The following is a 72,089-nucleotide window of genomic DNA, read 5'->3' as shown; positions in this document are numbered from 1 at the left end:
TATGTTTTGGGTGGGTTTCACCCAGATTTAGCCCTCTGAGGAAAAATGTCATTTTTCTATTACAATCAAAGTTCAGCATATTTATGAATGTTGCCTTTAGTTGGTTTAAAGGACATAACTAAAGAAAGCATACTCAATTAATGAGGGATGCCGAAACGTATTGATTTATTTGTAACCAAGCTATACAATGGGGCACCCGGGTGGCTCAGTCGGTTGAGCGTCCGACTTCGGCTCAGGTCATGATCTCACAGTCTGTGAGTTCAAGCCCCGCATCGGGCTCTGTGCTGACCGCTCAGAGCCTGGAGCCTGCTTCCGATTCTGTGTCTCCCTCTCTCTCTGACCCTCTCCCACTCATGCTCTGTCTCTCTGTCTGTCAAAAATAAATAAACCTTAAAAAAAAAATTAACCAAGGTATACAAAGTACCATAATATTTAAGCCAAAAAAAACCCATACAGTATAGTGAGTTGGATACATTTCTTAGATTTTTTTTTTCATTTAAAAAATGATTTTTGTTGCTCTTTAACCATGTAAGATTGACCACATGCATTTACAGCTTCTCCCTTGCCTTCTCAAGAACACACTGAAACGAAAAGATGAACCAATGAACCAATTTATTCTACTTTCCTAGACCACCCTGTCTCGTATTTCCCTCTCTCCTCACACCTCTGACACCTCCTTCCTTTTCTTCACTCAGCCAAAAACCTTGCTTCTTACAAATTGAGAAAATAGGACTTTGACAAACTCGTGATGTATTCAAGCTTTTATGTAACTCTATGGGGTATGGAGAGGAGGGCTATTTAAGAGGTCAATCTTGGGGCACCTGGGTGGCTCAGTCTGTTGAGCGTCCGACTTCCGCTCAGGTCACGAGCTCACCGTCCGTGGGTTCGAGCCCCGCGTCGGGCTCTGTGCTGACCGCTCAGAGCCCGGAGCCTGCTTTGGATTCTGTGTCTCCCTCCCTCTCTGCTCCTTCCCCCATTCATTCTGTGTCTCTCTCTGTCTTTCTTTAGAAACAAATAAAAAAAGTTACCAAAAAAATTTTTTTTAAAAAAGAGATCAATCTTTAGCTGTAAGAAGTCACTGGGTGATGATCAAAATTGGCAAATCATGATTAGCTGACCACCGATCAACATGGAAGTCAATTTCAAAAGAAATCGCTAAACATTTTTAAATAGCTGCTTCTGAAGAACAGAGCTAGTAGATGTGGAGGCATGGGAATGCTATTTTCTAACTCCAAGCCTTTTAATATTCATTTAAAAGCCTATACAATAAAAACTAAAACTGATAAAATGGTAAAATGAAAGGCCGGGAAAAAAAATGCACAAAAATTACACTTGCCTTACTATTAAGATGTTAGTCTGGGTGATAATTTTACCGTGTTTTTTCTCAATATTTTTAAGTGTTACGTAATTCATAAAGTTTGCCAATAAATTCTCATACAGAATAAATTCTTCGGTATCTTATTCTATTTTAGAAAACATTTCCAGTGTTTGCAACAGAACTAACTCAGTAGTGGAAGAGAGGAGAGTACATGTTTCTGTTTGTATATATTAACTCATACTTCAGTAGCCAGGACAAGAAATTACCCTCTTGCTGGACCTGTTATTGGCCTGAACACAGGAGAGGCGACAGAAATGTTTTCCTGGACTGAAGGAGTTGCTGGCTTTATCAGTAAATGTAATTTGCCAAAGAAATTACGTATCAAAGAGGGTTTTCAGCACTGGAAAGTGGGTGCTCTAGGGAAATGAAAAGTCCAGTCTCTTCTGCACAGGTAACGACCCGATCTTAGACCAGGAAAATTCACCAAGGTAGTAAGAATCTCCCAAGTAAGGTTCCTTGGTAGACAGTAATCTGATCTCAGAAGACAGTTCATTCACACCTGTGAATGACAGATAAGCCATCAAAATCAGCAAGAGTTGTCCTTGACAAGGACAACCTCGAGGCACAAGGAATTGGCTAGATTTCTGAGTCTTTGATTGTAGGTCAATATCACATCATCTATACCCAAGAACCAAAAATGAAGACAAAGTTTCTCTTTCAAAGACTTTGCCATCCATTCTATTCTTTTCCTGGACCATTCTAAGACAGTCCTTAAATGTACAGCTCATCATTTGGGCTGTAAATGAAATGATCCCAGTTAACTCTGGTTTTCCCATAGGTACGATGTTGTAATAAAGAAATATTGCCTACTGAGGGTTGATGGGGGGTGGGAGGGAGGGGAGGGTGGGTGATGGGTACTGAGGAGGGCACCTTTTGGGATGAGCACCGGGTGTTGTATGGAAACCAATTTGACAATAAACTTCATATATTGAAAAAAAAAAAAGAAATATTTCCTAATCAACATCCTGATGTCCAATTTTCTTTCATAAAATGACCACAGTTTCTCTCTTAAAACTGTGTCTCATTAAATCATAAATTTATATGCCGTGCACTGTAAAAGTTGTAACAGTATAGAGAAGTTAATAAATTTGAATGATGCAGTAACTAGAGACACTAACATACTTAGTATAATGAAAGTATAACGGGTAGAAATACTCGGTGGATAAAATTTAGCAACTAAGTTACCTTCTGAGGAGGAACAATATTATATAATAAAGAACAAGCTTTGGAGACAGGAGACTTGGATAAGTTCCTGCTCGGCCTCACCACTCTTTGGCTTTGCCCAAGTCACGCACCATTTCCAAGTTTTAACAGGTTGATATATGCAAACTGAAATTTATGATGTCCTTGTCATAAATTTCTCAAAGGATTAAACACGTTCGTCAATGCAAAATGACTGCTATAGTGACTGTCCCGCAATAAGTGCTCGGTAAATATTTGGTTGTTGGTACCTGTTGGTTAAAAAGAGAGAACATTTGCATGAATCGTCTATCCTACATGATTATTATTGCTTATTGATAGGGAATGTTTGAGACCGAGAACCCAAGAGCACTCAGGCAAATGGAGCTGTGTAAGCTGCCGGGAGGCCATCTGAAGTCTCAGGTACTGGTTCATGTCAGAAAACAGACAGTGTCACTGATGGACTGAGTGGCCTCCTGCCAGGGCCCTGAGTCGTGGGCAGAACACTCAGCATGTGACTCATTGTAAGTCAAATCAGTGTAAGGGAGGAACCACCCTTTTAAAACAAGTGCCTCCTGGAATTTGTTAGAGCATGAGAAAACTCTGGGAAAGAGTGATATCTCTGATGCAAAATGCATAGGTTCCCCCCACCTCCAGACTCTGGCTTGCAGTACTTTCTAAGAATTCCCTTTGCCCCACTCCTGTATCTGGTCAAAGCATCTCTTCTAAGCTCTCTCTTTGGAAGAGACTGGGATCTGGGGGGTGAGGCTTCCCGTGGCCAACGCTATACATAGGTTCCGCCTTTTTTACCACACTGTGGATTACACTACACAATAAAATAGGAGGTATATCCCTTTAGCTTCATGTATAAACCATACTAGAAAACCCTACGCTACCTATGCAGCTTGAGCGCTGTCCCATGTACAGGCATTCAAACTTTAATTCAACCGCCATCGCTATAATTTAAACCAAACGCCATCACCATCCGCAAAATCCGTTTATTTCCTCTTTCCCTTCAGCTTAGCCAAGAGAATCAATCTCTCTCTCCCTCTCTCTCCAGTTTTATTGGTAACTGACCTACATACATCACTCTGTAAGTACAAAATAGCGCGATGATCTGATTTACAAATACTGTGAAATGACAACAGTAGGTTGAGTCTCCACCCATCACTCGTATAGATACAATAAAAGGAAAAGAAAAAAAGATTTCTTCTCGTGATGAGAACTTTTAGGTTCTTCTCCTAATATCACGCAAGAGTTAGTTAGCTCTAGTCATCATGTTGTACATCACGGCCCTAATGCTTGTTTATCTTATAAAGGGAAGTTTGTGCCTTTTGACCCCCTTCCTCCAATTACCCCCCATTTAAAATTTCTCTCTTTTTAACATTAAACTTAAATCCCACTTGGGTGCTGCCACGCATTACCTGGCAATTTTTTCTTTCTTCTCTCCTCACTATGAAAGCTGTACAAGCTCACTCTCCCTGTCTCCATTTGGGTCTGAATCAGCCTTCATTTTCTCTCATATTTTATTTTACACTTACATTTCTGTTTCACTCAAAAGCTTCTGGCTCCTTATAAACTCCCCTTTCTTTCGGCGACTGAGGAGAGGACCCTTACACGTTGCCGGCACCCTGATCTTGGACTTCCAGCTTCCAGAACTGCGAGAAAGAAGTGTTTGTTGGTTACCAGCCACCTGGTCTGTAGTATTTTGGGTTGGAGCAGCCCAAATGGACCAAAACAGAGGCACCCTGGATGAATTCAATCTTCAGTACCGTCCTCCAAGTCCCTGTCTTCAACTGTATGCAGAGTATGTGAATATATTGCTATTTTCCGTATATTATCATGTTCTGGCGTCTTAAAAAGAAAATTATCCTTCTGACTAGGGAGGCACTGCCCATCCTGGGACTAGACTTTGATATTCAAGCCCACTCCATACCTCCTTTCTCGGGCTCAGGCGCTAGAGGGAACAGGATTCCTCTGCCTTAATCGTTCATCCCAGGGCCACGTATCAGGCATCCAGGGATGTCACCTATAGCCCTGGTGAAATACCCACCCTAGATAATCCTAAACTCTTTACCCTGCCCCTGTCTTACCTTGCTGTGGAAACAGCAGGGAAGGTCTAAGTGCCTGCCATCACCTGTTTCTGCTCTCTGACCAAAACCTGTTACCTCCCCCCTGCGTCCCCTGCAAACCCACGCTGGGCCTGTCGTTTCTGGAGGAACCGTACTGTTAAAACTATTTTTCAACGGCCTGGGTCTCTCCGTATCGTCAGTCAGAGCCACGCACAGAATAATCGTTTTATATTTTAAAAACCGTATTTTTTTCTTTTCAATATTTCTATTCTGTTCTCTTTTACGCTCACCTCTTCTTTTTCTATTGCACCTTCGTGCTGTTTTATAATATCCTGTTCTCCGAGATAGGAATGATTTCTTCATCTGTCTCTTCAAAAGACCTCCGAAACTCTGAAGTTGTAATCCGCTGATTCCACGAAATCCCTTTCCCCTGAAATTATATTCCAATTTGGACTGTTGATTTTGTTGGCGGTACCTTTTAACATTCGATTTCTGGGTATAGGTCGCCCACACGTTTAGATAAGGAGGTTTGTCGGTTAGCTCTTTCCTTTACTTCCTCTCTTTACCCATCCCTGCCTAGCGATCATTAGTTCTAACACCCTGGTATTGCACACTTCAGTGTTCTTGCCAGAGAAGACAGTGGGGACATCACAGACATAATCACAGATTCACTACGTTCCCCGGCTCCATTTCTGACGTCTGAGCTTAGTTTTACAGCTAACCCGGGGCCACAGCTTACTACAAACCACTGCTGCAAATACCAGCTAGGTGCCCCTTTTTAAGCCCACCATCATGATCTAGACACGCAAGGTAGAGGATTTCAGTTGAGGCTTCAGCTGGCGAGGCTGACTCCAGGCGTCCATCCGTTAGAGGGCCAGAGTCCTAAATGCCACTGCCCACCGGTCCCAGAGTCCAGAAAGCCTGTGACTTTATGACTCGGAACTTCTGTTTCTGATCCAAAGAGACCTCCTTTAGAAAATGCCTGTTTCAGGGTGCCTGGGTGGCGCAGTCGGTTAAGCGTCCGACTTCAGCCAGGTCACGATCTCGCGGTCCGTGGGTTCGAGCCCCTCGTCGGGCTCTGGGCTGATGGCTCAGAGCCTGGAGCCTGTTTCCGATTCTGTGTCTCCCTCTCTCTCTGCCCCTCCCCCGTTCATGCTCTGTCTCTCTCTGTCCCCAAAATAAATAAACGTTGAAAAAAAAATTTAAAAAAAAAGAAAAGAAAACGCCTGTTTCTCTTTTTCTATTTTATCTCCTCCGTCTTTGTTACAGTTTTGAACACAGGGATGTAAACAGGTGTAAGTATAAACTTAGTGTAAGTTTACACACTCGTAAGTGTAACCCACATAAGCTTTGTGTGCTGCCTTGAGGCTAAGTCTGAACACCTTGCTAAAGACAACAACACTCCCTAAATCGATAAAAATACATACAGCGTATTTTTCTAAAGAAAAAGCATAATTGAGCAAATACTAAGTTCTGGACTATCACTTCATCTTCCATAGCAGCAGCATATCTCCATACTGGGCACACGTACTGAACTAAGATGTGTACAGAAGAGGAGTGCCTGAGTGGCTCGGTCGGTTAAGCCTCTGACCTCAGCTCGGGTCGTGATCTCACAGTCCGTGAGTTTCCAGCCCCACGTCAGGCTCTGTACCGACAGCTGGGAGCCTGGAGCCTGCTTAGGATTCTGTTTCTCCCTCCCTGCCCCTCTCCTGCTTGTTCTCTCTCGCACGCTCGCTCACTCTGTCAAAAATAAATAAACATTAAAAAAATTTTTTTTAAAGATTTGTGCACAAGAGTCAGCATTTGTTGTGTCTGAAGACACGATTAAGTAATAAATTATCACAACCATCCCTTTCTGAACGAGCTGAGAAATACGCCAGAGAGTCTGATAAGGATCAATATATAATTGGCACAGCTTAATGGGACCATGGTTTGAACTTGTATCTGTATCCTTCCGACTTCCTGGGTTAGTCTTTTGGACCTACTTTTAGGAAGAGTTACAAACAAGATATTTACCAGCCTTGTTGCATACAACTGGGAGCACAGAGAACTCTGCTCCTTTAAAAAAAAAAAAAAAAAAAAAAAGGTCCTACACGTTTAATGATCTTTACCATATTCATTATTCCCACCTGGGAAATCTGACCAGTACAGATTGGTCAAACCAGTTTTCTTTTTCATTTCCCAATTAGCTGAGCCTCTCTTTTTCCCTGGGGAGAAGTCAGTAAGAGATGTAAACAGAGCGACAGTTTCTTTCCATTTATATCCGAGCACAGCACATTACTCAACTTAATGAGTATGTCAAGTATGTGTAGAGTTTCTGAAAAATGCAGATCTGCGGGTCCGAGGCCAGGCCTGAGATACTGCATTTCCAGAAGCTCCCACGTCATGAAGTGTACCGAGCCCCTAAGGTTTCTCAAACCCTCTCAGGAAATCCCCCACATCAAACTGATATAAAAACATTACAGTGGAGTTTTCCAAAGGGTATATGACACGTGATGTTACAGTGATTGAATACAGAAGCAGATATGAGAATCCAACCATCTTGGGTAGAAAGATTTGCAAAAATATAAAACAATACCACTCACTTTCATTTTGGAAAATATAGCTATGTTTCATAAGCAATATATTACCTAAATAGGCATGGAATCGGTTTATTATTGTTGTTAGTGAATACATCAACAAATATTTATTTTTTAAGGTCTCGTTCCTATTATGGTCACTATTAGTAGATCTAACCACATATTGAGGACTGCTCATAAACCCGATTTTTGGAGGTTCTCAGTAATTTTTCAAGGGCTCCCAAATATCTGAAATGGACCACTTCATAGAGGGTGGAAATTTATTTTTCCCTGTTTCCACAGAAATATTAAGAAAGGGAAAGCATCCCAATATATAGATAGGTCAAGAAAATATTGAGAATGCACTCCTTTTAAAATACTACCTTACTGCAAAGTACTTAGGGACATTTCAGGAGGAAAAAAAATAAAAGAGTTTGGCTATGACTTATACTCTTTTTAATGGAATGTCAATAAACATTCAAGGAGTTCTTATTCAAGTCCCTTAAGGTTGGGAAATGACAGAACAGGAAAACAAGTGAGTCTTAATCCCAAAATATGCTACATCGCCACAAAAGTAGATGAGTCAGCTTACCCTTGGCTTCCTTAAATTCTCATGTTTTCTTACCCATCTCGTGGAGGAATATTTGGGAAAGTATTTTCCTTATTGAGCATATTATTTCTTCTGAAATCTTCTCTTCAAAACACTTGTGGGGCAATGAGTCAAGTAATGCATTTGTTGACTTCACATGTGGCAAAAGATACAATGCGTCGGGAAGTTTCAAACCAACATATTTACTCCAGGAGCGCTTAATCCAATTGCCTGTGTCTTGCCTTCACCACCTGTAGCTTTGTAGAAAAGTTTGCACCCTTGTCTTTCTTTCTCTTCAACCTCACTTTGTTGGCGATTTCCTGCCTTGTGCTTTGTGTGCATGACAACACATTTTGCCATCTTGCAACGTTTTCGGATGTTTGTCTCACCAGTGAGGAAACTCTGCATGGCAGGAACCCGCCTGGAGGTGCTATTCCATCCACCTCCTTTTCTTCTACCTCTGGGTAGCGTGAGTGAAACTGTTCACCTTGTAGATCTGAGCCATCACTGGATTCTCCTGTCAGTGTATCCATTTTATTTTCTGTCTTAAAGTACAACTTATGTATGTTCTTGTCACTCCCACCACCAACAAGAACAGTTAGCCTCCTTTGAGCAAAAAAGTTGGGGGGCCCCTGGGTGACTCAGTCAGCTAAGCCTCTGACTTCAGCTCAGGTCACGATCTCACGGTTCGTGGGTTCAAGCCCCACATCGGGCTCTGTGCTGACGGCTCAGAGCCTGGAGCCTGCTCCGGATTCTGGGTCTCCCTCTCTCTCTCTCTGCCCCTCCACTGCTCGCACTCTGTCTCTCTCTGTCTCTCAAAAATAAATAAACATTAAAAAGAAATTGAAAAAGTTGTGGTTGTAGATTTGTTTTGTTTGCTTGGCTTAAAGCAACAGAAGTTTATTCTCTCGCATTCTGGAAGCTGGAAGTCCAAAATCAAGGTGTAAGCAAGGCCACACTCTCACTGGAGGCACTAGGAGAGAATCCTTCTTTGCCTCTTCCTAGCTTCTAGTGGCCCCCAGCACTCCTTGGACCTTCTTTGGTTTGTAGCTTCTGCATCCCCCCAATCTCCGTTTCATCTCCAGACGGCCGTCTTCCTGTGTGTGTCCGTATGCGTGTTTTATTAGGACATCAGTCACTGCATTTAGGGCCTAGCCTAATCCATACGACCTCATCTTAACTAATTCTGTCACAACCTTATTTCCAGACAAGGTCGCATTGTGAGGTTTCAGATGGTTTCTTTTGAAGAAACAAGGAGTTGGGGTTTTAGTTTTTGCTCGGTATCTTTACGTTAGTTGCCTGTTACGTGATAATGAGTATTCGAAACAAAATAAACAAAACCGAGAACCAGAAATGCCAGACAACTGCATAGGGTGACCCATTTCAAATTACAAATTGCTGTATACTATATACATTAAGTTTTTCAGGGAACCACCCAGTGATTGGAAATGTCAATACCATACCCACTCATCGTAAGGGTCTGAGGGGGTGATATGTTACATCATGTGGTGGGAAAGGCAAGGGTCATGGAGTCTTCCCTCAAGGACCAACAATGACACCATACTGCTGCCACCTGAATTCCCTTCTGGATTCGGGGTCTAGAATGCGAAAGCTGCCATTAAACTGAGCTAGAGTCATGATTATCTTCATAAATTGTAATGCTTTCTCTTTTCCTTCAACTCAGGCCGAGATTGTGAAGAAGAAACAAGAATTACATTTTTGTTTGTTGGTTTTTGCTTTGTCTCTCTTCACTTAACTCCTGTGGGATTGAATGATGCCACGGAAATCAATTAAGCACAGGTCTGACGTTGCCTGGGTGCTGGAGGCACGTGCAGATAGCAGTAACAGTCCTCACACTCTGTGACAGGCAGTATGGCGCACGTCAGGAGGGACAAAGAGACAAGCAGGGCAGCAACTTTCATACTGTCAGGGAATATAAACACAAGAGGACATGGATGATAAAATTACATTGGTTTGCTTTATTTTATTATTTTTAAGTTTGTATTTATTTTGAGAGAGAGAGAGAGAGAGAGAGAGAGAGAGAGAGAGAGAGAGAATCCCAAGAAGGCTCCACGCTCAGGGCAGAGCCCCACTTGGGGCTCGATCTCCTGAACCACTAGATCACAGCCTGAGCCGCGATCAAGAGCCGGTCACTTAACCAACTGAGCCACCCAGGCTCCCCACATTGATTGTTTCAGATTCATCTTTATAGTTCACGCAGACACCAGAGGTAAGGAGCATGAGAAGACGTGTCTCTCTGAACCCTTTTGGAGTTTCCACTTTGCATCAGGCTTTTCTTCAACTTTAGCGCCTGGAATGAATGTCTTCGATATCGTTACTCTTCTCAGCTCTCGCAGTTCTCGTCCAACACTTCCCATCAGGGCAAAGTCAGAGATACACTCTTTGAGCCAAATTTTAAGTGAACACAAAACAGTTAAAACTAACCCACAACTAATAACAATACCAATCGTCATTGTAATCATATTTATTTGCCATATACCAGGCACTTCATACATATTTAAACTCTAAACCTTCATAAAAACTTAGGGAGGTATGTGTTACAAGATTTCCTCTCTTGCAATGGGGAAATAGGTGTCTATTTATCCCAAAAGCCTAAATAACTTTCCCAGGATCACAGATCATGCCTAGATTGGGATATGAGCTTGGGGGTTTGGCTCACTGTTGTGTTTTTGTTTTTGTTTTAAAACAGTTCTCTTTTTTTTTCTTTTTTTTTTTTTTTTTGAGGGTGTGCTCAACCATACAGAAGGCTAGCACAAAGTACATTTTCAGCCACTCTTCTGCGTCACAGTTTGGCAGAAGACTTTTGTCACAATGCGGACCTCTGGCGGTTTGCTCTAACTTCTACGAGCCACACGATCGGCATCTCCCCACACCCCAGGGTCAGGCACAGAGAAGGGGCAGGTGAGTCAAGCATCCCTTCAAGCATCCCACCTCAGCGGGGTGTGCGTACCCTTATGTTGTAAGATTTGACAAACATTTGCGGTACGGACTAGGATGTAACAGACCTAGAATAACAGAAATACAGTTGAAGTCAGGTTTAACTAATCTTAAATGTGAAAGTTCTGGAACTGGCGTATCAGCTGGGATAACGGGTGTTGGCAATTTTGATCCAGACCAGCATGAGACATGCACAGGTAACACAGATCAGAATCAGAGAAACAAGAACGAAACAAAACAAACAAAAAAAAAAACACTAATAAAACCAGAGGTGCACACGTATTAGTTACTTGAGACTACAGTTCTCGGGGATAATGGGATAAGCCTGATCACTAACATCAGACCAATATAATAATACTGACTATGCGATCTTACTATTTTCAATTCAGAAAATGTTTAGACCGCCTACTGTATGTAAAGCATTGAGCTGGGGACTGTACAGACGCGACGAAACAGAAGTGTGTGAATCCGGGTTCTCCTTCGGGTGACAGAATTCCTAATGAAAGTAAACAAAAATCAAGATTTTAACGCCCTCGCCGGATTCAAGGGTTCTGATGGCATTATCTTCTCTCTCTTTTCTCTCTCTCTTATTCTTTCTACCGCTTGGCTTCCTTCTTCGCCTTCTACCATTTGATGGCATCTCTGGCTAGGCGTTTATTCTCCCCCTTTCTTCTTGGGCTCATATCTGTTTCTATTCCCCAGCTCCCGCCTTCCCCTGACATCTGGATGGGACCACATGGCTACTTCTGCCAAGGGACTGCAAGCAACGAACGACACTACTTAGAGGCAGAAGCAGAGAAGAGGGGCGGCCCTCTTGTTCTCTCTTCCTTCCATTTCTAAGTCAGCCTTGGAGACAACAGATGGAGACTGGGTAGGATCGCAGCATGGAACGAGCTTGAATTTCTGAATGCTTGCATGGAGCAGGAGAACTCCACCTGCCATCGACCCACAATGAAATAGGATATGGGTAAGGACTACAATGTGATTGTGCAAAAGCACTGGGAACTGGAAGGTGTTGATTACAACGGTTAAACTTCAATTGTGTGAAACCATGGAGAATTTATGGGTGTTTATGATAGCAACTAGATTTCTCTTTTTCGTGCCTGGTCCTTGTATCTTTGATCATGGAGAAAGAGTACATTTGGCAGATGACTAGGGCAGATGTCCCCCATGGGACTCCAATGGGCAGAGCTCTTTCTGGAACAAACCGCGATGGCCATGTGTGCGGGTGCTCTGAGCTGCCAGGTTGGGTATCCAGTGCCCAGGCTTGTGGGAAGGGGGCAGGAAGAAGATCATCATTATTCAAACACGTGCCATGGGTTTCTCAGAAAAGACAGGGCTTTATTATTAGAGAGAAGATGGTTAAGAAGGGTGTCAGACAAATTTCAGTGAACACGTGCAAATAGACTTTAAAAAATAATTAACATACATATTTTGTATAGCTCACATGTCTACCCATGCCTCCAGGTGCCTGTTCCTGGATAGAAACTGGAGTTACCACAGTGACAAGGACAAGCAAGGTTGGTGTTTTCATGAAGCATGCATTCCAGTGGAGAAGCGGGACATAAAGAAAGAGAGGGAGGGGGCACCCGGGTGGCTCAGTGGGTTAAGCATCTGACTCTTGATTTCAGCTCAGGTCACGATCTCATGGTTTGAGGGTTAGAGCCCCATATCGGGCTCTGCACTGACAACAAGGAGCCTGGTTGGGATTCTCTCTCCCTCACCCTCTCTCTCTTTCCCTCCCCCGATCTCTCGCTCTCATAAAAAATAAACATTAAAAAAATAAAAGAAGAGAAGGGAGGGAGGGAAGGGAAAAGGGAAAGAGTGTGGAAGGAAGGGGGAAAGACAAGAATAATTCTGAGACACTGAACTACATTCAGCATGCCAAAATTGACTTGTGTAGGAGGGACCCAGCCGTGAGACCTGTCAGTGATCAAAGGCAAAACAAGGTTTACAATCAAATGCGGCGAAGGAAAAATAAAACTCCAAGACACCTCATAGTCTCAAGACATCGTTGTGCATTTCTTGGAGGGTAACCTGTTTAGCTGGGAGCTAACAGAGAGGCCACGGGATCCTCTGCTGTTTAACCCTCCATCAGCAATTTTTTTAAGTCATTTTTAAATTTTCTGCAGGTTCCATAGAGTGTATCTGTGGAATACACCCGAGAGGCTTTCTCTGTGCCGTCCCCGACTGACAGTTTCCCTCTGAAAGTGCCTCCAGTCTTTTCCGTTTTAATATGCACCGTTTTCCTCATCCAACTTTCCTCAAAGAACGCCACCTCATACACTACCAGGTGTAATGAAATGATGACAACTTGATCGATGCAGTGGCAGAAATAAATGAAGATCCGAGATGCAGAGAACCAGGCTAGAGATTACACAATCACATGTCAGTGTGTGTTCAGTAATTCACATCCAACGACTGGTAAATAATTCTAAAGTAATGAGTCAAAAAGAAACCTTTCAGGTATCACTCAACAGAGTCCCCTAAATCATCTGGGCTTCAGCTGACATGGGCCATCAAGGATGTGATAACCTTTGTGGGCAGATCTGGTGAGGACTCCCCTTGACAGGATGATTTAAAACACAGGTTTGAGTCTTACTGAGTGACAACTTTATCCTTTCCTACCCAGATCTGTTCTCTAAAAATTTGATGTCCCCCATTCCTGAAGGACAAGGGGAATCATGGTTTCATCACTTACCTAGACTGGAAAGGGTGTAGATGGGTTGGAAGAAGATCCTGAAAGGAGAAAAACAAAAGCAGGAGTCTAGCTTTTGGGAAGAATGCAGGAAAATGTGGTCAAGGAACAGTTCCCTGAACTAGATAAATCAATCAGTCTCTACTTCCCTGTCTCTTCTGCTGCCTGAGGCTCATCTGCTCCTATTTTCAGCGATCAGAGGTAGCAATCTTTTATTTTTATATGTATTTCTTTATTTAGAGAGACAGAGAGAACATGCGCAGGGGAGGGGCAAAGAGAGAGAGGGAGAGAGAGAGAGAGAGAGAGAATCCCATGCGGGGCTTGAACTCACAGCCAAGAGATCATGACCTGAGCCAAAATTAACCAACTGAGCTACCCAAGCGTCCCCCCCCCCCCAGATGTAGCAATCTTGCTGGGATTCTGGAGTGTTTCAGCACTGTGGGAGGCTCAGTTGAGTTGATGGTGATTGACAGGTAGGGTTCTTCCTGCGATGTAGAATCAAATCGTCATTCAGGCAGTCTCATTTCATGTTTCCAAAATGATTCTGGAGACAGAAAGAGAGGTATAGGATGAGCATCACCTCCTAAGTAAAAGAAAGTAACTAAAAACTTCAGTGCCTTCATCTGAACACCTATCTGCGTGTAGGATCATCTGCTTTTCCATCTGTTAGTGCCTGACTGGGACAGATGTGTGTTAGAAAGATATGTATTAGCCTATGGACAGCCATGAAAAAAAGGATACTGAGTGTCTTTCTTAAATCATCTAAGCAACTTGCAGTGACCTCAGCATGGTAAGCGAGAGGAAAGCTTGTTGACTCCCCAGTCACCTTGTCCATTTCCTTCCTGCCCAGTGGGGAGTGAAAGAGTAACCAATTGGTGTCTATCAACTTTGTTTAGACTAATTTCCTCTTCTTACTTTACTGACCAGAATAAGGTAAATACATTTAACATGGAGAGATCGAATCCTTTCAAAGAAGACTGTAATATTCTGGAGCTTGAGCAAGGTGTTGTTACCATGAAACCTGAATTAAAACAACAACAACAATAACAATTAATTGTTGCTATAGAACAGCAACTCCTACCTACTACAATTACTACTCATTAAGGAATTTGAAATTTTTTCTTAAATTTGCCTCCATGAAGGGAAAAATAAAGACCTCAAATGTTTCAAATTACTGTAGGCTGGAAATTCCTGATTTTCCATGTGTTTCCAGTAAGGTTTGATTTCAAGATGATTTCCGGAAAATAAAGGGGCAAAAAAAAAAAAAAAAAAAAAAAAAAAACTGGAGTAACTCATAAAAGCAAGTAATATGCGCATAATTGTGTAAGAAAAGCTAAAACAACATTTCCCAGCTGGTCAACATAAAAACTGACTTGTTGGTTTTACTTTACAGATAGCACCTGTATGTCTTAAATAATACACGTGTACATTATTCACTCGAAGACTTTTTATAGTTTAAAATTTCTGTGAATAAGAAAAAGGAAAATCTATTTTTCCAAAAACTTACTTTTTATTTTCAGCAAACTGATTCTGAAGTGTATGATGTTATCCATCACAACAGATAGAATGTTCTGTAATATGTCCTAGGCACATAGCAGAGACAATAGCTTTACCAGGATTGCAGCAAACTTCGCTGGAAAAAAAAATCTCTGCTATGCAAGAAAGATTTCTTTGTGAGGGGCAAAGAGAAATTGGTGTAATTAATCAGATCAGAACTTTCTCTGCACAGGCCAGTGCGGCACAGAGGGTCACCGAGTTAGGGGTGAGCGTGTGTGTGTGTGTGCACAGGCATGCTGACGTGCCTTGTGTGCTCAATGTGTGGGAGATTGTGTACGTGTATCGGCCGGTCCAGATGCACGTTAGACCATCCTGAGATATAAGAGGATTTGGAGACGGAGTTAAAGGGCTGGAAAAGGAGAGGACCGTTCGGGTATAGCTTCATCTTCTAAACATTCAGGATTGGTATCAGAGGTAGTATAGTAAATATACCCCTTCCCACATTCCTAGAGTGTCATCTTTAGCTTTGTTTTGCTTTGTGGTAAGAACATTTAACACGGAATGTACCCTCGATACATTTTTAAGTGCACGATACAGTATCGTTAACTGTAGGCACGACGTGGTCCAGAAGATCTCTAGCATTTGTCTAGCAGAACTGAATCTGTACTCCCCATTTCCCCCTCTCCCTGGGCCCTGGCACCCATCACTCTACTCTCTGATTCCAGAAGTTTGACTGTTTTATAGGTGGCAACACGGATGAACCTGGAGGCATTACGGTAAGAGAAATAGGCCATCACCAAAGGACAAATGCTGCCTAATCGCACAACACGAAGGGACTAAAAATAACCTCTGGTTTTGAAGCATGTCTTCTGAGAACTAGAACTTGAAAAGCTGAGTGGCCCCCCAAGGAAAGGGCTGGCCCAGAGTCTTCAAGGCATTCATAAAGGGCCTTAAGTAGCCACGGAGAGGCTGTCTTCCTCGCATCCACCATCAGGCCCCAAAGGGGGACGATACTAAGGAAGCTCGAAATACAGTAAGGCCTGGGGTAGGGAATCTGGGTGTGGGAAAGGAAAATTATTGCGCAGAGTCGAGAGGCTGTGATTCTCCTGCACGGGAGGTGAGGAGCAGGTGTTTGGCTAGAGGGGGAGTATTTTATTGTCACTTATTTCCTCACCCTTACCATTAAAATCATAGATGGGGGAGGGGAGGAAATGACACTTTAGCAAATGGAAATGTGAGAACATACTACTTACAAGGATACACAAGTCCTATGGAGTGAAGCTGTCCTGGAAATACATAGCTCAGAGCGCCCGCAGGGGTTAGTTACTCTCTTGCCTTTTTCCCTCCATATTTGCATTTTCCAGCCTGTAGTCCAAGCAGCTCCTGGTACAATTGGCTCCTCTGTGAACCGTGAGCCTCTCTGAATGTCAATCATGGCTTATTCATGTTTATGTGTCTCCGGAGAACTTCACACAGCACTTGGTAGCCAGCCCTCGACAGACATTTGCGAAACTGGATAGATTTTAAGAGGTGCTGTCTGTCGATTGAGCACCGACTGAAGGAGTCAAGTTTTCAGGATTCAGGAGAGCTGACCACCGGTGGACTTGTTAACCGCAGGCAATCGCTCTGGTCTCTGCTCTCAGCTCCTCTCTGGTACCCGGAGGAAGCGGCCTTAGGTGATCACCAGGATAAATTTCAACTGCAACTTCCCACTGGCCGGCAGAGAAAGTCTCGCCTCCTTTTGGGAAATGTAAAATTACGTTATCAGGTGTGATCACGTCCTCCACCAACGCAGCGAAAAGTTCTCGTTAAAAATGCACAAATACAACGGTATTTTCGGAATAATCAAAGACTGAAGTAGCAGTTAGCCCACCTACGCACGACTGCTAATATATTTTAGCCTTCTACTGTAAAAGGAAAATAACAACTTGGACTACTTTCATCCAGGACAAATGACTTCCTTGGACTGACAAGACATTCATTGTTCTGGAACTTAGCACTTCATCCTAATCCACGAGGGTAATATCTGAAAAGCATTACCAAACGAACTTCCTAAAGTATCCAAGTTACTTTCACAGAAAAGTTAAAATCACCCCCAAGTAGAAATCGTCTGACTATGTAAGAATCCACTCATCCTATTCATAAGCTGTCGTTATAATGCCTTTCTTTGTGACTATGTGGTTCTAATAAATATTTAGCGCTTGATACTCATGTTTGGGGCCTTCTCTGCCCTGTCCTGTTCTTCAACATATTTCTAAACATTTGAATACTCTGAGGACAAATGTCATTATGTAATTAAGCTTAAAGGCATAAAGTTCAGAGGCATGATTCACATGAGAAATACCGTGTTTTTGAAAGAGGAGCAAAACTTTCACTAAGAGGAAAATTCGGCTGGCATTCCCATAAGTGCTAAAGAAGACACTTCCTGCCTGTGAAGGCAAATAATTGTAATTCACAAGTTCAAGCCACTGTCATCCAAAATGCTTATCTCGCAAAAGGATCCTCTGGGAGTAACAATGATGAAATGGTTAACATTAGTAAATCAAAGTTGTTTTAGACATGGTGTTTAGTGCCCAGTATTGGTGCTCACTTTTCAGTGAAACTGGAAGAAAAAAAAAAAAAAAGTTTGCTCTCTATTAAGACCGAAGGACCACAAGGTTTTGAGGAGGGACAGAGAAGACAGATCAGGATAGATATCCTGATCCTGAACACCTCTGGTCCCTCCAACTATTCAACTTTAGAATTGGCTTTGGGCAACTGACCACTGAGAGACCCAGGGGGTGTGGAATAAAAAGGGGATGACGAGCCTTAAGCAACAGCAATTTCCTGCCAAGTCTGGAGGTATTTCAGAATCCACTAGGGGCTGTTGGGTGGTCCAGGGTCCCCAAGCGATCATTTCATTTATACACATGAGCTAATGCTCAGGATATGCATCACCCCGCCTCCCCCATGACTGACTCCAGAGGGTCCTCAACACACGGGGCACTGGGCACCATTGCTGGGCAATCCTGAGCTTCCCACACGGGGTTCCCCGCCACTCTGAGGACCTCCAACCACTCCCTGAAAAAGCGATCACACCTCTTAGCAAGGATATGGGGAAACCACCTGTAGCTCAGGGTCCGCTGAGGAAGGCCCACTATCGTGCGCATCTCTGTAAGTGAAAGGTAAGAAAGGCAGAAAAGTGCTAATTATACAGAATTCATTTTACCCACGGATTCATTAATTAGCCTGAAGAATGAAGGGAAGTGGGAGGTGCTCCTGTTCTAGGAGATCTTCTACCCATTACCAGATAGTGGTCAGAACGCCCTGGGATGTTCTTTCCGTTTCTATTAGGGTCCATAATGACAGGAAACAAAGAAACTAGGAGAAATCTAGTCACAATGACTATGCCACTCACCTACCAATAAGCACCGACCTGCACCCCCCTCTCCCCTCTTCTCCAGTCTTTTTTTTTTTTTTTTTTTCTCTCCTAATGGGAATTTCTGAGAAGGATAGTAGGTCAGGGCCTGGAGCGATGAGCGGTTGTTTTAGGACACATAAATGCAAATAACGGGTATCTGATTTTCATTTAAGCAGGAGGAAGAAGAGAAAGTATGGGCACATATTTTTTTTTAAGCTTATTAAAAAAAAAAAAAAGCTCAATTCTCTACCACAGTTAACTCTTTCTCGCCCTGCCTTCTTAGAGCAGAGCGAAGGAAGTTCCAGTCGCCCGGGATGAAGTGACAGATTGCGGGCGCCGAGGATCGGCGCGCGGAGAAAGGCGGGGTGGGGGGGGGGGTGAGCCCCGGGCTCGCACACAAAGGCGCGGAGTTCCCAGGCGGCGGGCGACCCTGCCGCGGACACCGCAGGACTCGGGGCGCAGCGACGCGCCAGGAAGCGCCTGCGGCTCTCCGGCCGCCCGGCCCCTCTGCCGGTGGCTGGGAGAACTTAGTCACCCGGAGCCCGAGCCCGACGAGCGTCCCGCAGCGAAGAGGCCGGGGACCTGGGGAGGGGAGGCACCCCGGGACCGGGGCGGCGGCGGGCCGGCGGGGAGGGCGCGGGGCGAGGGGCCGCACGGGCAGCCGAAAGCCCCGGGCGGGCGGGCGGACGGAGTGGCAAGGTCTTCGAGGCGGGAGCGCACGGGCGTGCACCGAGGAAAAAAACTTGCGGCAGGAACTTCCTACCCAGGGAGAAGGAGCAGGAGAGAAGGAGGCAGGGAGAGACTTGCACTGTCTCACTAACTTTCAAAACACCCCTTTCAGGAGATGAGGTAAGCCGGGGTTAGCCAACCCCGATTGGTTGTGAAATATCAGACAAACCCGGAGCCACTGTGGCTTTAAATGAGGCCAAGGAAATCTGTTTTTCTTACCCCAATACTTTTTTTCCCCCCCTCTCGCCCTTGCTCCCTCCCTCGTTCCTTCTTCCACCTCGCCGGGTCCCTCTCGATCTTCCTTTCCTCGATCACCCCCCAACCCCCCCCCCCAACCACCACCCCTCGCCCGCCCTCCCCCATCTGATTAGGCGCGGACCGGGAAGGGTGGGAGGGGTGGGGGAAGCTCTCCCTTTAAGAGGCAGCTTGCAGTGACGAATTGTTGAAATTGCCATTGCAGGATGGCATGCCGCTATAAATTCATTGTTCCACCTCCTCGCATCTTCACAGCGCTCGCGCTGCTCTCCGCGCTCGCAGCGGCCGACTGGGGATGACGGCGGGCAGGACGACACTGCATCCGAAGGGACACGGACGCGCCGCTTCGCTGGCTGCCCGCAGGCCGCGCCTGGCATTTTTTGTTTCAATTTTTATGGCTTTTCTCCCTCTCTTTCTTCCTTTCCTCCTGGTTCTAGTAGAGTCAAGGACACCCACAGAATAAGAAAAGGACTGGGCTCCGGAGCTTGGAACCCCCGCTGCCGGCGGGTCCAGAGCAGCGAGGGGGCGGGAGGCCGCGCGCACCAGTTGCCAGCCTGGTGCGCGACACCATCCTTACTTTTTGTCGTGCACCGTTAGTGGCTGCATTGGGGGCTGGATTTGGGTTATTCCCCCCACCCCCGTTCCTTGTATTTGCGGAACCTCCACAACCCGGCGTCCCCCCCCCCTTTTTTTTTTCCTTTTTTTTTTACCCCCCCCCCCTTTTTTTCCGGAGCACGCATCCAAACATTTTCCAAAGCAACAAAGAAAAGTTCGCACGCTGGCACCGAGGCCGGGACCGGCTGGCGCTGCCGCCAGGCCCTCCTCCCTCCGACACTTGACTCAGCCTTGCGAGCAAGTGTGTGTTGTGCCCCCCACCTCCCGCCCCGGTCACTTCCACACCGAATAACAGATACCCATCAAGTCCCCGTCGCGCGGCCCCTCCCCGCGGGCGGCGCACTATGCTGCTCGGGTGGGCGTCCCTGCTGCTGTGCGCGCTCCGCCTGCCCCCGGTCGCGGCCGGCCCCGCCGCGGCACCTGCCCAGGATACAGCCGGGCAGCCTCGGGCTGCCGCAGCGGCCGCCCAGCCCCGCGGGCGGCAGGGGGAGGAGGCGCAGGAGCGGGCCGAGCCTCCGGGCCACCCGCACCCCCTGGCGCCGCAGCGCAGGAGCGGCGGGCTGGTGCACAACATCGACCAGATCTACGCCGGCGGCGGCAAGGTGGGCTACCTCGTCTACGCGGGCGGCCGGAGGTTCCTCCTGGACCTGGAGCGCGATGGCTCGCTGGGCGCCGCTGGCTTTGCGCCCGCGGGAAGCGGTCCGGGTGCCAGCCGGCGCCACCGGGACCACTGCTTCCACCGCGGCACCGTGGACGGCAGCCCCCGCTCCCTGGCTGTCTTTGACCTCTGCGGCGGGCTCGACGGCTTCTTCGCGGTGAAGCACGCGCGCTACACCCTGAAGCCTCTGCTGCGCGGGCCCCGGGCCGAGGCAGAGGCCGGGCGAGTGTACGGAGATGGGTCCTCGCGGGTCCTGCACGTCTACACCCGCGAGGGCTTCAGCTTTGAGGCCGTGCCGCCGCGCGCTAGCTGCGAGACTCCCGCGTCCCCGCCAGGGCCTCGCGAGCGCCCCCCGGCGCACGGCGGCCCAGACCCACGCTGGGAGCTGGCCCCGCAGTTCCCGGACCAGACGGTTCCCTCCTCCGAAGGGACCCAGGGACCCCAGACGTGGTGGCGGCGGCGGCGCCGCTCCATCTCCCGGGCCCGCCAGGTGGAGCTTCTCCTGGTGGCTGACGCGTCCATGGCGCGGATGTACGGCCGGGGCCTGCAGCACTACCTGCTGACCCTGGCCTCCATCGCCAACAGGCTGTACAGCCACGCCAGCATCGAGAACCACATCCGTCTGGCCGTGGTGAAGGTGGTGGTGCTGGGTGACAAGGACAAGAGCCTGGAGGTGAGCAAGAACGCGGCCACCACGCTCAAGAACTTTTGCAAGTGGCAGCATCAGCACAACCAGCTGGAGGATGACCACGAGGAGCATCACGACGCGGCCATTCTGTTCACGCGGGAGGTGAGTGCAACCTGCGTGGGTGGTCCGAGCGCCCGTGGAAGGAGGTGGGTCAGAGGTTCAGCCTTGCTGACCGCCTGGCTTCTCCCACACGCCGCCTGCCGCTGCGGATTTGCCGGAGTGCTCCTTGGAGGGTAACCCAGCTAGCCTGCAGCCCTGCTCGCGTGGTCTGGGTGTCCCCAGAAGCAGTCCCTGCCTTGAATGGCTAGACCTGCGTAGACGATCAATCAGGCTGGATGTCTCTAGTCTGACATATGGTGTCCTAGAGGCATAAATAGGATAAGAAGGGACTAGAATGGTTGAGAAAATGTACAGAGCTAAGTGGGAGAAGGAGAAAAGCAAATCTGTCTTTTTTTTTTTTTTTAATGTTTGTTTTTGAGAGAGAGAGAGTGGGAGACACAGAATCTGAAGCAGCCTCCAGGCTCTGAGCTATCAGCACAGAGCCCGATGCGGGATTTGAACTCATGGACTGGGAGATCATGACCTGCACTGAACTGGGACGCTTAACTGACTGAGGCACCCAGGCACCTCAAAAGCAAATTTATCTTTGGAATGGGTGGCCTTTCTTCCTTCCTTCCTTCCTTCCTTTCTTTCTTCTTTCTTTCTTTCTTTCTTTCTTTCTTTCTTTCTTTCTTCCTTTCATTTCTTCCTCCTCCTCCTCCTTTTCTTCTTCCTCTTCTTTCTCCTCCTCCTCCCTCTTCTGCTTTTGTGGGGGTGGGGGAAGGGGGATCTTCCACCTCTCAGTGAGCCTAAATATACAACTTGGTGCAACCTCATGGGAGGGGCTTGTTGGTTCATCCGTTGTAGCCACTTTCATCCATGACCTCTCATGGTCAATGTCCATACTTCCTTACTGGAACCACTCCTGTGGCATAAGCTGAGGAAAGACTTTTCAAAGGAAAGACTCTTTCTAGTTTGGCTTTTTAACCAAGTTCTTACGTGTCCACCTCGATGAATTTTTGTTTCGGGTAAGGAAGGGATTCGGGAGGGCAAGGAGGATAACCCAGTCTTGTCAGGATCCATAGTGCCTCCTTTGCCTCGTCCTCCAGTCAGGCACTGCCTGTCCCTCCGGAGCTGCCAGCGAAGGGTCACATCCAGCTTGCATGTTTGGGTTTTGGACGAACGTGTTTCTGAAGCCCCAGTGTGGAAAGACCTGGGCAAAGAGTCAAGACGCGAGGAAGGAATGCTTTCCCAGGATTTCCCTGTTTTAAGGAAGATGGTTAAAGGGGAAGGAAAGAAACCGATCTCTATAGGCCCGGAGGTTCTGGGAAGAACACAGTATCTATTTGCTCAATCATTCAGTCCCCACCTAAATGTGACATTCGGACACGGAGCCTGGGCTGGTTTTGAGCCTGGCTTCCTCAGAGCTCTGAGCCTGCTTCATGACTGTGCTCTGATTGGCAGTTTTAAGTCATGCCTCTCGGCTGCCTGGTAAGAATTGCCTTTGAAAGCTCATTCTTTAAGTATTTGGGATCCACCCGGGGTAGCTGAAGGATTTGAAAGTTTGAAATATCATGCAAACGCATGGTATGAAATGGAGTGCCCAGAGCTAGGATAGAAGATGCCATGATGGCTTGCAGGCTTTAGAATCACAGGGCTCCACCACCTAATTCTCTGTTTTTACCCAGGCACCCCTGGTATGAAGGAAAAGTGTCGACAAATTTGGAATGGAGAAACACTTGTGGTCCATGGGGGGGGGGGGACATAAATGTAAACCACATGTAAACAAAGATGCCAGAGGGCAACAGTTTAGGAAGAACCTGGCAGGACATGAGGCTACGCACGATGGAAAATCTTCCTTCTCATTAAGTGATCTAAAAACCATCCTGTAATTTCTCTGCGCTACATTAATCTTTGAAATGGAAGAACATTCGTTTTGTAGCCTTCTGTATGGAGTGAACTTCTCCTGTAAAACTAGTTCTTTTTTATTTGGTTTCCAAGACTTTTTTTTTTTTTTCTTGTAAGCAATTTTCCACGTCTGGATTTCTTGCTCTGCTGCATCATAAGAAGCTGCCAAGAAGAAGGCTTCAGAGAGTTTATGGAAGGAAGTTCTCTAGAGACAGAGGAAAAAATACTTTCGTAGGCACACTACTCCAAATGAGTAGGTCATTTTAATAGTTCACTTTCATTTCGGAATACAAATGCACGTTCCATAATTTTTAAAACAAACAAAAATTAATAGAAGACCCCATTACTCCCTACCTCCTCCTGCCCCATAATTTTCCTAATTGCTTCCCAGAAGAAAAAAAAAAAGGGAAATCCGTTAGTGGTTCTAAATGATCTGCCTATTGCTTTTCTGGATTTGTGTTTTATTTGGGGAGTTAACAATTCCTATCTTCCAAGCTCTGAAACCTATCAGTACGTTTTAAGTAGATAAAAGCAAGGGAGCAAGAGATTAATGGTCTATCTTAATGTTAATAAGGATTGTAATAACATAACATTTTCCAAAGGAGTCTGCACATGGAAAATATTTTACATGGGCCCTCCGTCGCCTCCCTGCCAAGCAGAAGCATACTTTTGGTAAAGCGAATCTCACTTAGGTTGTGGTTGGCCCTCTGGTATATACATCTAACTTGAGAAGAACCAAATACTTGAAAAGCATGTGTATTGTGACTATATAGACTTAATTTCAAAGAATGCTGTTCACTGGGGGGCTGAGAAAAATATGACAAGACCCTTAATGCAGCATCCAGTAAGAGTACCTTAAAATGTAAAGTTAAACTCCACCTAATGCTTCAGAATGTGAGAAATAAGGGGACGAGAGCAGAAATCATCTGAGCCCTTCCACCGTAGAAATCAGGTACCCTAAGACCTAAGAGAAACGTTCATGGCTTTTTTTTTTTTTTCTTTCAATGAGAAATACCCGAAGTTGGCACCTGGAACCTACTTTTACAACTCTGTTTTCAATGTAAGAAGTACGTTGCTTAGCAACCAGACGCCAAGCCATCAAATCCATGTTTTGATGGGCTCTGAGAACCGTTCAAATTTTGTGTCCAGATGTCTTCTCTTAAATTGCTTGTTTTTCAGGCACGAAGCGAATGTGTGAGGATATGTTTTCCACCCCTGTTTACTGGCCCGGGCCACCTTGAACGTTGTGTCTGGGAGTCAGCAGAATGGTGCTAGTAATTCATTTACCTGGCACTCTAATTAGAGAAACTTAGCACCAGTCAATTTTCTGGCAGAGGAACCATTTTCATCCTGGAATAGCGCTCATGCTGGAATTCGCACCCCTTCTGCCATCAAACAGTAGACATCTGATCTCCCCAGGATTTCGTTTTGCTTTCCAGAATCTTTTCCTTGTCCCCTGGTTTCCTCTTTTGTTTTAAAATAGGTCCTTTAAAGACAGTCTCTTAAACCCATTTAGGAGACCACACACTCTTCTTTAGGAACAAATGTCCTACCTGCAGGATGATAAAATTGGAGATTGTTTAAGACCCCCCTCATCCCAAACTTAACATGGATCGAAAGCATTCGACTGAAAATGAACCAGCTACAGACTGTGCAACATACAAGGTGAACTCGCCTTCATTAGTTATCACTCTGTGAGTTAATAGGCAATTGTCTCTCAGCTAACACCTCTCCTTATGTTCTGCTCTGCAGTGCTGAGAAATGAGAGAGCATTTCTCCTCCAGCAGCCAGCCCCTTGTTAGCTTGTGACAATAGGGAGCCCTAACGGGTGACCTGAAGCTAGGAGGAAGAAGGATGTGCTGTTTCTTACTTGCTTGCTGACTAGATTGACTAATCCACTTGCCCATCTGAGTTCAAATCCCATTTAAAGTCAAAAGTGAACTCTTAGCCAGGGTTCCTAGCCTGTATAGATCAATCCTGATCAATAAACATCTAAATAACTCAGAAATGGGAAGACTGGGAGCAGATTAAGCTGCTGTAGTTGACATTTTAAAAACAAATGTAGGGGTGCCTGGATGGCTCAGTCAGTTAGCTCTTAGACTCTTGATTTCAGCTCAGGTCATGAGCTCATAGTTCGTGAGTTCGAGCCCCGCATCAACAGCACGGAGCCTGCTTGTGATTCTCTGTCTCCCTCACCCTCTCTATGCCCCTTTCAAAAATAAATAAATAGACATTTAAAAAAATGTGTTGGATGCCCGGGTGGCTCAGTTGGTTAAGCGTCAGACTTTGGCTCAGCTCATGATCTCACAGTTAGTGAGTTGGAGCCCTGCATTGGGCTCTGTGCTAACAGCTGGGAGCCTGGAGCCTGCTTCAGATTCTGTCTCCCTCTCTCTCTGCCCCTTCCCCCCTCAAAAATAAATAAACATTAAAAAGAAAAAAACAAATGTGAGTTGCAAATTGCTAAGAGAATAGACCTAAAGGTTCTCATCACAAGAAAAAAAAATGTAACTATGCATAGTGATGTATATTAACCGGACTTATTGTGGTGACCGTTTCACAACATATACATCTATCAGATCCTCATGTTGTACACCTAAAACTAATATAAGTCAATTATATCTCAATTGATAAATAAACCAATAAATATAGTGAAGAATATTCTAAAAAATCTAAGGTTCGTTACAGACAATATACCAAAACACACGGGACTTCTGTAATTACTGTCTCTCTGTCTCTGTCTCTCTCGCTCTCACTTTTGGCGCATGGATATGAATACCTTCTATGTGTGAGGCACTCATTGATGCAACTGAATGCAGCATATGTGGAATATACCTGTTCCCTGCCCAACTGGGCTTATCACCAAGGGAAAGGCAGCAGGTGCACACATATATCACTCTAATTAAGGAAAACTTGGGTAAATGTTGTGACCAAGTTATAAACAAAGTATGTGAAAAGAGAAGGGAGGAATAATCAATTCTGCCCATAGATCTTAACATAATGGCATTGTGTATGTGATATCATGCTATCATTGTGTTATACAACCAAAATATCATCATAATTGGGCAGATGAAGACATTAATGAAAAGAAATAGTCTTCTAAGAGTAATAACTGACAAGTGGCAGAGAGAGAACGTAGTCCTGTCTAATGCTCTCTAAACGAAATAGTGTGACTAATTTAGTCAGACAGTCAATATGTTCCTAATAAACAGAGAGGGATTCAGAAATTTAAAATGTGACCCCTTTCCTAAGAATCTGTCCCAGGAAACAGACAAGGAGATGGATAATTGCTATATAGCATGATGATTTTTATGACACATGTGCCCATGAGATATCATGGAAATGCGTTAGAAGGTTGCCTAACCCAGCTGAGTTCAATTTGGAAGAAGTCTCAGAGTTAACCAGACCGTAAGGAGGAAGTAGGCGTTGCAAACTTGCCCCGCTGTCATGTGCAATGGCCCAGGGACAAAAGGGGTTGGAAGTGATACAGCACACAATATGAAGGCAGAGGTTGATAGAGTCTAGTCTAGAGAAGACGATGACGACTAGATTATAGAAGAAATTGTGTGTCATGTGTATCTAGTCTGTTCGGGCTGCCGTAAAAAAATATATACCATAGATTGGGGGGCTTAAACAACAGAAACATTTTCTCACAGTTCTGGAGCCTGGGAAGTCCAGGATCCAGGTTCCAACCTATTCAGTTTTTGGTGAGAGATCTCTTCCTGCCACGTTTTCGCTGTATGCTCACATGGCCTTTCTTCCAGGGTCCGGCATTGATGGTTGGAGGGGAGAGGAGAGAGAGGAGATTTCAATGTCTTTTGTTTGAAGGACGCTAATCCTGTTGGATTAGGGCTCCACCCTTATGATCTTATTTAACCTTAATTACCTTCTTTTTGGCCCTACCTCCAAATACAGTCACATTGGGGATTAAGGCTTCAGCATACGAATTTGAGGTTTGGGGGGAGACACAAGTCAGTCCAAAGCACCACACTTAAGATTTTAAGTTGTTCATTAAATCCAATGGGAATCTAAAACGGCCGTGACCAGGAGTATGTTCTGGGATGAGCCTTCCAGCGGGAGTAGTTGGACTCAATCCAGGGGGAGCCGTTGCAGGCTCCATCAGTAACCTTCAAAAGGAGACTTGAGATAATCAAAATGAAAAGAATGGCATTAGCAATACAGAAACAGGCACCAAATCAAGAGATTTTAAAATGAGGTGGCTGTGAGTTAATTAGCCCTTTCCAACAGAAGGAGTGCTTGGGCTAAGGTTTGGCCCCAAAATGTTGATCAGATATGCAGGAAATAGCGGACAAGAGGGGACATGACAGTGCAGTGGAGGCTGACAGGAAGCCTGGCTTGCAGGTCGAATGCCATGCTAATCAGATCTGGGCTCTGGAAGGTAACTGACTGCCGCGTACAGGCAGGGCAGTTACAGGAGACAAAGGGACCACTTAGAAGCCTCAGGTGATGGTACAGGCAGGAAGCCATAATGGAAGGAAGAGGAGGAGACATTTGGTAGGTGGGATCAGTGACTTAGGTGACCAATCAGATGTGGTAGGAGAGAGAGAGAGAGAGAGAGAGAGAGAGAGAGAGAGAGAGAGAGAGAGAGAAGTACAAGTAAATGAAGTCCAGGTGTCTTATCCAGCCCTTCCATTTTCTTCTTTTCTGGAATATCTTTCTCAGTGCTTTTTATACATTTAGTATGCTTCTAAATTGCTGAGTTTTACTGAACACACCATAGAGATAAAGACCATGCTGCATTATTTGTTGTAGGAAAGAATTTGCTTGACCAGGCACAGGCACAGGCTATAAATGTAAAAGGTAACAGAACTGTCAAGAAAAATATGTGTGATGCTTTACCAGTACCATGGTGAAGGTGGTTTAGGAATTGGGGCGTTTAGATGTGGGTTCAAATTTTGGCTTCACCAGTCTCAGGCTTGCAACTTTGGACATTTATTGCCCTCAGCTTTAATTTCTCCACCTATAAATTGGAGTGTTTCCATTTAATATCAACACAGGTATAGCTGGAAAGACTTAGGGATCACCTGGTCCAAATTCCTTATGTTAATGATGAGGGAACTTTGTCTCAAAGCATTTAAACAACTTAGGTAGTGACTCTGACTAATAGTGTTAGAATTAAAAAGTGATCTGCGTTAAGGGTGCCTGGGTGGCTCAGTTGGTTAAAACTGACTCTTGATTTGGGCTCAGGTCAGCCCCGGGTCGTGTGGGACTCTGTGCTGACAGCTCAGAGTCTGGGATTCTCTCTTTCTCCCTCCTTCTCTCTCTCTCTCTGCTCCTCCCCTGCTTGCGAGCTCCCTCTCTCTCTCTCTCTCTCTCAAAATAAATAAATAAAACCTTAAAAAAAACAGTGATCTACTTTGCATTGACTGTGTCTAATCAGCTTCCATTCCTGTTCTCCAAAAGGACTCTCCCAAGCATTTCCTCCCCCTAACCTCCAGCTTGCTGCTTCCGTCTTTCCCTTCTTCTTACTTTACCTTTAGCAGACGAAATGTCCCATCTTGGAACTTGGGCCACACCGTCTTTCCAGCTTCCCCTGATTGCCTTTCACCCGACAAATCCTACATTCTCCAGCCATGACAAGCTTCCTGCCATTCCCCCCAAACAGAGCCTGCCTTCTACCACCCCCTGATGTATTGACCAATCTTTCCTGGTTGGGATACCCCTCCTCTAAGACTTTCAGACTTCTGTTCATCCCTCAGTATCAGTCACCTCCTTTGAGACACTTTTATTGATTCAGATTCATTCTATATTCCCTCAAAAATCAGTTGTAATAGCATGTCACAATTTGCTTCCTTCTTGGCATATCTGTTTTGCTCACTAGATCGCGATGCTTCTTAAGGCCAAGATCAGATCTTATTTATTTATCCCAGGGTCAGCACTGAGCACAGCGTCAGCTGATTGGGGGCACATCGTAATTGTTTTAGGAATCAATGCATCTGGATCGGTGGCCTCGGTATATTTGTATCACCTAGTTGTATCCAGAAGCATGGACAGAGATAGTATACCATGGGTCACCATAATGGTCGGACTAACAGACCCGAGGAACCCAGTTTCTCTTGAGATCTAAATCAAGACCTCTACTATTGGGGATTGCTGTACAGGTGGCCAGAGAGGCAAATGACACCTCAAGAATTGGATGCACAGATAAATCTGCATTATGGTGTATATGTTTGAATAGTACTTAAGACTAAAATATGTACCATGCAAGATGAATTCTTCTATCTTAATCCCTTTTCATAGGAATTGGGAAGTCAGACAGGCATCTGAGGCTTATTAATTCCTCTTCTGTGCCCTTCTCTTGAGCTCCATGCTTGCCCTTATGAGATGGTAATATTTATATAAACAGAAGTTGCTGGTATTTAACTCAGGATTCCATTGGACGAGCAACTCTCCCTTAATTGGGGCTGCCATTGCTGCAGGTGTGATGATGGCCGCTCTTACCTTGTGTTGCTTTTTGGCTCCTTCCCGCAGCGCATTTATGCTGTATGAGAGGCAGTCTCCCAGTCAAGGCAAGAAATCCCATGGCTCCCGCTATTCATTCCTCTTTGCACATTCTCATGTCTTCTTGCTTCATTACTGACCACTGGGATTCGCTAAGGGGTCATTGGGACCAGTGGGTCAAGTGGGATTTGTACTATCTTCTGGGCATCTGCTTCTCCAGGTAGCAAACTTTTCTGGCTCCCTCCCCCCCCGACTCCATCCCCAAGAATAGGTCTGGGGTGCTACTAGTCCTTCTAAATTTCATGATGAATCACAGATGCTGACACACTCATAATCCCCTAAACGGCCACATCTGGTGAGTGGTCACCATGTCAATGACTTCCTTGTCAAGTCTTCATCGATCTTGTTGACCATCTAAGCTCTATTTTTGAGTTAGATCCAATGTCCCAGTCATATCTCCTGGCCTACACCACAAGCCACCTGTTAAGTTTCTGCATGCTTTTCCAACTTTTACATTTTACTAATCTTCCTTTGCAGTGCTGTCTACACCATGGTGATAGGATCTGGATCCTGCATGAAAAGGGCCATCTTTAACATAACAAAACTATAACGAACCTTCAGATCTACACTGACCAAACAGAAACTCTTATTAGCAGTTTTCACTTAATTACCTTTTATGTGGATAGTATATATGAGTCACCATTTTTTCAATATCCCCTGCCTCCGGATCCAGAAGACAGATAGGTGGAGGGACGGATGGATGGATAATAGAGATAGATAAATAGATAGATAGATAGATAGATAGATAGATAGACAGATAGATGCTATCGCCCCCTTGTCTCCTTACTCCTAATCTGAAATAACATTTAAAAAAAATCCTACTAACTTCAAATAAAGTGTGCACCTGTAAATGTCATAAATCTCTACCACAAATTGGTATAGGTGTGATGTGCTGTATTCTCAGCAATTTGATGCACAAGTTGAGTCTTTACGCATTGGCATGAACATCGGATCACGACGAAATACAGACTTCTCGTTCGAAACCTTGGGGATGAAACTGTATCTGGGTTGCCAAGGTTTGCAATGCGTGAATGAAGTGGAGAGGTTGCCAGTTTACGTAATTATAGTTACGAAATTATGTAAAGTATGGCCGTGTCATCAAGGGGTTTAATCAGTTGTGCTTACAAAAAGAAAGAAAAAGAACAACTGCTTCTGTTCATAATTTTGGCACATGCACACATTTCTGTGGCAAAGGGCCAACTGCATTTAATGCAATTCACGGATAACAAGGAGAGTTGATAGCCTCTAATGAGCAATTGACACAAGCACACAGAGAGATATTAAGAATCCAGTTTAAACTTTGTTCAAAGCAGGAGGGCCATTTCCATTTGCTGTGACTCTTCATCTGAGCTGCTGAACGACATACGGAGTGAGAAGGGGCAACAATTCCTGCATTTCGTTATGTGAAGATAACGACCCCCAAATTGTGACGATACACGTCACTCTGGGTTTAAAAAAAATGTGTGCAGGGAAAGCCTGTCGTGCCTAGCAATGACAAGTGAGTCTTTGGTCTTAACGTGACTGAGATGATTGGAGAAAAACTGGATTGAAAATGTATTGTGCTATATTATTATCTCGAAGACTGATTATTATGCAAAAGCGTGTTCCAGTTTCAATTTTAAAAGCTACTAATTTGTTCTCAACAGCTGTAATTTGAGATCCCACGGGATGACATATGAGGATACACAGGAAACTTGGGGAGGCTATTGCTGGTTTGGGGACTTGATTCACCAAGGCTACTTGGCCGAGATTTCCACTGTCTGAAGCTATAATAACATGGAGGCAACAATGTAATGCATCACAGCTGGGATCTCATAATCTATGGAACACAATAAGGACCTGAAAGTGTACTAGAGAGAAGATCGTAGGGTATATCTTTTAAATATTCTTTACCTTGGTTAGATTTGTATGCAGCAAAATAGGGAAGAGTTAGATGACTATGTTGACATGGAGTGGGTAACGTTGGTTATGTAGTAAAAACATCGTGCACTGACGTCCTGGAACCTGCTGAGAGCTTTCTAGCATACCGTGTCTTGAAGGTGTGCAAGGTCTACGTTGCATCTGACTCTATGTCCCAGTTCACCTCAATTAAGCAAATGAGCCAGACATTGTCGTAGTTGGGGATGCAAAGATAATAGCTATGATGGAAACAATACTTATTATCTCAACCGGTAAATAGTCATCTTTTATAATGGTATTTTAAAAAAACCTTTTTCTTCTGGAATTCATTTATGGCTCACTAGGATACTATCTTGCATTTGGGGATGTGGAAATACACAGTGTTCATTAATTTTCATTGAAGACGGTGGTCAAACGCAAGAAGTTCTGATGTCTCTTAATACTCAAATAGCATTTAAGGGAAGGCTTATTACAGATCGATCATGTACAAAATCCTGGCTTACATTTTCTCTTTATGCTTCATAACTTAAAATTGTCTCGTGATGTCTCTTTCAGCTAACTCGATCATATTTAATGATCATTTTAATGGGATATGATCATGTTTTTCTTTGAGAAGCTTTTCAAAGCTATACAACTTCTCACCAGAAAAATGCTCCCACTCACTTCTGTAAACACAATATATCGCATATATTTTCCGCAGATTGATCAGGTTGAGAAACGCTGCATCGGATGCTATGAGTAAGAATGCACGCATTTTTGAAGACGTAACCAATGAAATTACAGCTGCATTTGGAAATGAAGAGCCAATCTTTCAAGGGATTACACTTTTGGATTACAATTTAGTTTCCTATTTGAGTTACTGACACACTTGTATTTTGCCACAAACACGTGGTTGCAGTTTGCCCCTGTGATGCAAAATAAATTATTAGGCCGGGCTTCTGATAAGCTTAGCATGACTTTCGGTCAGAATTTTAGGGCTTTGGTAAGCATGGCTGTATGTGAAAGTGATCCTGTCCGTTAAGTGCCTGTGTATATGCTGTACCTCTTTGTGAGAGCCGAGGTTGCTATTGTAACGGACAAGCTACAATCCCAGGACTTCTTTTTAAATGCAGTTGAGTCCCATCCCCTCTGGGGCCAGGAGATGTTTAGAAGAGTCCATGCCACTAATCTGTCTTTGGAGCATTTCCAGAGCTGAACAGGTGATCCCATAAACCTATCCCCCTCTTGCTGTTTGGAGTGAGCAAGTGACTCGACAAGGTGGCTCCTTCTGGATGTAAATTGATTTTAATGATTTCTTTCTTTCTCCCCGGCAGGATTTATGTGGGCATCATTCATGTGACACCCTGGGAATGGCAGACGTTGGGACCATATGTTCCCCGGAGCGCAGCTGTGCTGTGATTGAAGATGATGGCCTCCATGCGGCTTTCACCGTGGCTCACGAAATTGGTATGCAGCGCCTTTTCTCTTCCCTCGCCAAATCAAACACTTGTAACAGCTGCAACGGGAACCAAAATACTTGGCAATTAATTCCAGATCTCTCCAGGTTCAGATGTACTGCTGGGGATTAAATGTGTTTATATTTGCACTTGTAGGGTTAACTGGTTAGGGAGAAGGAAGGCACAGTCAGGCACACAGGAGATGTTGCCTGTGGACAGTGTCATTTAAACGTGTAAGAGAAATTTGCGACACCTACTGTCCTGTGACGTGTATCCATCAATGACTCTGAGATGGCATTTGTCACAGTTGACCATGAAATGCAGCGAGGTGCCTCTTGAAAGTTACCCAAGAGTCTCCTGACTCCTCCGGGGCTAATCAGTTTTGCACAGAGATTTGTCATGTTTATTCCACTGTGAGCGATAATAGCTCCTGTCAAAGGTAAATAATAGCTTACAACAAACAGTCCTATCTCGTCTTTAATAACAAAGACAAACTGAGACCAACAGTCCACAGGGTTTGTCTTCAAATGTCACCCGATGTGCGTGTCATAAGAGACACGTCTAAATCTTAAGATTGGGAATTTCGGACGGAGTTAATTGTTGAAAAATATCCCAGCAGTTAGGAAATGTGTTTCCCGGGCAGTGACCTAGGTTCCTAGGTATATGAGTACTTTAGTATTTAGAATTAGATATTAGAATCAGACACATCTGGGCTCAATTCTTCCTAAAGTACTTTCTGCTGTGTGACATTGGTCTTACTATTTAAATTCTCAAAGCTTGTTTTCATATCTGAAGTATAGGAATAATGGTGCCGATTTCATGGAGTTATTTTGGGGTCCAAATTGGGTAGGTTACAGACACCAGCTGTTATTTATAACCACGTATGCTTTTGTTTTGCTTCTTAGGTAGCAAATTAATTTAACGTTAGACGTATGGCTCACCTTTTAGCATCATCTTCTTGGGAGCAGAGTATGCTTTGATACTTTTTTGCTCTATTTCTCTTAAACAGATGGAGGTTTTTAACCTAAAACTGTAATTCTCAAACAGAAATTAAAGCTGCTTTTTCACATTCCTAGTAGGCAGAGAACATTTCACAGAGGGCAGGTTTCTGGCTGCTGTGTTTTCCTTGGAGAGTCAAATAACTTCAAAGCAGAGATGTAATTGTGTAAGTCAGCACAATGCAACAGTGAAGTGGAAATCAGTGGTTAAATTTCAATTCTGAAGTATTAATCACGACTCTGATTTTCTCCACTGACACTCTTCTTACTATCTAAGGAAAAAAAAACAGCACACGGACATAAAAGCCTTAACATAAATAACCACCTTACAGCATCACTGATAATAATTTAATTTACACATTAATTGGGCATCTGTAGCCTCCAGACGGAGTCTCATCTCTGCCTCCGTGGTCTCTGATTTGTCTCACGCAAGCGATTCAGACACTGAGTCTCCATTTCTTGTCTGTAACGTGGGCTAATGATGAGATGTGTGCTACCTTAAAAGACCTGGCAGTGGGGCGCCTGGGTGGCTCAGTCGGTTGAGCGACCGTCCGACTTCGGCTCAGGTCATGATCTTGCGGTCTGTGAGTTCGAGCCCCGCGTCGGGCTCTGTGCTGACAGCTCAGAGCCTGGAGCCTGCTTCTGATTCTCTCCTCCCCCTCTCTCTCCACCCCACCCCTGCTGTACTCCGTCTCTCTCTGTCTTTCAAAAATGAATAAACATTAAAAAAAAAAAAAAAAAAGACCTGGCAAGCCTGAAAAGGTTTTTAAAACACATATGCTATTTGAGCTCTCGGAGCTGGGAATATGTCTTTACCTCTCTCTCATTTATACCTATTAAGCTGATAATGATACAGCCTAATATAGATCCTTAATCAGTATTTATTACCTATAGACGGATGTGCATGAGGGAGTAAGTGGGAAAAACACAAGAGCTGCCCAAGGCAACATTCTGAACGTGCAGCAGAAGCTAAGAAGAATTAGCCCAAATGCTCCAGAGGGTTATCATTAAGCAGAGATGATTTTGAAAGTACACCAGTAGTGGGGCGCCTGGGTGGCGCAGTCGGCTAAGCGTCCGACTTCAGCCAGGTCACGATCTCGCGGTCCGTGAGTTCGAGCCCCGCGTCGGGCTCTGGGCTGATGGCTCAGAGCCTGGAGCCTGTTTCCGATTCTGTGTCTCCCTCTCTCTCTGCCCCTCCCCCGTTCATGCTCTGTCTCTCTCTGTCCCAAAAAAAAAAAAACGTTGAAAAAAAAAAGAAAAAAAAAAAAAAAAAGAAAGAAAGTACACCAGTAGTTAATCACCATTATTCAGAGCGATGGAAGTTCCGAAAGAAAGGTTCTGTATCTGTGGGTAGGCAGAGGCTGCTTCATCTCAGACTCTGTGAGTAAGTGACACTGTTGGATTGTGACATCAGCCATCCGTAAGATGATGAGCCCTACATCCTGATCTTCTAAAGAAGAGATTACAAAGTTCTTGAAGGAAGGGCTGTTTCTCCGTTTAATCCTGCAATGGTCTGTTATCACACATTGCTAGCATTTGGGAGGTTTCTCTGCAAGAGTATCGCCGTGGCAGTAAATTAAGTCTCTTTGGGGATGCATTAGACTCTCAAGACAACTGGGCTGGCATGAAGAACCTTCCGGCATCACCTTTCCCAGCCTTCCTGAATTCCTAAACCAAGGGTAAACGTGGGCAGGCCCAGCAGCCTGAGAAGTAGGAAGACAGGTGCTGATGAGAACAAATGTTTTATTAAAGCTGTATACGTACAATAAGGACTTTTCTTAATGGTACAGTATTGGGCAGTTTTACAAGGGAACAATGATGGAGAAGTATAGGCTTCTATGGGAAAAACTCACGCCCAAATCTTTGATTATATGACCGTGCCCTCTGTTCCCTTTAATTTCTTGGTTGGGTCATCTCTATTTCCTTCTTTAGAATTCTCTATAATCCGTTCTTCAGTCAAACACTGCCCACTTAATCTATCTTTCTGCATTACATATAGCTTAATCTGAGAAATTTAAGATCTGGGGATAAGGGGATATGGGCTTAATTTTCCTTTCGCAAAGGGATCTGGCTTGCATTCTCTTTATTTTCTAATTGCTTTATTATTCTTTAATTTCACCTCTTGCCTAGATATTGTGAACATATGTTATAAAGTACGAGCCTTAAAGAAATTAGAGACAATAACCCCACAAAATATTTCCTAATCATCTGTCTGTTATTACAGTCTTGCCTCTGCAGCCAGCGTGATCTTTGGTAATGCCACTCGCTGAGCTGTTTCCGGCACTTTATTTTTAGATTGTTGCGTGAAACCATGGGTCTGAGCTAACCATGCTCTGGATTCTAATTCCACTTCATTCTTCTCGTGTGATTTCTTCCCTTCCTTTTATTAGACATTTACCACTTTCCAGATTGGGAGGTTATATATATAGGCTGTGGACAGTGGTAAAGTAACCTCAGTTTTTGCTAGAGTGCTTTGAAATCTGCTTGAGAACATTCCAAAACGTGCATTTTGCTTCATGCACACAGACTGTGGAGGTATGTTACTGTGCTCAAAGCATAAGCCATGAAGAAAATTTCTAGGCTGTTCCCATAATTTTTCTACTTTATTTCTTCTATAAGCAGTAAAAGGATATACAGTGAGACCTTGAAGTGCAAGTAACTTGGTCTGTGAGTGTTTCACAAGATGAGCAAATAGGTCTAATAAATTTTAACTTGCTAACCGAGCAATGTCTTGCAATACGAGTAGTACGTGAGGCTGAACATCGCATGATCACAACCGAGCCAGTGGTTCTTGAAATTCGCTTTGAGACACGAGTGCTTTGGATTACAAACGTGTTTTCCCAGAACGAATTATGTTCGCAGACCAAGGTTTTACTGTATTTGATGAAGGAAAATGCTTTCGGGGTGCCTGTGGCTCCGTCGGATCTTGATTTCGATTCAGGTTGGGATTTCGCATCCTGTGAGTTCGAGCCCCAGGTCGGGCTCCACGCTGACAGTGCAGAGCCTGCTTGGGATTCTCTCTCTCCATTCTCTCTGCCCCTCCCCCACTCACTCTCTCTGTCTTGAAATGAATACACTTAATTTTTTTTTTTTTAATTAAGGAAGGAAAAGAATAATGCTTCCATTAACGGACTTAAAGTTTCTCATGCTATGCCCCACCACTGCGTATTTCTGTACCTAGTGGTTTAAAATACAGAGTCATATTTGAATCACAATTTTCTTTGGTCTTTTATCCCCTCTATCTAAAATGTTTCCGAACTTGAAAATTAACGTGAAGTACTTGAACTAGCCTGAAGGACCCATCTTACAGCTTCTCTGTCCATCAGGCTAAAATCAGAGTGGCTTCAATGAACAATTCTGAAAAGTGACTCTTTCCCTGGACCAGATATTAATGTGAACACTTCTCTTTTCCTGCTAATCGTTTCTGTAAAAAGAGCTAGATTTTGGAGATATATAGTCTACTGATGCCAGTGCAGGCTTCTGGAAAATAGATTTTGATAAATACAGACCCGACACAGGCAATAATAATTTGTCTTCCTCCTTGCTATGTTTTGTGTGTGTAAACATCGACTAAATTGTTCGGACATTGTAAGAAGTTGCTTTAAACTCTCGGGAACACAGTCCTCATCCGTGTGCCTTGAGTGGAGGCAAGAATGTGGTTATGGCCATTTTATAACCCAAGTGTGAACTGTGGAAAGTTTGCAAGTGAATGTAAGTTTACATTTTGAGTTTATATTTTTAACTTGTCAAACTTTTATTATTGGCTTGTAATAATAAAGATTTCACCTGCTGCACACATGGTTCTCCAAAATAATAATTTTATTGATGTTGGGCCAGCTCCCCATATGCGAGGGAGAACAATCTGATTTTATTTAGGCTAATGAAATCCATCATTTGCGAACTTGCTGGAGCTTTGCTTTATCGTAGTTAATTATAAAATGTGCTAAGGGAATCTCTCCACCGTGAAAGACTCCAAAATGCTTCCTGAGCTAAAGTCAGGCAACTTAAAAAGTCAAAGCCAAGTATTCAGCTGGAGGCTTAGGAAGTAAGTGGTGGAGACACGGCAGCCCGGCTGCCCCTGTTTTGCTGTGGTTAGAGGGAGTTCTTTGGTTGCGCTGATGTGTGTGACTGTGCTCCCAGAGATGATTAGATTAAACAAGGCCATGTTTTGAAAAGCTGCAGAGGCCCTCGAAACACCATAGACTGAAGCCAACACACAGAATCAGATGTCAGGACCAACTGTGAATGTGGAGTGAAAGGAAGCTAGGATTAAACTTGGATTTAAACCCGAACGTATAGCTTTAATCAACATGAGCTAAACGTATTATTATTATTATTATTATTACTATTATTTTCTATCTAGTCTGGAGCCATGCCACACTGTCTTTCTTGGCCCCCAGATGAAAGGTGGAAATGGGTCTCGACTCTACGTCCCGCAGCAATGGGAGATTTAGGGTTTTTTGTGTGCCGGTTCTGTGTTTTCTATATCATATCCCAATTCCCATTTCTCTTGTGGAAGCCTCTAGATTGCCTGCCACATGTGTAGAAATCCAAGTTGAAGGTCACATAAAAAGTAAAGACATCACAAACTTGATGCATGATTTTTTCCCCCTCTAATGGTTAGCAAACGTCTCCTTCTGTCCTCAATTGTCTGTTAATATCAAAATTTATCAAAACTACTTAAGATTAGAGTACTCAAGAGCATAACAAAGCGAGGATATCAGTGAGAACAATAAAGTCAGCTCACAATCCCTGGGCCTTTGATACTTGTCAAGCGTATTTTCTAAGCACCTTGCATCTTTTATATTATTTAATCCTCACAAAATGCCATGGGGTAAGCACTATCAATGAGTCACCCAAGAAAGGAAAAAAACACAGAGATGTAAGCATCTTTAAGAAGTTTCTAAACGTGGGGCGCCTGGGTGGCGCAGTCGGTTAAGCGTCCGACTTCAGCCAGGTCACGATCTCGCGGTCCGTGAGTTCGAGCCCCGCGTCGCGTCGGGCTCTGGGCTGATGGCCCAGAGCCTGGAGCCTGTTTCCGATTCTGTGTCTCCCTCTCTCTCTGCCCCTCCCCCGTTCATGCTCTGTCTCTCTCTGTCCCAAAAATAAATAAACGTTGAAAAAAAAAAAAAAAGAAGTTTCTAAACGTGCCTGAGGTCAACAGCTAGTATACTGCTAGGGTAAGACGTGAACCCAATTCACTTGACTCTAAAACCCAAGAGTTTGATGCTATCCTATAATGGCTCGTTAGTGTTGATCTTCCAGGAGATAATCCTGAATTTGGTTACAAAGGATGCAATATCCTTTGTATCCACAGCTAGCTAGAAGGCCCCCAAATTAAGTTTTCTTCCTTCCGAATTCTGTAACTGATGCAACACTTACCATTCATGCTTAACGTTTTGAAATGGGAGTTTGTAAGGGTTTTATCACTTCTGCATAAGGCTTTGCACTTGAATAGACATGTAGGATCCGGTTCCTGGAGCTCCTGATTCTCTTCTTCAAGGATTCTGGATTCGGATCCCACGTGAGCTGTTGGCTCACTTTTCAACCCCTGGCAAGATCTTCTTACACCTCAATAATCCCAGCTGGAAAATTAGGTAAAATAAAAACATGACCTCATGAAGAAACAGATGCTTCATCCGAGCTGTTCTTTCTTAAGTAAACACATTACAGAGCTTTTTGTGACTTTTTGTAGGATGTGGTGCTCTGTCCCCTTGTCCGTTGGTCAGCTTAGGGTCAAGATACAAGAGTTTGAAATGCTGTCTAATTTTCAGACCAAAGTTTAGAAGAACAACCCAATTTCCTTCCTGAGGTTAATATTATAAGTTAGCCCTAGTTGTAGAGTAACACCTGAGCTGAATAAGACGCTGGACCAACATTTCCCTTTGTAGTAACATGTCTTCACCCGGTGTATATACATTTTCTCAGATTTACTAACATCAGAGTCATTTGTGAATTTAAGGAGGCAAGATACTCTTTAAGTCTATACTGTGAATATCAAAGATGAAATTTATTTAATGAGATCTCACTCATTTTGCCTTTAAAAAGACAATTACCGTACTAGAGAAATTACTGGGTGACTAATTGTTTGCTATTTCTGAGATTAACAGTATAATTCAAACTCCTGCCCTACAGACTTTGCTTTGGCATAATTCACCATGAAATTTATTTCCTTGTGTAATCCAAATAAGCCCTTTCCAGATCTTACTTTGTGTGATGGGCACTCATGAGCAAGATTGTTGTATTTGTGATATGATCGAATGTCTTTTAAGAATAGATAAGTATTCTCTCCAAAAGCATTTGCAATTTACATCTTGACTTTCAATAATGATTTCAAAGAACAAGAGGCAGTTCTGAAGTCTGTAGCACTTGGGAAAATATTGGATTACCCAGGTGCATTATTCTCCCGAGTTTCCTTCTGACTTCTATAATACCTTTCATGTTCTTAGTTCATATATAAATACAAATGTCATTAACAAGTGCACTCACTACACAAGTGTGTTTGTTCCTCTCATTGCCTCCAGATTTGAGGTGAAAGGTTTCCAGCTACGTTAATCAAGAATTAAAGATTGACTGCATGGGGTGCCTGGGTGGCTCAGTCAGTTGAGCTTCCGACTTCAGCTCAGGTCATGATCTCACAGCTCGTGAGTTCGAGCCCCGCGTCAGGCTCTGTGCTGACAGCTTGGAGCCTGGAGCCTGCCTCGGATTCCATGTCTCCCTCTCTCTCTGCCCCTCCCCCATTCATGCTCTGTCTCTGTCTCAAAAATAAATGTTAAAAAAAATTTAATAATAAAAAACAGAATTAAAGATCGACTGCAAAAGATAGCCTTGTAAACAAGATGCTTAACGTAGTTAAAGCAAACTGCTCTTCAATCTTTTGCACGTCTGCTAATTACAAATACTAATACTTCCAATTTTAATATTCATACGAACACTAATTCTTGCAAATGCAAATACTAATTCCTCCTTAAAGCGAGACTTTGGGACCTCTACTTGAAACCCTGACAGTGAGTTATCGCCTTCTGTCTACTTTCTACGTTGTCTCTTCTCGGTAAGGGTTTGACTCTAGGAGCTCGGTTGAGCTTCTTCAGATCTCTTCTTTTACCTTCAAAACTGCCTTGACTCCTCCTCACTCTTCTTTTCTTTTCTTTTCTTTTCTTTTCTTTTCTTTTCTTTTCTTGCTTTTTTTTTTTTAAAGTTTATTTGCTTTGAGAGGGAGAAAGAGAGAGAGAAAGGGGGAAGGGCAGAGGGGGAGGGAGAGAAAGAATCCCAAGCAGGCTCCTCACTGTCAAGGTAGGGCACGACATAGAGCTCGATCTGAGGAACCCTGAGATCGTGACCTGAGCCGAGGCCAAGAGTCAGATGCTTGACCGACTGAGTCTCCCACGTGCCCTCCACTCTTCTTTTCTACGGGGACTTTGGAAAGAAATACCTGGCTTTCCGAGGGTGACAATTGCCTTTCTCTGTGGGTTCCTTGGTTCTATCACTCGGCCTCCTCCAAGGACTTCACCCCTCAACTAACTCTGCTCTGTATTGCTCTAAAGACTCCTCGTAAAATGCATTTTGATAAACCAACACCCTAAGTTTAGGGGTTGTAAGCATTTTCTCCACCAAGGCTTCATTCATATGCTTCATTTGCCGTCTTAATCTCTGGGACACATTTGTGCAAATCCCAGCTGTGCTAATCCTGCTGAAGGCTGCTTCTCAGGGAAATGCTTCGTCTCTGCTCACATCTGCAATTTTCAACATCCCCATGGGTGACTGATGAACGAATTCTCACTGGAAGAGGCAGATGTCCTAGGAGATCAGGGACATCGTGATCCAGTCTAATTAAACCTTTCACAACACCGACTCGAAACGCATTATTGTCCGCTACGACATTATATCTTAAGTTTCCTGGATTCTGGATTTTTCTATGTTAATAAGCGTTTAGTGCCATAGTGTGTGGTCTCTAATGTGAGTGTCCTTTTAAAATATCCTGCGCTTTTGTATGGATCTTGGCATTTCAGGGCTCAGAGATATTGGCAAACCTCAGGCTGACATGAATGTCTTAGCATAATGATCGGGGGACTCACATTTGAAAATACCACAACTTTTGCTGCTCACGGCCTTTAGTATGGCTGTCACGTCTCTCCTGAAGAGCATCCAAACATTCCTCACATTGACCTTCCATTTTCATTCCTGTCCAGCTCCTGAAGGGAAGTCACATGGGTCTCTCTCACTGTGCCCTGCTTCCAGCTACTGGAACGGACTGCCTGTTTCTGTGGGTGCTTAAATGTCCTTCGCGTTGGCCATGACTCCTATTGTCCTTTAGAGAGCATGCTTCTCCCAACCAGCCGACGGACTTTCTTCATGGAGAACAGAATATCCCTCCGAAGATTCTGTCTTTCCCTTGACCCCTAAGCCGTCCGTTCCCGATTCACTTTTGCAGATCGTAGAAAATTCACATCTTCTTTTTTAGCTCTTACTGAAGTGGAACTAGGATTTGTTCCTGCTCAGGATGGCAATCTTTTCTGGTCGCCATCTAAAAATTCCTTATACGTATCTTCGGCAGCAGCTAAGCTACGCTGATAAATTAGGAAATTGACGGAGCATAAGATTCACAATATCCTGCCAAGTGGCATGCCAAAAGATACATAAAACTATAACAAAATATTTTTTTTTGTTTTTTTTTTAACATTTATTCATTTTTGAGAGACAGAGCATGAGCGGGGAAGGGGCAGGGAGAGAGGGACACATAGAATCCAAAGCAAGCTCCAGGCTCCGAGCTGTCAGCACAGACCCCGATGTGGGGCTCAAACTCACAAACCCTGAGATCATGACCTGAGCTGAAGTCGGATGCTCAACCGACTGCGCCACCCAGGCGCCCCACAAAATATTTTTAAATAAACTGTTTGGCTTATATAATTGAAATCTTTAAAAAATTACATGTGTCGCTGTTCTATATGAAAGAAAAAATCGAGGTACTCTTCAGGGCTTCTCAAAGGTACTTTGGTATTTGCCACATGGTCTGTATTCTATTCTTTTTTTTTCTTTTTTTTTAAGTTTTTATTTATTTACTGTGAGAGAGAGAGAGAGAGAGTCCCATCCAGGCTCCGCACTATCAGCTCGGAGCCCGATGCAGGGCTCGAACTCACAAACCGTGAGATCATAACCTGAGCCAAAATCTAAAGTTGGATGCTGACCCCACGGAGCCACCCGGGCGCCCCAGCCTGTATTGTAATTCAGAAGTCTGAAATTTACCCTCCAAAATCACCTGATGCTGTAATAAAAATTCATATGGAAAGTGTTATTTGTTTCGACACATTTGGAGGAAAAGACTATCGCTTTGTTAAATAGATCCGAATATCTTATGCAATAGAATGCGAAATCACCTGTTTTTCTCAAATATAAAACCTGGATTCAAATAAATGTTAAGTGGCAGAGGTCACCCTAGGCCACTTTCCCTCTCTCTCTTCTATGCCAGGGGGAAAAAAAATCCCAAGTGTGAAATTTCCACACAAATCTCACAGCGTTAGCTGATAACGATTCTACGACGGAAAAGTTCAAGAAAGCACAGAGTGCCTTCTCCACAAGTGTTCTTTGCACTAAGTAACTTTAAGCCATTTTGGACCCGACATGGTGAAAGGTCCTGTTTTTTTCAGAGCTGTGGGTTGCATCAAGAAAACTCCATGTACCATCCAAAACTTGAACAACCCCCGCCCCCCCCCCCCACCGTCTCCTTTTGCGTGTTATTTGGGACATACTTAACAGACTCCGATGCACATTCGTGCTACTGAGGAAATAAAACGCGAGAGCAGGAGGGTTTCCCACAGAAAACTTGCTAGGCTGGCAAATGCTATTGAAGTAAATAACTGTATAAATACCATAAAAATGCGGAGCTTTGGAAGGTCACTGAGCCCTGGCCACTTAATTTCAGCCACAACAACAAGCAGCTGCTTGGTGGACAGTTTTGTTATGAGGTGTTGGTGATTTAACAAGTTGGCCAAAAGTAGCTGGAATGTGGAATGAGAGATTTCATCTCTGTTGGGTTTTACTCTTGTGCACTGAACTTTTTTGGTTTTTTTTTTTTTTTTTGTTGTTGCTTTTTGGCAGAATGACCAAAGTCCCTGCCTTTGGCATCCGGGAACCCAATGCAGTCATCATTTTTCTATAGTATTTTATACACCCTTTTTTTTGATCCTTTGTGTATGATTCTATAAAACTTTACCAAAAAAAAAAAAAAAAAAAGCTATTAGGATCTACTTGTCTACTTTTTCAGAGTCTCTACAAAATACTGTCCTGGAATTAAAAAAAAAAATTTAGGGGCGCCTGGGTGGCTCAGTCAGTTGGACGTCCGACTTCGGCTCAGGTCATGATCTCATGGTTCGTGGGTTCGAGCCCCGCGTCGGGCTCTGTGCTGACAGCTCGGAGCCTGGAGCCTGCTTTGGATTCTGTGTCTCCCTCTCTCTCTGCCCCTCCCCTGTTCATGCTCTGTCTCTCTCTGTCTCAAAAATAAATAAAAAACATTAAAAAAAAATTAAAAAAAAAATTTAGATATCCTGGAGAATGTCATTTTATCCTTAGACTATGTGAAAATCTTATATAACAATAAAAAAAAAGACTAGATTATAAGAATGTGGTTGGGACACTGAGCTTGATAGACTGGAAATGGCAGCCTGGGATTGCAGGGAGCATGCATAGTGAGCTGGAGCACGAACACCCACGGGGCTGAGTGGTTTGGGACAATCACCGACGTTTCTTGTAGCTGTTCTCTCTTTAAGCTCTCACACGCCGCGACGGGCATCTTCGTGCCCTAGACGGTTCTTCAATGGGTATGTTTTTCAAAATCTGTCATTTATTTGGGGGATGAGCAAACATGCAGAACTCTCTAAACAAAGGAAACGAAAGGGTGACAGCAAGCTTACCTTTGTTGGGAACCAGAACGTTACTAATTTCACTCCTCTTTCTTTCCCCCCCTTGTCGTCTCTTGGATAGCTACCTGGTAACTTGGCCAAGAAAATAGAAGTCACTGACATTCAACAACCATCTATTAAGTGTTTGCAACTTGCAGAACATTGAGTTAAATACAGAGGTTTCAACAGTGGATGGAGGAGATGTTCTCTGATCTCATGGGGCTCCTGGTTGATCAGAGAAGGCGGAAAATTAGACAAGTAATCAAAATAACATGTAGTCAGGGCTATGACATAATCCCACAGTTGCCTTGCGAATTCTAGATTCTAAATAAGGCCTGTTTCTACACGTCGTTGAGCATGTGTGATCCAGATGGATTATGGGACCGTCTATTCCTTTGTGTAATTTTTCAGTTTTCCTCTAAATGTTCACCAAAAGTGACTGCTCTGACTACACACAGCTTTAATTTCCCTGGGGGTCCAGTCTGTGCATGAGAAAGCGGTTAAAATGAACTCATGTACAGTTGGGGGCAGGGGAGGGAGACCAAGTGCTAGTATAATTGTCACGGAAAAGTAGAAATGCAAAATCGCTCATTATCTGCGCTCCCGCTCTTCTCTCCCTTAGGACATCTACTTGGCCTCTCCCATGATGATTCCAAATTCTGTGAAGAGAACTTTGGTTCCACAGAAGATAAGCGCTTAATGTCTTCCATCCTAACCAGCATCGACGCGTCCAAACCCTGGTCCAAGTGCACTTCAGCCACCATCACAGAATTCCTGGATGATGGCCATGGTATGTGTCATTCAAGACAACACGGGCTCAGTCACAAAACTTAGGGGGGGTTATTACCAGTGTTACTTTATTACGTCCTCATGAAACCCACCACGCCCTGTGAGACGGTGGTTGTTTAGGTAGGGTCAGAAAAGGACCAAAGGGACTGTCTGTTGTATAATGCCAACGTCCTTGGTGGCATTATAGCTATGGTATTTTTGCTTTGGAATTGAAAAGTTCAAAAGAGAAACAGTGTGGGAGACCACACAGAATGCCTAGCCAGTGCCCTGAAAGCCTGGCTTCTATTCCGTCCTTCACCACTAGCTTCCTGTGAGAATGTTGGCAGACATCTTGTTTCCCTGCTATTAATATGACTCTCAGAATTATTTGTTACATGCCTCTTACAAGGGTGTGGTTAAAATGTAGGTGACCATTCTGTTGGATCCTCTTCACGGCAACAGAAAGACAGGAAAGGAAGCTCTTTAGATTTGCATTCACTGGAAGAATCTGGTTTTATCCTGACAGCAGATTCTCCTAGAAGTAGAATGAAAACTACAGAAAAGAACAAGAAAATCAATCTGAATGGTGAGAAAATACTTTAAGAACTTCAAAGGAAAATCTTTGGTTTTATCCATTAGATACAGTTCAAGAGCATAGCACACTTTATTAAATTCTGTAAATCTAGGATTAGTCCTGTAAATTATATAAAAATACCAAGGAAGTCACAGTTTTTAGAAATAATAAATTCTGACCTTTAAGTAGTTTTTGAAACAAGCTGTTGCTAATTTCCTAACATCCTTTTTTATTTTCTTTATTTTTTTCATCTTTTATTATTTTAAAGTCCTAGACACACATGATAGATGCATTAGAGTTGAGGTAGTTGACCTACAGAGTCCGTGTGGTTCACAATTTTCTCAGGTTATAGCAATGGACATATTCTCATTCCTTTCTTTCCTCTTAAAATTTGTCTCTTTCCGAAACTGGTGGTTGAACTGAATATGACAGAAATTTTTGATCATGATAATTGTCCATAAAATTATCTCATGATGCATGGCTTAGAGTTAGCTGAAGAGGACCCGTGATAGTTGTTTTTCTTGGTTCCACAAAGCTAATGGCGTAACATTTCATAATATCTTAGTGAGTTGGCCATCTTGAACACTGGCTAAGTAACGTCAAAACAATTGATGAATCCTTCAAAGAAATTCTGCTACCAAGTTCTTTGGTATCTTGGAGGCAAAATCTGTTCATTAACTCCATTTTGCTATGTTAGTGGTGAACCAGTAATGCTTTAGCTACTTTAAACTCTTTAAAATATCCTATTCCTGAAACAATCCAGGCCTAGCCTGGTTTAAAATTTCCCTCAATAGAAGCTGCTCTTTGCTTATTGGATGGACGTCCCAATATCTCAAAGATTTAGGAAAAAATACTAAGAATCCATGTGTCAGGCTTTTTCTTAAGACTAATAATAAGGGGTATTTTTCAGTGCAGCTCAGTTTACAATGCTGACTTAAAGATGATAAAGTCCTGCAATTGAATGTTTACCTAATTATCTGCCTGTGCACATCGAACAAGTCAGTATCTAATAAAGTCCCTCTTGGGTGGGGCATTAGTCTCCGCTCTTAATATCGCTTTTGCTGCTTTTTTCCCAGGTTTTCTGAAAATGAGATAGCATTAATATTTTATTTCAGAATACACATTACACATTCCAAAAGTTTGAGCTAAACTTTGAATCCCTAAATGAATGGATTTAGTTGCTAAGGCAGCAAATACTTATGGCTAAAACGGGACCATTTTTATTTTCCTGTGCAAGTATTAGGTCAGCTAATTACAATGCTGTGCAGAATTGTGTTCCTTATTGCCATAATTTTGGAATGAGTCGTTTATTTCATGTTTGTGGAATTCATGATCTTACTTTCTGTGCAGTAAATATGCTTTCAGTATTGTCTTCATTTTTAAACATCACTCCTGTATTTAAGAGTCCACGCTCAGATTTTTAAAACTTTTGCAACAAATTTACATAGTTTACATGTGTCTCTATGTCCATTCCAGAGATCTTCATGGTAGATAGCAACCAAGAGCATACTTTTAGTCGATGTGGATCTTATCACTTGCGTTGATAAAATCTTATCTGAATTTCTCACTCACATGTTAAATACATTGATTAAATTACCAAAATTCTTGGAACAGCAAATTCTCATAATCTGCTTCCTAAATTTATTCATTTCTTGAAGCTTAGACTCTCTTACTTTTGAATATATTGGTCAGGCAGTCTTGTGTTATGACTAACACACACACACACACACACACACACACAAGCACACACACACTGATTTTTATCAGGAGCCTGTAATGAATAAAGTCATTTCAGAATATGGAGAGCCAAAGAAAGTAGGGTACAATTGCAAAGCTCAATCACGCTCATTTCAAAACAGCACACACAGATACCGAAATAGTGATACCCTCTATGTACTGTGATTTAAGTGGGAATTCAAATAATTTAATAACTTTTACACTGCCACCAAAAAATCAAGTTAAGTCAGTTTATGTGAAAGTGCAGTGACAGTAAGCCCAGGGGCGCCTGGGTGGCTCCGGCTTGGTCTGTTGGGGTTCCAACTTCGGCTTAGGGCATGATCTCGTGGTCTGTGAGTTCGAGCCCCGCGTCGGGCTCTGTGCTGACATCTCGGAGCCTGGAGCCTGCTTCAGATTCTGCGTCCCTCTCTCTCTCTGCCCCTCCCCTGCTCATGCTCTGTCTTTCTCTCTCTGTCAAAAATAAATAAACATAAAAAAAAAAAGAACTAGTAAGCCTGATTTTGAGATGGTTGAGGCTCTGACATTTCAGCTTCAGAGCTTGGGAGAAAACCAGGGAGAGAATCAAAATCCTAGAGGAAAGACAAACAAACAAACACATCTTTCTTAAAAGACTAGACTGATACCAAGAAACCATATTGTAAAATCCTTTTACTTTGCTTATAGGAAATGACTCAGACTTCCATGCAAAGCCCTTTCATTCATAGTTAATAGAAATGGTTCACTATTTTTCTGCACTATTTGTCTAGGCTGCTAACAGTTTAAAGCAATAAAATGGTCATCATGGCAGGGATCAGGGGGAGCTTCTGGCAGGTAAACTGAGAGCAAGGAGGGATATCATTTGACAATGAAGGAGAAACCAGAAAAGCTGTGAAATGTAGCCCTAAAAGCTCAGAGGTCTGGTACCTTTTGCCTAAAGGTCAAAAATGGTATCATATCACCATAATCCCCGAAGGTACCTCTATGTTTCCATGTGATACAATGATCGATGCTCAGAAAAAAATGATTTGCTCTGTAGGAAGATTAAATTGATTAAATTGTGACACTAATATAAAGGCAGCAAAGCCAAGGAGATACTCTCACAAAATTTATACAATTTTTAGATGGTGTCTAAAGAGTTCCTTGTCTGGAAAGTCTATTCATGGATAAAGAGCTCAACCGTCTCCTTCCCACCGGTGCTAGAGAAATGAGGTCTTAAAGCTTAGTGAAATTCCCATGATTTGATTTGTTTTTAAAATTATTAGCCATAAGTAGCTGGACATTTGTAGCACTCTCCCACTGCCAAATTTAAATTCATTAATACTGAGTGTTTCCTGATTTCATTCCAACAAGAAGTATGTAACAATTAGGTTACGGTTGAAAAGTCAACACGCACAGGCTAAAATAACTGGACTGCCGATTTGTGATTCAGAAAAGGAGAAGCCACGTCTCAGGGGCACTCCCCCACCAGCCTCGCCAAGATACTTGTAGACATTCTGCAGCGTTTATACAACTTAGCTCTATGCAAGCTGGCGAGGACTGTGATCCCCAAAAATCAAGGTAAGCACCGGTAGAGAAATTGTGCGGTGAAAGCAGGTTGCTGAATTTCTTTTCTCAAAGGCTAATAACTGTGAAGCCAAAAAGATAGCTGTGTCCACTCTATCCCGAAGTCCACGGTGCGAGGTGATGAGGAAGGCCACCCCCCAAACAGGTGCAGCTCAAGAGGACCCTTGACACAGGCTGCTAAGGAAAATCTAGAGACAACTTTGAAATATTAACGTGGGACATACTTGAAGAGCTAAGTTTATAGCCATCTACTAAACACAGAACTTTGGAGATAAAATGGTATTAGAGAACCAGTTCTCTGAATCCAGTGTAGACTATGACGCTAATAACAAGATCTTAACATTCAGTTTTTAAGGCAATACTCATAAAACTCCAGGCCCATCATGACAGTATCTTGATTTTCACAGCAAATGTATTCTTTAAAAAGAGTCTACAAATAAGGACATACTTAAAGGACTGGTATTTTTAAACAGCTATGCTTCACCCTATAACAAGGAGACTTTTTCATCTAATTTCCTTGGCGTAACATTTGCTAAACAGGCACTTCAAGCTTGTGACGGTGTCACCAACAGATCCCTGGAATTGCCTTTGGTTAGCGACAATGGTCTGTGCGTTGTCAATGGCCTCAAGGTGTCTCTGTCACCTGGCCCGTAATACATCACTTCCTCTTCTGCTAGCCATTCAAATAAACACCTATAAACATTGGGGTCCAAGTGCCCCTGTGCATCAGCACTCCTGTATCCCTTGGGTAAATTCCTAGCAGTGCTATTGCTGGGTCATAGGGTAGATCTATTTTTAATTTTTTGAGGAACCTCCACACTGTTTTCCGGAGCGGCTGCACCAGTTTGCATTCCCACCAACAGTGTTGATGGGGGATGGGAGGGAGGGGAGGGTGGGTGATGGGCCTTGAGGAGGGCACCTGTTGGGATGAGCACTGAGTGTTGTATGGAAACCAATTTGGCAATAAATTTCATAATTAAAAAAATATATGAAAGGCCAAAATAACTTCAAGATCATTTTATAGGTTTATGAAAATAAACATACATTTTAAATATATAAAAAAAAATAAACACCTAAAAGAACTATGAGTTGCCAGGGAGATATGCTTGCAAGTGAAAGGGGACAAGTTTCATTGGGAATATTCATTGATTTCTGATATACCATGGGTATTCGGACCGATGCTTAATTTCATGCCTGTGCTATTGGAAAGGAAGAGAAAACAGAAAAATTACCATCGTGCTAGAAACAGAGAAGAAAATATGAAAAGAATAGAGAACAACCAAATTTGATCTGATGATTTTCATTAATCATTGAAATGAAAGACAAACAGTGCTAGAAATCAGATAGAAAAAGGCCAGAGATTTTTCTAGTCCATTTCGTGGAGGCCTGGCCTACCTGGCATCCCCCTTAACGTTCTCTGTGGCCATGGAGAGACTGCCACCGTCTTTCCTTTAATAGCTCATCATGAATCTCTGCCTTTTACTTTTTTTAATTTTTCACCTTTAAAGCATTTAATTGAACAGGGCTGGTAAAAACGAATATGCAATATGGACACATTTCTGTTGCCTTTCTTCTAGAAACTATCCATTCTTCTATGGAGAAAATGTGAACACAAAGGGGGAAAAAAAGGAAGCAGGGAGGAAAAGAAAAAAACAATTCGGCAATTTGTGGAAGAGAGCCCAGCAGGGCCCAGATAGGATTTCAGACTAGGGTAAATTGAAAAATACGGGAAATAGATGGGAAGAAGTGGTGGAGAATGAAAGTCCAACACATTAAGAAAAGTCAGCTGTAGATGGCTGCTTTTAGAGGTCAATGCAAATGATGCTGAAAGATTGACAGATATCCGTCCTCTTTCGCTCTTCCTCCAAATTATACACATTTTTAGAAAAATGGACAATGTATATCCAACCCACTGTGATTTAGGTTTTAAATATTGTATACCGTGTGACTCAGAATCAGGCTCTAGACTGACTTCTTTTTTATTGTTGTTCAAGCATTCCATTTGGTAGAGGTGTCCGTACCTATTTTGTATTGCAAAAGGACATAATTAAGCATATAGATGAAGCTGATAGACCGTATGTTTCAGGATACACAGAAACTGATGCAGCAACAAATCCTGATGAGAACACCGGAATAATAAATTAATGGCAATTCTGAAACAAATCATTTTATTTTAAGCAAGAAGTCATCCCCAGGTGACCTCTAAGGGAAAACCATAGAACTGAGATACCATATTTTTTTAAAAAAATTTTTTATGGTTTATTTATTTTTGAGACAGAGACAGAGTGTGAGTGGGGGAGGGGCAGAGAGAGAGCGAGACACAGACTCTGAAGCAGGCTCCCAGGCTCCGAGCGGTCAGCACAGAGCCCAACATGGGGCTCGAACTCACGAACCGCGAGATCATGACTGAGCTGAAGTCGGACGCTTACCCGACTGAGCCACCCAGGCGCCCCTGAGACACCATATTTTTAATAACAAAGCAAATGTGTTACTCATTTTTAAAATTTACCCTTTGGGCGTGAAACCAATGTAACATCATGTGTCAACTTTACTCCACACAAAACAAAACAAAACTTAACACTTGGGTATTAAGCTTTTTAAAGAGACCCCACATCCCAAAGTCTCCTTGTTAGAAGTTGATTTCAAATTGAATTCTATGTTTCTTTTTGCTCACCATCTCCTAGCCAGGTGGAAAGACGTCAGTGACTGCAAGCCCACAAAGAGGTGGTCAATTATTTTGGCTCAAGACAAACGAAGTTCACCCAGGCCACATGTATCCACACACGTTAAAGGCTCCCCTGCCTAATCCTTAGTTAGGCAGTCTTACAGTTCTGTGCTTTTCAGTAAAATAAAAAAATTTCTTGAAACAGCACTTTTGAAGAATCGGAAAGTATTCTTGCTGTCTCAGACGTTTGTTGACAGTTCGTGTAACATCAGCCACCTGTCAAGCATTCCCTGGTTTATACAATGTTCTCTTCTCATGTAGCAATGAAGATAACGCTTTTCATAGAATTCTCGGTGCCTGGTCTTACTGTCTTCCAAACAAAGCTTGGTGAGGTTTGACTATCATTCTTTCCTATTGACTTGATGTTGATGTTTTTCTTTTAACTCGATGTTTTTCTCCCAGAGTTCTCTTTGGCTGGATGCTTATTTTTAATGCTTTTTCTGGCTCGCCTTCAGAAGCTTTACCTCTTCAAACGTTCTGGCTCGGAAACTAAATAGGAACTCTGTTCTTTATTCATTTTCATATAATGCTTCCATCAGATTGACGAATTCTAAGGTATTCACTTTGAAGAAACTTGACCGTGGTTGTGAAAACATTTGCAGTATACTTAAAATGTGCTGAACTGTTCCTTTTCGCAGTGGAAAGTAGGCTTGAAGTGTGATTTTCTTTTGTTAAGTGAGAAGAATGACTTGAATGTGTCTAAAACTGTTAAATAATGTTGAGCATAGAGTCACCTGTCATTGTTTTGTAAATTTCCGGTCACCCTTTATATTTCTGTTAGTTGATTTTATGCTTACAGTGTCCTAGTGAGAAGAGAAGCATTCCACAGAGCTTGAAAATTAGGGAAAGCTTAACTGAGCTTGGTCAAGAATACTCAGCCACTTCGTGTTTTGCCAGAATTAGAATTTAGACCAGGTGTTTCTACCATTAGGCAGGGTATCCACCATTTAAAAGATTCCTCCACACGCCTGCCCGGTCAGCAATAAAAGCTAGAAATCTATCCACATGCTAAGCAGAGGTGAGAAGGAATATGATGAGGAAGCCAGGCTCTGAGCATAAACCCCTCATAGCTACATGACCTTGGGTCAGTGGCCTGTGTTTTCATTTCTCAGTTTTCTTATCTGTAAAATAAAGAAAATATTAGAATCTGCCTCAAAGAGTTCTTGTGAGGATTAAGTAAGCGAGTACATTTAAAGATGTGGGGGGGGGGGTGCTTGGGTGGCTCAGTCGGTTAAGCATCTGACTTCGGCTCAGGTCATGATCTCGTGGTCCGTGGGTTCAAGCCCCGCGTCGGGCTCTGTGCCGACAGCCCAGAGCCCGGAGCCTGCTTCGGATTCTGTGTCTCCCTCTTCTCTCTGCTCCTCCCCCGCTCGTGCTCTGTCTCTCTCTCTCTCTCTCTCTCAAAAATAAATGAACCTTTAAAAAGTTAAGAAAGAAGTGAGAATAGTGTAAATATTTGTTACGTTTAGTACTATTAATAATCAGCAAGCAAATCCTAAAATCAAGTAAACAAAAACGTGCAGAAACCGATGGGTAATGGACTTGCTCCTGTAGGCCCAGAGACAATTCATGGTGCTAACTCACTGAGCAGGGATACTTATGGGAAGCTTTTGAGGGGAGGGGAGGCGTGTATCAGCTCACGAGTTCACCTTGCCTGCATGTATGCCCACTTCTACTGATTCCCCAGCGTCACTCCTTGATGCTTCTCACAGTACTATGTAAGGAGAGTACCAACTTATTTGTGTGACACGCTTCAAGCACCCAACAGCTACTGGGTGCATCCAAGACTAGACCCAGATGGGAGACAAAGAAGAAGAATTAAAAGAAGGCCTTTGTCCCAAAGTTTCAAAGATTAGGTCTTGTCTTTGCCCACTGCTCCTTTATTCTGCGGCTCTTGAGTGCTCTGTAGTTAAAATTCACATAAGTCTAGAAGAAACGCCTCATTTCTTTTATTTTCTTCACTTTTGGGGGAGACGTGAAGGCGTAGATCTGGGTCGTTTTCGTGTTTTCCCCGTATCTAGTACGTTTGCTGGGACATCGTAGGTGCTGACCAAATGCTTGTTGATGTAGTGAATGAATGAGGTCTCCCCTTGTAATTATTTATGGAATTAATGGAGAGGGACGTGGATGGGCACATGAGGAAGACCTAGGCTGACAGTGGAGAAGGGTATAAACAGAGCGCATGGGGGCGCCTGGGTGGCGCTGTCGGTTAAGCGTCCGACTTCAGCCAGGTCACGATCTCGCGCTCCGTGAGTTTGAGCCCCACGTCGGGCTCTGGGCTGACGGCTCAGAGCCTGGAGCCTGTTTCCGATTCTGTGTCTCCCTCTCTCTCTGCCCCTCCCCCGTTCATGCTCTGTCTCTCTCTGTCCCAAAAGTAAATAAACGTTGAAAAAAAAAAAATTTAAACAGAGCGCATGGACAAATTCTGTTTCTCAGAGTTGTAAATGCTCGTTTATTATTATTGTTTTTGCTGCTGCTGTTGTTGTTGTTGTGTCCATTGTCTTATTTCCTCCGGGTCCGTCCCGATTTCCTCTCACCCCTCAGCACAGCGGCTGTTCTTAACAGCTCATTATTACAAAATAATTTCACTTGATCATCCCACAGTCATCGTCACAGATGCCCCAGAGCACGTACGTAGCCCGTGAAAATCCAGGAGGTAGTTAGTTGGTGAATACAGAGAGGCCCCCGCGTCCCTCTCCTGTGGAGCCTCTGCCCCTGGGCATCAGCTTGCAGACGTGCGGCCGGCTTACGCTCCCACACCAGCTGGAGCGCTGCATTTTCAGACCCACGAGTTGCGTAGGTAGAAGCCTAAACACAGAGCAGCGGTCAATCTCGGTTTTTCTTTCAGGGAACTGTTTGCTAGATGTACCACGCCAGCAGATATCGGGCCCCGAGGAGCTCCCCGGACAGACGTATGATGCCACCCAGCAGTGCAACCTGACGTTCGGGCCTGAGTACTCGGTGTGCCCTGGCATGGATGTGTGCACTCGCCTGTGGTGTGCCGTGGTCCGCCAGGGCCAGATGGTGTGTCTGACCAAGAAGCTGCCAGCCGTGGAAGGGACGCCATGTGGGAAAGGGAGGATTTGCCTGCAGGGCAAGTGTGTGGACAAGACCAAGAAAAAATATTATTCAGTAAGTGATTTTGTCACGCAATGCCTGGGGACGCAGGATCTGAAGAACATTCCGGTGACATGTGTGGGTGCTATCACCAGAAGTCTTTATTTCCTAGTGAAGATATTTTTCCTTGAAAGGCTCAAGCGGAGCATTTGCTCAGTCTCCTCCGCTTTTCAGGGTCCCGAGGAGAGCGCGGACGTACACACGCACAGTGCTTGTCTTTCAAGACTGTCACACAACCACGCATTCTCAGATGCCCCGACAGCAGCCAGAGCTCTTCCCCCGTTCCTTCCGCAAAGGAGTTTATAGCGTTCTTCCCTGCGGCCCCTCTCATCTTCCTGCTGCAGTTGCCAGAGTCGTAGACCCCTAGGGCGTCAGAACAGAGCTAATCATTCCCTGTGGTGCAGTTACACGTAGCGTGAGTGCGTGGGGGTGTGGGTGCTCTTCGATATCCGTCATATTTCCTCTCGACAGAGAAGGACTCTAGTCTTATCAGGAACTAAGCCGAACTCACGTCAAATACGGTTATGCGTGTGACGGGATCTGCTTCAGATGGGATGCATGATGGCAACAAAGGGATGCAGAACTTAGGTGCTAAAGAGGGAGAAAAACATAAATACGGTCAGCCATGCCAGGCATCGTGCAAAGGCCTCAGCGGCGTATATCTTGTTCAAAATGCGGAATCATGGGGCGCCTGGGTGGCTCAGTCGGTTAAGCGTCCGACTTCGGCTCAGGTCATGATCTTGCGGTCCGTGAGTTCGAGCCCCGTGTCGGGCCCTGTGCTGACAGCTAAGAGCCTGGAGCCTGTTTCAGATTCTGTGTCTCCCTCTCTCTCTGCCCCTCCCCCGTTCATGCTCTGTCTCTCTCTGTCTCAAAAATAAGTAAACGTTAAAAAAATTAAAAAAAAAATGCAGAATCAGAGCTGACAAAAAGTTAACTGTAGGGCCGTGGTTATTGACGGAAATGGGCAGTATCAGAAGGCCCAGAGGAACCAGGAGTAATCCTTGCAGTGTGCTCAATACTGACAGGGAAACGTTCAGTCCTAGTGCCACTGGGCGGCAGGGAGCAGAAAAGAGGAATTGCTTAGAATTGGAATTGCACTGTCATTCCAGAACGCCCAATATCTGTGACCATGCCCAACTCAGTGAAAATTTACACCTGGGATGCGGTTTCCATTATGTCATTGAATGCAGATGATTTCCAAGTGTACGTCTTGAATGTTTTTCTCCTTTCTGAGTTAGAAATGTCTTCTATTTTCTCTTTCAGACATCAAGCCATGGCAACTGGGGATCCTGGGGGCCCTGGGGCCAGTGTTCTCGCTCGTGTGGGGGAGGAGTGCAGTTTGCCTATCGCCATTGTAATAACCCCGCACCCAGAAACAGTGGTCGCTACTGCACGGGGAAGAGGGCCATCTACCGTTCCTGCAGCGTCACGCCCTGCCCACCCAACGGTACGCTGCTCCCAAGTGTCAGCAACCCACCATGTGCGACTCGTAATATGTATTCTAGCAGTAATAAATAAAGGAGGCTAGAGAAATAGAGTATTAATCTTGTACTTCACGGTTCCACCAGTGTGCGAATTAATAACAGATGCATGAGTGATTTTTAAATGGTTATTAAAAGCGACTCGGTATTCAGACAGTAGGAAGAAAATAATGGTTGTTTTCAACTCCATGTACAGATAAAACCCTTCCACCCTTGTGTGTCAAGAGGCTCGCAAAGAAAGAAGTTTGCGCCTTCTCCTGAAAATTATTTAAAAGCACAAGATTATGTCTTAGGTTCAGAGTAAAGTAATCACATGACCTGTTTGTTTTTTAGGGAAATCTTTCCGTCACGAACAGTGTGAGGCCAAAAATGGATATCAGTCTGATGCGAAAGGAGTCAAGACATTTGTGGAATGGGTCCCCAAATACGCAGGTGTCCTGCTGGGGGATGTGTGCAAACTGACCTGCAGAGCTAAGGGGACTGGTTACTACGTGGTGTTTTCTCCAAAGGTAACTGCCCACCGCCTGTCCAGAAGCAGTCGAGCCTTGCTGGAGATTATTTGGTAGAATAAAACCTAGAGCTACCAAATATAAACAGTCATTATTCCTGGGGTGGCTAGATTTTGGAGGGTTTTCTTTTCATCTCTAGAAGGTCTATGTTCTCAAACCTTACACAAAGAACAAGAAATTATTCTGTACAAACAAAACAAGTCAATATTTCAAAAGCTACTTTTGAAAAGCGTAGCTCTCCATCAGGGAAGGTGTGGTTTGACTTTAGCTTCAAAATAAGCATGAAAACAACTAGAATTAGAAACAACTAGAAACAATTAGAAACAGTTAGAAAACAACTAGAAATAGAAAGCAAGAAAGCTTTCTATTTTTCCATTGTTTAATTAAGAATTCCTTTGGCGGGGCACCTCAGGTGGCTCAGTCGGTTAAGCGTCCGACTTCGGCTCAGGTCATGGTCTCGCGGCTTGTGAGTTGGAGCCCCGTGTCGGGCTCTGTGCTGACAGCTCGGAGCCTGGAGGCTGCTTCAGATTCTATGTCTCCCTCTCTGCCCCTCTCCCGGTTCATATTCTGTCTCTCTCAAAAATAAGTAAACATTGTAAAAAATTTAAAAAAAAGAAAGAATTCCTTTGGTGATTCATGAAGGTCGGTTTCAAGATCATCATCTCTGACCCAGACTGTTAAATGTCTTACACCCATAATATGAATTCATATCCCTATAGTTAGACGCGTTATATATATGTGCATGAAATGATCCCTCATTTTTCACAGGAAAGCATTTGGTAAGTTACTAACAGTTTTATTTCTCACAGTGAATGGTATGCAGCAATTTAAAATACTGTTTATCTAATTTGTAAACAGGTGCTGCATTTAAAACTGCCTCTGAAATTGGCCTTCAGATATGTGTGACATATTACTGAAAACAGAAGTTAACATCCACCTTAAGTCATTTTGAAAATACTTTCTCTTTTCATTGTAAACTAATACATTTTCGGGGTGCCTGGGTGGCTCAGTCGGTTGAGCGTCCGACTTCGGCTCAGGTCATGATCTCACAGTTCGTGGGTCCGAGCCCCGCGTCGGGCTCTGTGCTGACAGCTCGGAGCCTGGAGCCTGCTTCAAACAAATTCTGTCTCCCTCTCTCTCTGCTCTTCCCCCGCTCACGGTCTGTCTCTCTCTCTCCTTCAAAAAATAAATAAAAAAGAATTTAAAAAATTTTAAGAAAAAAAATAATAATACAATTTCATTTAAAAACTGTGACAAATAAGATCACCTGGAAATGCCACCATCTGGAGACCTGTGGGTCTGCTGAAGTATACCCCACTACACTTTGCACACATATACACACTCACATACTCACACACATATATGAAAATAGTAGTAGATACCCAAATGCAAAATACAAGTTTATTTATACATGTGACTACATATGCTATTTATATACGCTCACATGCACAAACCACAGAGTGCATATTATACTATATTATAGCTAGTTTTTAAAATATATACTATTTTTGGGTGTGATTCCTTCACTCCAGATGTATTCAGTATCTTCTAGTAAGTACTTTGCTCTGACTTTCCCAGACTCCTTTTCTGCACTAATATGTTTGTGTCTATTTCAATATCTGACGGTTCAACACACGATAGGGCATGCTTTTCAACCACAAGGAGGTTTGGATGTCAAGTGTAGACTTTCAAATGCATCACTAGAGTAACAGTTATGCCACCAAGAAGGATCTCTGCCATCTTTTTTTTTTTTTTAAACTTTGTAAAATGTTTATTATTGAGAAACAGAGAGAGACAGAGCATGAGTATGGGAGGGGCAGACCAGAATCCGAAGCAGGCTCCAGGCTCTGAGCTGTCAGCACAGAGCCCAGGGCAGGGCTTGAACCCACAGACCGCCAGATCGTGACCTGAGCTGCAGTCAGATGCCCAACCGACCGAGCCACCCAGGCGCCCCAGATCTCTGCCATCTTGAGCTTGCTCATTTTCCGCACAAGGGACACGTCCCACATGCGAAGTGAAACGATCGTTTCTAGCAATGTAAAAAGGCGAGACGATACCATGGGAACATGCTCGGGATACAGAAAGGGAGAGGACGACCTTGGGTCTCCTGGCACATTTGGAATTAGGCTCAAGAGAGAAAGTGCATAACCGAGATTTATCTCAGGTCTTCCTTCTGCCAATATGTCGAGGATGTCTCGGGTAGATACTCCTGGGAACCATGCTTTTTCGGTTGTTTGTTCATTTTTCGATGTAGTGTCCTGATAAAACTCAAAACTCAACGAATTAGGACTTGCTCTCTTACCGTGCAAACCAAATCACCTGCCCACAAGTATCTTCCGCCGCTAACGTGAGCCTCGTTATTCAGGTGACGGATGGGACCGAATGCAGGCCGTATAGTAACTCCGTGTGCGTCCGGGGGAAGTGTGTCCGGACTGGCTGTGACGGCATCATCGGCTCCAGGCTGCAGTATGACAAGTGCGCAGTGTGCGGGGGAGACAACTCCAGTTGCACCAAGGTGGTCGGGACCTTCAATAAAAAAAGGTGAGGGGGTAGAACCCTTGCCCTTACGTGCATGGGACAAAGCTTTAGCCTTGAGAAACTGAAAGGGTGACTCATGCTACGTCACGAGCCATCCGTGGAGGGGTCCAGCATGGCTCCAGTAACATAGGGTCCACTTGAGAACCGGGAGGGAGATGAGAAAGCTCTGGTTGCAGAGCCGGAGCTCCTGGTGCCTCTGGTGGCAAATAAACCGCAATGGCTCTGATCAGGGTCAAGGTCTTGCAGAGTGGGAACACCCAGAAGGAAAAGTCGGTGGGGTCCCTGCTAGCCATCTCGCTATTTCTGAAGCATCTCCTTATTTCGGAAGCATAATTTAGGGAAGGATGGCCAGTTTGCATCATAACGATTTCATTTTACAAAGGATTTTTCATTAGGCTGTATTTTTCTTGAGAAGACCTGTAAGTTAACTGCGATGATGGAGACAGCAATCCCATTTTATAGTGACTTCTGCAGGTTTAAATCTTCTCTATAAAGAAATATATGCAGTAATGTCTGCTTCCTGTCATGGTCCTTGATTATGCTTTTGTTTTAAGTATGTAAATGTATAAAGTATCCAGTTTTGGGGGGCGTCTGAGTGGTTCAGTCCATTCAACGCCCAACTCTTGGTTCCGGCTCAGGTCCTGATCTCATGGTTGGTGGGTTCGAGTCCCGCATCGGGCTGCACGCTGATGGTGCAGAGCCTGCTCGGGATTCTCTCTCTCTCCCCTTCTCTCTCTGTCTCAGCGCCTTCCCTGCTCACTGTCTCTCTTTCAAAATAAATAAATAAACTTAAAAAAATGATAAAAATAAAGTACCCAATTTTTGGCATGAAATATTATGTTATCAGCTAGGAGGACGGAGTAGGCTAAAAAGTCTGCCGGAATGCAGGATTGTCTTTCCCCTTTGTCAAACCACTCTTTCGCTGAGTAGTGTCGGCCCGGTACACATGCATTCTTGATGTGTGTGCTGTATTGTCTTTACCGGCAGGTAATACGCAAACCCGATGAACAATAAGGATTTATTAAAATAGTCACATGCCATGTTATTATGAACCACTGGAAATTATCTTTGATATAATAAAAAAAATTGTATGTCTGCAGAATCTATTCTGAGTTAAAAGATGCATTACTAATCTTGTTTGCTAGCGATTCATCGGACTGTATTGAGCCATCTCTGTAAAATTCCCTGCATGTCAATTACATACTGCATTTGTGTATATTGCAAATATATACAAGACACCTTAGAAATGATGAAGTATACCTTTTTGTTTTACAGATGAGGAAACTGGGACTCTGAAAGTGTAGGGCTTGTCTAATTTTGCAGGGTTGTTAAATGCTAAAGCAAAGGCTATGCCTTAGGTCATAAGATGAGAAGGCTATCTTGTTTAAAAAAAAAAAAGGAAGGGGAAGGGAAGAAGTTCAAGAATCAAATAAGAAATAAAATACCTTATGTACTATATGCTATGCATTTTTCCTACATAAGCTTAGAAGCCACTTTTTAAAGTACTAAATTTAGCATTTTGTCTCTGTATTGACAACCAATATCTGCATGTTCATTGTCACATGAAAAGATGAAGAAATTCACAGTAGCGACGAGTGGTGGGTGACACAACAGCTTGTCAGTTGATTTAACCAAGATTATATTGTGTGATAGGACTGTTGAACTATTCCAGATAAATTACCTTGGTCAAATGTGACATATGAGAAAGGACATTGATCTTGGAGCTGAAATCTTGACAGTCAAGCTCTGACTCAGTGACGAACATCATGTGATCTTTGAAGAGTCGCTTTTATATTTTTTTTACTATCAGAATTCTTTTTTTTTTAATGTTTACTTATTTTGGGGAAAGAGAGAGACAGAGACAGAGCATGAGTGGGGAAGGGGCAAAGAGAGAGGGAGACACAGAATCTGAAGCAGGGGCCAAGCTCTGAGCTGTCAGCACAGAGCCCGACACGGGGCTCGAACTCACGATCTGTGAGATCATGACCTGAGCCGAAGTCAGATGCTTAACCGCCTGAGCCACCCAGGAACCCCTACAATCAGAATTCGTGAGAGTAGAATGGAATTAATAGTAATTATCTTGCAAGTTAATATTGCTGTGTGCATCAGAGGAGATGATGCATATTAAAATATTTCAGCAAGCTCACACCTCTTGACAAATACGACCCTAATCTTAATTCACTCCTCCCTCAATGTTCCTCACCTCAGTAAATGGCAGCTCCGTCCTCCTCTTGCTCAGTATCAGGAGAGTAAGAGAATCATATTTTATTGAGGCGCTAAGAAATCAAGGCACTAAGCCTCCTACCTCCCGCTGCCTTGGGAAGGTCAGTCTCAAGACCTCCTGCAATGGCTGATAATCCCAACTGATTCTCACGAATATGAGGAACGCTAAGGAATAAGGATTTAAAACAAAACAAAACAAAAAAGCTCTCCTACCTGATTCCCTTACCCTTCATTCTTTATTTTCTTGACATCCTGTTCGGCGTCACTTAAACTCTGTATATAATCAGAACGTATTTTCCTGTAACGGTTATAAAGTATGACTGGCAGAGGTAAGGGTGTCGCACATGGGGATGTTGGGAAAGGAGCATAAAGTAAGAGTAAGGGGCCATGGCTTTGGAGCCCAGCACTGCCACCGGCTCTGGAGTGCACCTGTTCAAATACTTTAATATACCTCCACTTTATATGCTTCCTATGTAAGACGAGATATCCTCCCCAACACCCCTCCAGGTTATGTTTCAGGCCACGGTAGGTTTGCCTATGATCTCTTGATCCTAGATATTTCAAAAAAAGTAAGTCCCGTAACAAATTCTAAGGCAAAATGTATTACAAAAATAAAAATAACGAGTCCAGTTGGATGGGTAAGCAGTATCATCAGCCTTGCATCTTCTTTCTCCCAACACAATAGAAAGTGGCAGTCGCTGTCCATCAGATTCCCAACACACAAAAGGATTTCCCTGGGGAGGAGCCCCTCTCTGGATTCAGAGGACATGCCTGGGCAGGGCAAATACCTTAGGGATTTTCAGGGTACAAATTAGTTGCCCCATAACCTCTCAACCTGAGTAAGAATTTAGCAGCAGATCATTAAATTTCACACACACCACACTACACGGGCAATTTGTTTCTATTCAAATAACTAAGAAAGTAAAACATATGGGGACCTTATTATCAAATTACTTATGGAGGCAGAGATTTTCACAAAGATGACTCCTGACGCGTAGTCTCTTGGTGCTCAATTAGCATTTCTGTCCTGGCCTTTTTCAAAAGCTGTGGATATTAGAGATATTGATGCCTTTGCCCATATTTTGGAGCATATGATGGGTCGTTCGAGACCTACCTGATTTGTCACCCATCACATAGCCTCACTTTATCTGTCGTAAGTTTCATGGACACAGCATTTGAGGAAATTTGCTATGGCATCAAAGATTCACTTTTTTTTTGTTTTGATGATACTAGTCAGCGATGGTTACCCACTTACAGAATTTTACATTCCAATGGTGTTCCGCTCAAATAATCCAGAGTTCTAGTAGAAATAGAAACAGAACTTCTACTGTGTCTCTAGTTCAGCAGTTAAATCCGTGGTTCCCCAACTATTCTGCACATTTGGAACGACTCCCAAAATCCTGCTGTCTCTTCCCATCCTGACAGATGGGATTTAATTGGTGTGGGGTCTGGGGATTTAAATTTTTAAAAGACCTCTGCGTGATTTTAGTCTGCAGACAAATCTGAGACTCGTTAATTTAAATGTTTCTATGAGATTGAGGGCGGATTTTTGTTAGTATTTACACATATCCCATTTTCTGACAAAAGAACATAAAGGAGCTTTGTAAAGATGATAGGATTTGGTAAGAGTGTGCAATGTGTTTGAAAATCTAAATAAAGTTGGTGTACGTTTTAAAACGAAGGCAGGTTGTTAACATCATCCTAATTTTGAACATCACAATAAAAATGTATATACTCTCATAGTCTACTCACAATTTTATTTTGTTATAAGGAAACTAATTTTTGAAGCCAATTTTAAACTAATCTCTTCACTACATTAAAACGTGTGAAGATAAGGTAAGACTTTTAGAGAACTCGTGTTTGTTTATCCGTTTACTGAGTGTTTACTTATTTTTCCTTCTTTCTCTCCCTCTCTCTCCTCTGTGGATATTCCTGCTTCCAGTAAGGGTTACACTGATGTGGTGAGGATCCCCGAAGGGGCAACCCACATAAAAGTCCGACAGTTCAAAGCCAAAGACCAGACCCGATTCACTGCCTACTTAGCCCTGAAGAAGAAAAATGGTGAGTACCTTATCAATGGGAAGTACATGATCTCCACCTCGGAAACCATCATCGACATCAATGGAACAGTCATGAACTACAGTGGTTGGAGCCACAGGGATGACTTCTTGCATGGGATGGGCTACTCAGCCACGAAGGAAATTCTAATAGTGCAGATTCTTGCAACAGATCCAACTAAAGCATTAGATGTCCGCTACAGTTTTTTCGTTCCCAAGAAGTCCACCCAAAAAGTAAACTCTGTCGCTAGCCACGGCAGCAATAAAGTGGGCTCACACACTCCACAGTTGCAGTGGGTGACAGGCCCATGGCTCGCCTGTTCCAGGACCTGTGATACGGGCTGGCACACCCGGACGGTCCAGTGCCAGGATGCAAACCGGAAGTTAGCGAAGGGATGCCTTCTCTCCCAGAGGCCTTCTGCGTTTAAGCAATGTTTGCTAAAGAAATGTTAGCCTGTGGTCATGAGCTTACGCAGAGCTAACGGGATGATTCATCACTGATCGGTCGTGGCAAATGGTGGTGATCAATCGTGGTAAACAAGAGGTCTACCTGAAGCACAGAAAGTCACGCTTCAATGTCATTGTCAACAGGAGTCTAATTATGGGCAGAATCTGCTCTCTGTGACCAAATGGAGATGTGCACTGCTTCGTGCGACAGTAGTGACCTTGGAATACAGAAAAACTTGGGAGTTATTGAACATCCCCTGGGCTACAAGAATGAAAAAACACTGGTGAATGTAGAATCAGGGGACATTTGAAGATGGCAGAACAGTCTCCCCTTTGTCACCTACCTCTTATAGAATGTCTTCAAAGGCATCATAATCATTTTCATCCATAATACACAGTAGCTTATTTTTACTGTTTGTAAATCATTCTCCCTTGGTATGTCACTTTATATCACTTGGTTCTATTAAAAAAAAATATATATATATATATATATTTCTATAAAAAATGTTTGACCAAAGTAGGTCTGCAGCTATTTCAACTCCTTCCAGTTTCCAGAAAGAGCTGTGGATGATTTACTGGAAATTAAGAACCTGCTGCTGTTTTCACAAGATTTCACATACTTTCAGACTACAGGAGATGAGATTTTAGTCAAAAACCGTTTTGACAGGAAGCATCTTCTGCGAAATTCTAAAAAGGAAAAGGATCTCCGCGTAGCTGGTCATTTAAATAGATACACCGATCCATTTACTTAAACGTCAACTGCCTGTATTTTTTCAGGCAGTCAGCCAAATGAATGCATAATTAGGATGTAGATGTAGTGTTTGCGTGTGTGTATGTTAGGCGTATTCAAGAGTCTAAACACTAGTTTCCTCATGTTAGAATTTAAAAGGCAGAAAAACACACAAATATAAATTTTCGATTTATATCTTCACACCGCTTGCCCTTTCAGAGGCTTCCAGCTAATGTCCTACCTTGTGTAATATTCGTACAAAACACACGGCAGAGAGTTTTCTAATCGCATCCGACACGTTCAACACTGGTATACCTCTTACCAGCCAGCCTTGAAAATGCATTTGTTTTCGCTTGTATGTTTTGTTCAAGGGTTCTGTTAAGACCCGCAATGTTTTGTACTTGTTGATTTAGTTTGATAGGAGTATTAAAGATCACTTTGGAGTTAGCCACATCTAGAAGTGATTATCATATATGTGGCTCTTGCAAAAGGAAAAAAAAATCGTGGTTAATATTAATAAGACTGTTTCCACACCATACAGGCAGTGATTCTTTGCATTGTCTTTTTAAATCCAAGTAAGTATACTGATACTGTCCGTAAGATTTTTCCCAGTTGGAAAGCACTTGGTTGTACCAGTAAGTGTTTGATGAAACGGGATGATTTTTGAGAAGTTTGTTGCTTCTGTTTCCATAGCCTGCCTAGGTAGGTTGTACGTTTGGGTGTTAGATATGGAATTTTTTTTACAATTGACTGCCTAAAAATCTCTTTTTAAACGGTCAACTGCACCCCTCTACCCCATAGCTCAGAAAATCCAAGGTGTTCAAATTCATCGGGATTTCTTTTTCTTTATGAAAGATTACAAAGTCAATTGTTTCATATGAAACTTTATAATAATCATACCAAATGTGCCTATTATTAGAGATTTGCATATAAAGATATTAGGGGACAATTGTTTGAGTTCCCTTAAAGCTCACCAGAGTTTATTTTTATTAGAAAATATTTTTAATATAAAATAATTATGTAATTGATCTTGCTAGATCACATTGATTTCAGTGGGTGAGGAGAATGGAGGTCTCACTGTTTTAAGTATTTTCTTAAGAAATTATTTGGTGAAACAAAATAACGTTTTACAAAACTGTTAATCATCCTTTGGCTTTTCATCGACTGACTTTGCTTTAGACATGGTCATTTACTCTTAATAAATTATTCATTAGAGAAATGAGTCCTCTATAGAGCTGGTCACCTACATTTGATGGAGGTCACCAGATATCAGGGACAGGAAACAATGCTATTCAAATCACTCGGAAAATAATTTTAAATCATACCGACTATTTGACTATTTATTCCAAAAGAATTAATAGCCGGGCCAACGTGACTTTTTCCCAGTTTTCAAAATAATTTTCATCAAGTAACTCAACTGGGACAAAATTTGTTTTTATCTTTTGTTGTTATATTCATAGCAGCATGGAAAAAAAATAATTGAAGGGTAGCCATGTTTGTCTCCTACTCTACTTCTCTATCCTGTATTCATATTTTTTTAGTATGATTTATCATTTATTTTCCCCCCAAACAGTGAAGTTTTCTACTTCTCATTGAAACAATCCTAGAGAGCTTAAAAGGAATAAACCACTATTCCGTGCTTTTAAGGAGTTTTCTTTAGTTTTTTCAGACGAGTATCAATAGTTTGACTGAGGAATGTATGTCTGTCTAAACTCCTGAGAAAAGCGATACAGACTGGAAACTGAAATTCAGAGAAATGGAGTGTTCAATAGATAAAAGGAATGATAAAGGGAAAATCCCCTATAATGAAATCTAATTCAGTCCAGTCTAATGTTGGACTATGCACTTCCCCTTTCCATAGTTGCATCGTGAATGAAGAGTCCAGGATTCACGATGCTGAGGCTCCTTGAGGAAAAAAGTTTGTCTGAAAACACTCAGGATAGTAAGAATCTAATCCCACAAAACTAAACACTCCGGATTCAGTGTCACTAAATAAAGGGAGCCCAGAAGAAAATGACATCCCTTTCTTCTGGAACAGAAAAGGCCAAATTAAGCCCTGCCTTGTTGTATAAAGGTTTCAGGGCATTGTTTTAATTTGTTCAGTAAATTCAACGTCCTTTGCCTTCCTGTGGAAACAGTTTTATCCCATGAAACTGAGAATGAAGGGATTAATCACAAACAAAAATAAAGTTGCAGCACTGAAAAAAAAATGTAATTTATTGTTTTTGCGACTGGTATGTGAATTTGTGTGATAAAAGTATTTATTCTTATTTAACAAAAATATGTGCAAATTCTATATTTAAAAAGTTTTGCTGTTGTCCTACTTTTAATTTATGCTTCATGTTTGTGTATAAAGTACACTTTGTGAGTTTACATAATATACAGCACTGGTTGCTTTTGTATTTTTTTACAGAAGGCTTTCTGCGTGAAACAGGCGTATATGTATATATTCCTCACGTATCCTTATTCTGATACTGTAGTCTTCCTCTCTAAGGAAGTTTTAAACTTACTCTTTCTTGACTAGTGGTATTCGTTACTTGTAGTTACATTAATAAGTCTGTTGGGTTTCATTAATACTAGTTTTTCCAAGTCACAGATAAGAAAAACACTTATTCAAGCAACTGAAGCCTGAGTTCTCAACTTGGTGTATAGATAGCCTGGAAGCTTCCCACAGAAGCTAAGACACAGTTCAGAGCCCCTGATACCAGTGATAAACGCGGACAGGGAGCTGTTGATACGTGAAATTTGTGTGCACACAATGTCCCAAGGGCTATCAGTGATGATAAAACCAAATACTGTCCTTTGCTGCTTTAAAAACACTCCTTAAAAATTAATACCATTTATTCTCTAGCATTGGCGGGATCCTATAGTTAGAGTAAACAAATTGCATTTAAGTGATTTAAATACTAGTAATCATGAACGTTGCTACAAATATGGGGTCTCCGTTGATAGAATGTCACTTTGTACTACTAATGAATCTCACGGAGTGAAAATAGGACTTGGGACAAGCAAGGACATCTTTAATCATCACATCAGCTTGCCTCTGACTATGATTTCAGTCTGGTCACAGTAATAAGGCAAAGCACCCTTGGATATTCAACTGACCAGATCTGTCTCTGGCTCTGATGTTTCCCCCACTGACTCATTCCTTAATAACAAGGTCATTGTAATGGTTTAGGTTGAGCACAGCAGCCAGATTCAATGAAGTCCAGGACTTGTGTATGACTTAGATTGGATTTAGTAATGGCCAAATTTTGCTAATAGTTTATGGCTGAGGATTGGTGAATATTACTGATCTATTTATGATTAAGTGGAGGTGATAAAAATACCTTATATTTTTTTAACATTTCAAAGTTAATAAATGAATAACCATGAGTATAGAAATGGTCGTCCAGAGCTATCATAGAGCCAGTCTATCATTTAAACACACAGGAAAGGAACTTGTGTGTTTTCTTTATCATTTTTCTCATTTGCCAGCACCTATAGTTTTAGATTGTCAGACAGACCATTTTAGGTAATTAGTACACTGAAAAAAAACCCAGAAAACTCCCTAATAGCCTCCTTGCTAGCATGAACTAGAAAAATGACGTCTGAAGTTATATGATCATGAAACACATCAGTCTATAATGCATAATTATATTCTAATCAGTTAGCGCATGGGAACATATTGAAACAAGAACCCGTTACATTAGTGAGATAAAGAAACTGGAAATACACATGATGTTCAGATCAGAAAAGTATTCATCTGCCAAATGTCTTTCTGGTGTAATGATACCATAGTTCTCAATGCAGATTTTATGGGGAAAATAATGAAGGTATAGTTGCTAGAAGTTGTTGGTTTTAAAAGAGAGGAAGACTGAAATGTACATATTAGCCAACCCAGTTAATTGCACCTTCCAAATATAGTAGCACTTTAGTGATAAATTGGCTACCTGTGGTTCTTATCCTGGAGCTCCACCAACTGGTCCATGTGGACTGTCATAGGTCAAATGAAAAACCAAATGGCCCATCATCTTATAAGGCACGGCCACATCAGAGTGATCCAAAGTCTAACACTGTGAGGAAAACTGTGATTTGTAAATAAAACCGCATATGTTTTTTTTCAGTTTCTTTTTGGCACATCCAGTGTAATTTTTATCAAGGTGCTAATATTGATCAGTGACCAACTATCAAATATGTTACTTCGGACTCACTATTTTATTCTACATGGTTTTTCAATTTGCAAAAAAAAAAAAAAAAAAAAAAAAAAAGAACTCTTTTAAGTTTTTGGTCTAGGCGGGGCACAACTTGATACTCAATGTTTGGGAAATGCATCAAAAGGTCAGCCTGATCATCAGGGTTCAGTGACATAAGCTATAGGTACATCCAGGATGTTTAAGGTGACATCGAAACTTGAAGAGTGTCAGGCTAGAGGAACAGACTTTTAGAGGAGTCGTGTTTCAGCACTTACTAAACCATCCGTGTTCCTTTCAAACTAACTTTTTGTTTCCGATACACAAGCTTTTGTGTGTATTTAGCCTGACTTTTTTTTTTTTAAGCTTTGCAGTATTTTATGTCCATGGTAAACCCTTGGCAACTCTTTCTTGGTCTTTTCTTTAACAACCCACAGCATATTAGAAACACCTCAGACTGAGAGTATAATTAGAATAGGAGATCATATTGTGTGTGACTTTGTAAGACTAGACTTTCGATTAAGAAAAATATATTGTCTCTGGATGGTGTCTTTGCGTTACACGCTCAGCCATGACATCAATGTAGGAGTTGACAAACACTGCTTCCATTTAGTATGTTTATTAGAGGAAATCATGCACATGCTTTGTAAATAGACTGCAGATAACTAAACAGATTGCAGAAATATATTTAATTTGACGTGAGCCGTGGCACAAATTTTTGATTTCTATATAAGAGCCTTGTGAGTAAAGACAGGTAATAAACCTAAGTGGGTATAATGGAGATTTTTATATCTTGAAACATGATTTCAAGCCAGAGTAAAATATCGAAGATTTTCATGTCTTTGTATATAAGCAGTAGAATGTGACCTGCTTATTATCTTCAATTTGTCAGAAGTGATGGTATGTTTCAGTAAATGTAATGCAGTTGAAAAACCAAAAATCTTGGAAAACTAAGACGGGTCTTGTTTAAAATGTCTCTTCCGCTTTGGCAAATTTTGAACCTGAATCAGCTATTGAAAGCATTACCGCGTCTTGTAGCCTGCATTCCACGACAGTTCTGTTATTCAGGTAAACCACTTGAACTGACTCGTTTGGGACCTATACTGTAATATTTTTCGTTGAGGAACAATATCCTATTTTGTAAAGCATTTCCCTATGTGTGACTTCAAACTGTAAAATTAAACATTGGCTTTGTGGTTTCAGTGGGCATAATAAATGTTAATTGTAAACTAGGTTAAAGTATGTACTGCATATAATATGTTTTAGAGTTGGAAAATAGTGTCCATTTATTTTTAATTTTCTCATAAGAGTAGGACCAAGCCAGCTCTTAAGGAAGTCCTTAAGGAAGTCCTAGGCTCTCTGCAGTTTCTAACATTCTTCTTCCATTTGGCTTAGACAGTACTTCTACCTTAGTTACGGGACTTTGGAATTCTTACTTCAAGTTCTTCTTACCTGAGTATCACTCGCTAAAGTCTGTCTAGTATTGAAATTCTGATGTTAAATTAGTAACAGCAAGTAACGTAATCACCTTCATTTTTCCTTCTTTAAAGATAAACTTATTCTAGGTAGACAAGGAAAGAGTCAACAATGCACACATGGAAATTCAAAAAGAATTGACATTCATTCACTAGCAAAAGCCTTTCCATTTGCGAAAAAACTTTATGGCACTAAGGTTCCTAAGGACGCTGATTCCTTCTAAACCTGAAATCATTGCTATTTAGTGTGCCTCAGGTTGAATTTCTCCCATATACCAAATAATGTTTCAGAATTGTTGTGCTTTAAATGTGCCGCTTAGCAGGATATATAGATTTTGAATAAGTAATTACAAACACCTAAACTCTTAAAATAAGACGGTATAGAAACTTAACCATAATAATATTGCTAAGATTGGTTGAACAACTCTTTGGGTCAGGACCTGTGAGAAACATCTCACAAACTTTCCTGCATGTGTTTCTCTCCATGACCATTATAAGGTTGTTCTTAAGATCCACATATTAAAGGGGTGCCTGGGAGGCTCGGTCGGTTAAGCGCCAGTCTCTTGACTTTGGCTCAGGTCATGATCTCATGGTTCGTGAGTTCAAGCCCTTCATTGGGCTCCGGGCTGACCATGAGGAGACTGCTTGAGATTCTCTCTCTCTTCCCCTCCCCTGCTTATGCTCTTTTCTTCTCTCTAAATAAATACATAAACTTAAAAAAAATCCCAATATTACAGATGACGATCCCATTATAATAACTGTTGGTGGTCATTTTGTTGTTACCAAGTGTAGGCACTGTTATAAGCACTTTAGAGATTTATTACCACTTTTCACCCTCTTTAAGCGCTGGGAGTCTTCTATCCCTATGGAATGGGAGTCTGAGGGAAGGACTATGGGGTGAATGGCAGGCTGTGTGAGATTGGAGAAGTGCAGGGAAGTGTTTAGATGCCCTATGTGTGGTGGGCCCCCTGAGTAAATCCAAGAGTAGTCCTGAAATTCCAATAAAAACAGCAAGGAAACTATGGA

At 42.9% G+C, this 72,089-nt stretch overlaps 1 protein-coding gene and 1 long non-coding RNA gene across 2 annotated transcripts; one reads left to right on the top strand and one right to left on the bottom strand.

The window, feature by feature from the left end:
- Positions 1-13,892: 13,892 nt before the first annotated feature.
- LOC115523555 lies at positions 13,893-20,612 on the bottom strand. The gene is made up of 4 exons (XR_003971780.1): positions 20,540-20,612; positions 16,183-16,667; positions 14,940-15,065; positions 13,893-13,976 (listed from the first exon to the last, which is right to left on the bottom strand). It is a non-coding gene; the product is annotated as an uncharacterized LOC115523555 (long non-coding RNA).
- On the top strand, positions 19,551-70,820 carry ADAMTS5 (ADAM metallopeptidase with thrombospondin type 1 motif 5). The gene is made up of 8 exons (XM_030329676.2): positions 19,551-21,376; positions 32,953-33,085; positions 45,591-45,758; positions 55,163-55,446; positions 56,695-56,878; positions 57,246-57,421; positions 59,787-59,962; positions 64,125-70,820. Exons 1-8 carry the CDS (start codon positions 20,273-20,275, stop codon positions 64,690-64,692), a joined length of 2,793 nt encoding a protein of 930 aa, XP_030185536.1. The 5' UTR covers positions 19,551-20,272; the 3' UTR covers positions 64,693-70,820.
- Positions 70,821-72,089: the final 1,269 nt, after the last annotated feature.

This window comes from Lynx canadensis, chromosome C2 (genome assembly GCF_007474595.2).
Source record: "Lynx canadensis isolate LIC74 chromosome C2, mLynCan4.pri.v2, whole genome shotgun sequence".
Taxonomy (NCBI): domain Eukaryota; kingdom Metazoa; phylum Chordata; class Mammalia; order Carnivora; family Felidae; genus Lynx; species Lynx canadensis.
The sequence above is the reverse complement of the archived record's forward strand: the minus strand, read 5'-3'. Positions and strand labels throughout refer to the sequence as shown.

Coding starts and splice junctions, on each gene's coding strand:
- ADAMTS5 (XM_030329676.2), top strand. CDS start 20,273: ATGCTGCTCGGGTGGGCGTCCCTGCTGCTGTGCGCGCTCCGCCTGCCC. Junction 33,086..45,590: donor CACCGTGGCTCACGAAATTG/GTATGCAGCGCC, acceptor TCTCTCCCTTAG/GACATCTACTTGGCCTCTCC. Junction 56,879..57,245: donor CACGCCCTGCCCACCCAACG/GTACGCTGCTCC, acceptor TTTGTTTTTTAG/GGAAATCTTTCCGTCACGAA.